Genomic DNA, 70,737 nt, shown 5'->3' with positions numbered 1-70,737 from the left:
GCCCAGCTTTAATCTGTTCTTGGCACGTTGGCCTGGCCAACAGATGAACACAACAGGAACCCACCTGATTCCTTGGGGTCCCCAAAGGCAGCTGGGACAGCCACGACATCAGGAGCAGCCAGAAGACAATTTCAGGGCAAATCAGTGTCTGCAGTACCTGGAAAGGCAGTGACACTCTGTCCTGCAGCACTGGAGAGCTGGGATGGAGCAGCCAGCTTGGAAACAGTTTAAAAATCATTACCTGACTCTCTGTTGTCCCATGAAATTTTCCCATCCATCTGCCAGTCATTTAGGAAGGTCAAGAGCAAGGGTGTGGAAATTTGGGGACCTGACACTCACTGCTGCCTCTCTGCCTTGCTGTCACCCACAGACTGCTGGCCCTGGCTGCCAGGGCTGCCTCCCCCTGCCATCCCAGAGGTGACATTTGGACCCAAAATTCAAATGTCATTTGGACACTTGCCTGGATCAGCCACCACAGGGGTGGCATTTGGACCCCAAATCCTTTTCAGTGCCACTTCTTTGCCAAGAGAGTTCCATTTCCAGCTTCAGGACATTGGGTTGGCAGGGGCTCATTTTACCAAGAGAACAACCCATCCCTCTTTCATTGCCCTGAGGGTGCCACCCTGGCCACACTCCCTCTACCTCTCATAAAATATCAATCCCAGGCCTTTGGGATGAGTGAGAGAGCTCAATATCCCACAGAGCTTCAGTCCCTGCTGGCATCAGGACAGAACCAAAAGAGCTTTTGCCAGTGGGAAAAGAGATGAGCCAAGGGAGGGAACATTTCAATGCCTTTTAGCCATGATGCTGATTTTTGGTGAGCCATGAGGATCTGAGGGATAGCTACCCCTCCCCAGCCCCTTGGCCGTGGTGCTGCTGTGCTGGGGGTAGGATGATCTGCAAACCTTCATCCAGCATTCCCTGCCAATGCTCTGGCTCTCCCTGACATTGATGAGTTACTTCTCATCCCTGGGTTTTACCCTTTGAAGGGCCCCCTGTCTTTCCTAGATCATGTTAACAAGACAGCCATGGAGACCCGTGGCCTTGGGGGTCTTCATTAACTCTTCCCAGATTTATGTTCCCCGCCAGCTCCGTGCAGAGCTTTGGGCAGGGCTGCACAATGCCACCAGGAGATCCCAGGGGTCAGCACCTTGATCCTTTCATTCACAAATGGCAGGGGACTCTGCAGCCATCCCAGGGCTCCAGCTGGGAAATGCTGACGTGAGGAAGGGCACCTGCACGCCCACATTCCAGAGCTACACAGTGACAGGAGGCACCTGGGGGTTGGAGCTCCAAGGGATTGCAAAGCCAGCCTTAGGTCCATGGGGAGAATGTGTGGAAGGTTCAGGCCAAACACTCAGACTGCTCAGGGCTGTGAGATCAGCATGGCTTCAGAAGGAGCCCAGGAGGGAGCCCCATTCCATGGATCCCTCAGAAAATGAGATCCTGAAAAGGTTTTACCACGCCCTACACTGGAGGTGAACATGAAGGGTGAGACCCACTCCCTATGGATTATACTCAGTGCTCCCAGAGGGAAACTGAGCTGGAGACATGAGTGTGGGGTCCCACCCACCTGAGCCACACCTGAGCAACGATTCCCCCACATCCAGTCCATGCCTGAGTGGGATCCCATCCCATCCACTGGATCCACACCTGAGTGTAAGGTCCTATCCATCTGACCCACACCTACAAGCACTGATCTGCAGAATCCCAATTTTCCTTCCCTTCCCACTGTTTTTTTTTTTTCCCAGAGCAGGCAGTTTTGTACACCTCACCCCATCCTCAGAGGTTCCATCCCATCCCATCCCCTGCTCCAGCTGACCCCATCTCTGTGGGGCACCTCCAGCCCCATCCTATTTTTCCCAGCTGCTGCTGACAGTGAGTTTGCTCTTGGTCAGCAATGGAAACACCACCACCTTCAGGATTCCCCCACGCCTTCCCCTCTTCCTCCAGGGAGCCTCCCACACCTCCAGCACGCTCAGCACCAGGTCTAGGGATGAGCAGGTTACCAGGAAAACCACCCCACACCAAACACTCAGCTGGGAACTGAAATCCCAGCTGCATTCCAATGAATGCATCTCCATTCACACCACTGGATCCACATCAATTTGGAGCAGCTGGGGCCAGCCTTGTTCAAGGCTCCTATAAAAAGAGCCTCTGCCTCCCAGCTCCTGCTCTCTTACAGCCCTAACCCATAATTTACTGAGTGAGAGATGACCTAAAGAAATTCCTGGGTAGCTGGAAAATGAGACAGAGAAAGGAACCATTTTCTTGTATAGGCTACCACTGGCAGAGCAGTGCTTGTGCAGGTGCTAAAAAAGGGAAGGAATCTGGGAAGCCACAGTAAAAATGTATAAATTCCAGCATTCAGGAGGCATCATAATCACTAATGATGGAAGGAAGGGGTGCAGTGGGTGGTGCCTCCCACGTTTCCCTGAAACAGCATCCTTTGGCAATTCAGTATTTCAAAAAGTCCCCCTGAAGATTTATTAAAACTGACAAAGTCGTTCTGGGTTTGAGGAATAATGAGCTCCTCCAAGATTTTTTTTTTTTTTGGTGAAAAATTATAGAAAAGCGTGAGTCCCATCCATGGCTAAATCTGAGTGAAATCCAGCAGCAGCTCTTTCCCTGTGGAACGTCCTCAGGATTATGGGATCATCAAGGTTGGAAAACACCTCTGAGATCATCAAGTCCAACCTTGTTTGGAAATCCTCTGGATTTCCTTTGGATTAGAACATCCCTGGCAAATGGAAATGGCCTGGGTGGGGTTTGTTACCCCAGCAGAGTGACCCACTGCTGCCTTGACTGGTGAATTCCTAAAGATTCCGTGTGCCTTCCATACTTGAGGATGGAGCTGGAGTGACCAGATATAATACAAAAAGCAAAAAAGCAGCCCAAGGCATTCCTTTGGCCCTCTCCAAGCCCTTGTTTAATATTGACAGGAGCACTTTGTGCTTATGTAAGTCTGCTACATGCCAAAGGAATCCGAATCAAGGTGCTGTTACTTAATGCAAACACCCTCCCTGCTGTTTCACGAGGCTTAAAAAGGTGATCAAGACTTATTAGGATTTAAGGGCTCATTTTAGCTGAATTGATCAGATGGCATTTAGGTGTAATTTCAGCTAAAAATACAGGCAAGGGATAAGCAGATTTTATTTCTATATAAAATCCTCTCCTCCTCTCCCTGTGCCATGCACACACCCGGCTGTGTTTGCACTTACCCTCAGCAGCTCTGCCTGTTTTGGGGGGATTTGGGGGCTTTTTGCGCCCTGGCAAAGGTTCTTTGGGCTGGCCCTGCAGGGAGGACAGCCCTGCCTGATGGATTTAAAGCATTTCCCTTCCCACAGCACCCAAGCTGATTGTCCAGAGCCGCGTTCCTGATTTAGCTTCCACCAGCGCCGCTTCGCAGTTGCAATCACAGATTTCTTGGAGTCGGCACTGAAATGTGTCCAGGCGGTGAGAACCGGAGCTGGAAGGAGTGGGATGCTCTTCCACGGACCAACATTGCCATCCCATGGACCAGCATTGCCATCCCACGGACCAACATTGCCATCCCCTGGTGCAGCGCCTTCCCTGCAGCCTCCAAAGGGATGCTCCGCTCCCAGAGCTCGGGAGGCGCTGCAGGAAATGCAGGAAACCCCAAAACTTCACTCCCAGCCTCGAAGATGGAGGGATTTTCCCAGGATCAGCCTCAGGACACTCAACCTCATCCTCAGCCCGATCCTGATTATTTCCCGTGGTGATCCCAATCCCGCCGTGGTCTCTGTGCCAGCCCCGGCTCTTCCCACTCCCAACTTCTGTTAATTCTCATTTTCTCCAGCCTCACTAATAATTTCCCATGTGGCCCCATATCAAATGCTTTATTGAACTCCAGATAGATTAGATCTACCAAATTTCCCTTGTCTGGAAAACCAATTATCTTATCAAAGGAAGATGTCAGCACAGGCTGGCACAAACTGCTTTTGGTAAGCCTAGGTTGCACTTTATCTCATTTTTCTCAGTGCTTTAATTAATGCTTCCTTCAGAATTTGTCCTGCAGTCCCACATCTGACTACAAACGGGTTAACACGTCCACAGCTGGATGTGCTTTTCATTCTCCTTATCTTCCTTATTTTCCCTATGATCCAGTGGCTCGTAGGGCCTCAATCTGAGCTGTTTGACCCACAAAGCTCATTAGAAAGCTCTGCTGTCCTCCCTGCACACTGTGTGTCCCTTCTCCCTGAATTATGGACAACCAGGGAATGGCCTGGTCCTGGCAGTTCCCCCTTCTGCCCGCATTTACCTATTTCCCTAAAGGAGCTCTCCAAAGCTCACACTGAAGATGCACTTTTTTCCTGTCCTGACATTTTTATCCATCCCTGTCATCTCTCTTTTCTGGAGATCATGGAAACCCAGGGTGGTTTGGGTTGGAAGGCACCTAAAATTCATCCAGTCCCACCCCTGCCATGGGCAGGGACACCTTCCCCTATCCCAGGCTGCTCCAAGCCCTGTCCAGCCTGGCCTTGGACACTTCCAGGGATCCAGGGGCAGCCACAGCTGCTCTGGGCACCCTGTGCCAGGGCCTCACCACCCCCATTATAAATAATTTCTTAATTTCATCTTCAATATCTGGAGCCAGGTTGTTGCTCATGGGAAGGTCTTCCCTCATCTCTGATATCATGAACACACAGGCCAAGTTAATGAGGCCAAGTTCCCCAGGAATTTTAGCCACCAAAATAAAATTTTAGAAGTTTTTTTAACAGATAAACACATGATATGACTGAAATGAAGGCAGTGTGGAAGTTGTTCCTTCACTTTGTCATGGCAGACCAAGGGTGGGCAGCTTAAATGATTCCATGTTATTCCAGGGCAAAATCTTGAATCCTGGATATGCTGAGATTTTTCTAGTATGGCAGCAGAGCAGTTTGCCATCCCACCAGGGCCAGAAATTGAAATTTTCCCTACCATTTGGAGTAAATGTCCCCTCCAGCTATCAAGGGGTCCTTGCACTCATAGCCTGGAAGCTGAAGATGCTCACAGAGATCCTCTTTGCTGCTCCTCATGCCTAAAAAAATCCCTGGAAAATGCAGCCTTCCCAGCAGTCTGCTAGTTTTGTTTTGGCAGATGCTCAAGCAAATGTTACTTTTTGGCATGGTGGGATCCCATCTTTTTGGAATCCATCTTCTTGGCCTCGTGTCAAAACGTGCTGACAGCTCGGCTGGGCCTCTTGGAAAAATCCTGGGCTGTTCCCATTTTGTATTTTACAGCCCCACAGCAGCTCTTGGATCATGGGGAAGGAGAGGGAGGTCAGGATGGAGCCTGATGGAGCCAGGGAGGGGGCTTGGGGGGATGGAGGGTGGAGAAGGACTCTGCTTCTCCCACAGACCCTTCTGTGATGGCAGGGCACACCAGGCCACCCCTCCTGCCTTCCCTTCCCAGGCTCCAGATTTCTGGAGGAAAGCCATCAATCCCAGCCCATCCACTTGTTCTCCAGATTTAACTTCCAAGTGCATCATTCCTGGTCAGTTGTTTCACCTCCTCTGTTCTTTGCAGCATTTTATGGCCAGGGAAGGGGCCCAGGGCAGGGAAATCTCCAGCTCCAGGGCTCAGGAGGCACATGGTGGCCATCGGGACAAACTGGTGTGACAAAGGGCTTGGAGCAAACAGCAGTGCTCCATCCCATCCTCATTCCCTGAGCTCTGCTCTCCTTCCCTTCCTCTGCACACAGAGAGCAGCAGGCTCTGAGCACAGGCAGAGCTCCAAGGAACCAGAACAAACCTCACCAAGCACAAGTCATGTGCCCCAAACTAAATTTGCCTGAAAAAAAAAAAACAGCCTGAGAGTGTTTTACACCAACTTATAATGACTTTCTTTCTGTTCTGGTTATTGCTGTTGTTCTGCTTAATACCTTCCTCACTTAAAAACCCCCTGAACATGACCCCATGGCAGGCACGACACAAATATCATTTGCTTGGATTATTCCTGAGGTGGTTCCTGTGCTGGAGGCAGTAAGTGCTTACAATCACTCAGTACATAATGGAGAAATTCATTCCAATAATAACAATAATAACAGCATTTATTATTTTTGAAATATGACTCTGATGAATTCATGAATATAGAAAGCTCTTGTTGCTGGCTGCTGATGGAACTGAGCAGGATTTTCTGATGGAATTTTTTGGTGGTTTCTAACGCTGTTGTTCCAGATGTGCATCCATCACCTCTCAGCATCTGATTCCTGGCCCCACTGGTGTTTGGAGCACAGGGAGGACAGATCAGCCTGGGGCACCTCACCCTGCTCAGGGCACTGTGCTGACAGTATCCCACAGAATCTCAGCATGATTTGGGTGGGAAGGGACCTTAAAGCCCATCCAGTCCTATCCCCTGCCATGGGCAGGGACACTTCCCACTATCCCAGGTTGCTCCAAGCTCCATCCAGCCTGGCCTTGGACACTGCCAGGAGCAGCCACAGCTTCTCTGGGCATCCTGTGCCAGGGCCTGCCCACCCTCACAGGGATGAATTTCTTCTTAAAATCTGGTATTTACTATTATTTACAAATGTTTGTTATAAAAAACCCTTTTCTTACAGGCAAAACAACCAATAATTTTGAGGTTTTCTCCCCCTGGAGTTTCTCTTTTCTCGTTCTGTGGGGTCCAGTAAAACCAGGCTTTGCTCTGGCCCACCCTGCCCACAAGCAGAAACCCTACAAATAAAGGTCTGATGAGCTCAGCTTGGAGGGTTTCTTTGCTTGCAGGGACTTCAGGATTGGCACAATCCAGATCTCAGGGGCTCAGATATAATCTGCAGCAGGTAAAGCGGCAGTTTGCACTGCCCTGCTCAGGGGAAACAGATCTGTTTCTAATGGGAGGAGGAAATAAAAGTGGCTTTGCCTTATGAGGCTCCCCAGCCTAGTGGTGTTGCATTCTGATTTAGCAGCACAAAAAGCTCTGGTGCTGCAGAGGAGGATTGAGGAGCACCCCTGGCTGGCCCAATTCCCTTTGCTCTGGAGGTGGGGAGAGAACTGGAAGGGCAAAAGTGAGACAGTTTGTGGGTTGAGATAATGACAGTCCAACAGGGGAAGTAAAAGCTGTGCACGAGCAAACAAACCCCAGGAATTCATTTCATGAATGAGGAGGTGTGATGGTGTTCACAGGGGTCTGAGGGTGAGGGAAGAGATGAGGATCTGACTCCATGTTTCAGAAGGCTTGATTTATTATTTTATGATATATATTATATTAAAACTATACTAAAAGAATAGAAGAAAGGATTTCATCAGAAGGCTAGCTAAGAATAGAATAAGAAAGAATGATAACAAAGGCTTGTGGCTCAGAGAGTCCTAGCCAGCTGACTGTGATTGGCCATTAATTACAAACAACCAACATGGGCCAATCACAGATGCACCTGTTGCATGCCGCAGCAGCAGAAAATCAATGTTTACATTTCATTTCTGAGGCCTCTCGGCTTCTCAGGAGGAAAAATCCTAAGGAAAGGATTTTTCAGAAAATATGGCTACAAGGAGGTGTTCAGCCACTCCCAGGAAAGCCAGGCTCCATCCCACAGACAGGTGACTGGGGAAGGGAAATGCCACCACTCCAAGAATCCCTCTCCTCCTCCTTCTTCCACAGCTGTGTGTGGCAAACACAGCCCCATCCCAGCTCCACTGAAGGAAATCAGCTCCACCCCAGCCCAACCCAGCACAAAGACATTGCTTTACAACTGGCTGTAATTTGGCACAGATCAGCTCCTTGCACTCCTTCCTCTGATATTTTTCCCTCTGTGCATTCCTGGCCCTGCCTCCCTGTGAATTGACTGCCAAGCTCTCCTCTGGGAGATGTAACTCTGGGTCTGTTTAGATGAGCTTCTCTCCTTCTGTGTTCATCTGCATGTAAGCTCTAAGTGCTTTATTGTTTTCCAAGCACAGCTATTGATTTTTGGGAAAATAACTAAGAAAACATTAATTTATAACTTCCCTGGTGCTCAAAAGGAGCAAATTACTTTTCTACCAGATCAACATAAGTCTAAAAAATGACATAGGCTTTCAATAAATACCCAAAGGTATAAATTCCAGGAGCTAAGAGCAGTGAGGAGGATGGAAAACCAGAGAGGGTGTGTGGAGGGAAGTCCTCAATAACCAATCTATGATCATGGAATTTCAGAACAGTTTGAGTGGGAAGGGACCATAAAGCCCATCCACTCCCACCCCCTGCCATGGGCAGGGACACCTTCCACTGTCCCAGGTTGCTCCAAGCCCTGTCCAGCCTGGCCTTGGACACTTCCAGGGATCCAGGGGCAGCCACAGCTGCTCTGGGCACCCTGTGCCAGGGCCTCACCACCCTCACAGGGAACAATTTCTTTCCCAATATCCCATCTAACCCTGCCCTCTGGCAGTGGGAAGCCATTCCCCTTGTCCTGCCACTCCGGAGCCTTCGAAATAGTCTCTCTCCATGTTCTGGAGAGAGAAACATGGAAATATTTCCAATATTTCCTGTTAGCTCCTTCAGGCAGTAGAAGGCCACAATGAGGTCACCTGTGACCCTTCTTTTTGCCAGGCTGAACAATCCCAAACTGCTCAGCCTTTCCCCAAAGGAAAGGTGCTCCTGGAAGCCCATCAGGATGTTTATATGGGGGGTGCAAGGAGAGGCTGAGGGAGATGCTCAGAGCAGCAGAGGAAAAGGGAATCTGGTCACTGTCTCTCCCTGCTTAAGAGTTCCTTGTTAAAGCTGAGCCTGGCTGCTTTGGGTGATGCTGAGAGTGTGTACAGAAATTAAATGCTATTATATAATGATATTATAATATTTATTATATTATTGATTTGTTTCATGGTGAATGGCAATGTCTAGATGGGATTCTTGCCTTCAGGTCCTGACTCCTCTTTTGAATCATCTTTTTGAATGGTGCTTCTGCCCAATCCAGGCCCAGCAGACATACAGATCCAGCCCAGGGGCCAGCTGGGCTCCTGGAGAGCAGACCCCAAACAACATCAATGCTCCCCTGCTCTGGGAGGAGAAGCTGTGGCTGCCCCTGGATCCCTGCAAGTGTCCAAGGCCAGGCTGGACAGGGCTTGGAGCAGCCTGGGACAGTGGGAGCGTCCCTGCCCATGGCAGGGTGTGGAATGGGATGGGCTTTATGGCCCTTCCCACCCAAAGCACTCCACGGTCCTGTGATCCATGTCCCAGTGAACCCAACCTGAGCAGGTCCCACTGCAGTCCTGCTGGTGGCAGATCCTTGTGGAAGAACAGAAACCATTTCAGGAGCTGTGGGAAGGGAAGGGAAGGGAAGGGAAGGGAAGGGAAGGGAAGGGAAGGGAAGGGAAGGGAAGGGAAGGGAAGGGAAGGGAAGGGAAGGGAAGGGAAGGGAAGGGAAGGGAAGGGAAGGGAAGGGAAGGGAAGGGAAGGGAAGGGAAGGCCTAACTTTGCCCCAGTCACTTCCCTGGGAGCTGGGGCCTCCTCCTGCTCATGTTGACACTGAGGGGTGATTTCAGCCTCCCCTGGCCCTGCCACCCAGCCCCTGGAGGAGCAGGAGGTCCAGGCATAGGTCTGCCTCCAGACTCCTGTTTTCTGTGGAAAACAGGCTCCCGTAGAGGGCAATGCAGAGCAGCAGCAGCAGCGCTTCAACTGCTCCCTGTGGTTAGTGTTAGTCTGGTCTCAGCCCAAACACCAACTGTGGACCAGCTGTGACCCTGCCTATTGTGTCCCCAGCAGACTTTGGGGACCCAAACTGCCATGCTGGGCTGGCAGGGCACCAGTGAGGCTGTGGCAGTGGCACCTGGAGCAGGGAATGGGCAGAGCCTTGGTGGGATGCTCAGCCTGCAGCATCCAGGGGGTACAAAGAGATTGGTCTCAGCTCATCTGGAATTAAGGAGCAGGATGAGGCTGCTCCAGGCTGTAAGTTTCTGCTGGAGTGATCTCCATGGAAAAATCTCCTCCTAAATCTGTGGCAAGATCTCAGTAAGGCATTAGGGCAATGGAGAGAACTGGGGCAGGATGGGGAAGTTTCCATTGTAGGAGTGTCCGTGGGTAGGATGGTGGGGATGGATGGAGACGAGAGATCTCTGCAGCCATGTCAGGAACGTGGGATTTATTGCAAAGGGCCTGGGTGCAGGGCCCTGCTGGGATTTGGGGTTTATTGCAAAGAGCCTGGGTGCAGGGCCCTGCTGGGATTTGGGGTTTATTGCAAAGGGCCTGGGTGCAGGGCCCTGCTGGGATTTGGGGTTCATTGCAAAGGGCCTGGGTGCAGGGCCCTGCTGGGAGCTGCAGCCACAGCTCAGAGCAGGCCTGAGAGAAGAGAGGGGGAGAGAGGATGAGAGGGGAAGAGAGTAAGAGGGTAAGGTTCCAGTTACAATACAATAAATCTTCTTCTGTGTTGAATATTCTGATTCTCACTAACCAATCTAGTACAAGATACAAATCCTATGGCATTTACATACAGCCTATCAGAACCATTACATTACCAGACTGTGTTGCATTTTAAACCCTAAAAACTCCTCTTTGGGCCCCTTCTGCCAAGCTGTAGGGTCTGCTCTGACCCTGGGGCCTGTCTGCAAGCAGAGGGTGTTGTTCCATCAAAAGGGAATTACCTTCAGCCAGTCACACCATTGTTTTCCAGTTGTTCAGTAACTAAGGTATCTCAAAGCTTGCTTTCATTTCAATCTTGCTTATAGTTTCCATATTCTCAAAATCTTTTGCCAGACAATCATATTTATAAGGCTTTCCTGTTTCATCTTCCCCAACATTCCATGTTACGGATAAGATAAAAACTGGGCTGGAAGTTTTACTATCAGCTGCTATTTCTGTCCTGGTGATGCTGCATCCTCCAGGCTCAGGATGTCATCCTGGATCCACCATGCATTCATAGGTTCATGTGGGTTGGAGGGCACCCTGGAGATCATCCATCTCCACTGCCAGGGATCTGCTGGATGGGCAGATGGATGTGTTCACCCCCAGCATTGGAGCTGTGTGCTGGCCCCCCCAGTTCCCTGCAGGTCACCTGCAAGGATGGGCCCGTGGGTGTTTGCCCAAGGGGAGGGTTCCTCACCCAGGGGTGTGCCTGCACACTGGGCTCCTCACCCACGTCATTGCCCCAGGGATGGTTCTCACACCTGGAGCCCTCCCGGCATTATTACCCGGGCTCTTATCAGCTGATTAAGCCCTGGGTATCTCGCTGCCTTTCCCGTGGGTGCTGTTTGCTCTCCCATCCTCCTCCAGCCCTCCCAGAGGGAATCACGTACCCAGAGCAGGATCTCTGCACCCTGCCTGGGGCTGAGGGGCTGCCCCGAGCAAACCAGAGCCCCTGGGATGTTGGTGGCTGATTTTGAAAAGCTGGCTGGCTTTTTGGTGCCATCACAGGCTGTGGGAGGGGATGCACTGAGTGATTTTGGTGGTTTCTGAGCACTGCTGGTGGAGAGAGGTGGGGGTTTGGGTGGAAAATGGATGGAAAATGGGTGCAGCACGTGGTGATGCCAGCACTCGTTGGCTGGACAAATCTTCCAGCTCTCCTAGTTTTTATGGATATGCAGCTTGGCCAAAAACAGGAAAAGAAAGGAAAAGGATGAGGAGGAGAGAAGAACCTGCAAAGAACCTGATTGCTGTTGGTGGCTGGAGCCAGGGATCACATCTCCCCTGGATGCTGTGGTGTCCTCACACAGGGTCTGGTTCAGGGGGATGCACTGGGCAGTTTTCTTGGATGCCACAGCTCCACCTCTCCTCACAAATGTCCCAGCACAGGCTGGAGTTCACAGCCCTCACACTCCAGAGCCACGAAAGCTCAGGGGGAATCTCTCCAGCCTGAGGTGGGTCACCCCATCCTGCTCCTGCCCCCTCAAGGCATCCTGCTGGGGATGAGCAGAGGCTCTGAGGGATTGGGAACCTCCCCACCTGCCTGGGCAGGATGTGCTGGGTTATTTGGGAGGTGTTTGTGTAGAAAGCCCTGTTGTTGCTGTTGCAATGTATTTGCAAGGGTCAGGCCATAGTGTGCACCAGCCAACCTGCTTCTAAGTTTGTTATCAAAGCCTGAATAATTCTACAAAGCTGCTGAAACATAAATTGTGCTAAATTAAGAAAGAAGAGGTGAGAAACCAAAGACCAAGACCACAAGAACTAGATAATAGCAGGCTGTAAAACCCCTAGACTGTAACCAATCACATACTGTGGGAAATGCAGGCAGAAAATGAGTGAACAAGACAAAGACACCAATCAAGAAATGTGTATTTAGTAGTTTGTAGAATCTATAATTATATGTGTAAGGTAAACAATAGACAGCTTCTGCTTAATCATATTGGCTAGTTGTCCAAGAGTCCTGACTCTTCCATGTCATCATCATGTTTTCTGGAAAAATCTCTTCGCTGGGATTTCTTCTCCTGGGAAGCTGAGAAGCTTCAGAGAAGAATGAAAACAATAGTTATCTGATTCGCTTCTTCTGTGTTTTGCTGCTTTAGAATATGGTTTAGAGATTGTTTATCCAACATGTGAATTGTTTTAACTTAATGACCAATCATGGCCAGGCTGTGTTGAGACTCTGGAAGAGGTCATGAGTTTTTCATTAGCAGCTTGTTAAGCCTTCTGTAAGGATCCTTTCTCTATTCTTTAGTATAGTTTTAGTATAGCATAATATAATATAATATAATATAATATAATATAATATAATATAATATAATATAATATAATATAATATAATATAATATAATATAATATAATATAATATAATATAATATAATATAATATAATATAATATATCATTCTAAGAACATGGAGTCAGATTCATCATTTCCTTTCTGTCACAGGAGACCCCAAAAACACCACACTCCTGCCTGTTTCCTCCTTTGGAAGTATGCAGAGCACCAACCCCACATCACAAAGTTCTTCCTTGCCCTAGAACACCCTCTCTAGGTGTGGATCTGGACACAGAGAGAAAAGGTTGAAGGTGCTGCAAGCCACCCCCAAATGTGCCTTTTCCCAGTCCCACCCCTGCTTTGTGACGCTGCCAGAGCAGGGGACTCACCTTTGGCCACGGGAGCACCCGGCACTGCCCACTGCTGGGAGAGCACAGCCCCAGCTGAGCCTTATCTGGGCACCCCAGAATGCAAACAGCAGAGCCATGAGGCTGCTGCGAGCCCTGCCAGGGCAGCACACGGCCGGGAGGCAGCGCAGCTCCTCGGGCTCCCCAGTGCCTCTGGATCACTCCCTGCACGCCTCACCTGCTCCTGGCAGCCCTCAGGTGAGTTTGGCTCTGTCCCTGAACCTGTAGAATGGGGAGGCAGGTGTGGCACAGGGCAGGGAGAAGCCCCTTCCTTTGCTCAGATCAGATGCATTAATTAATCTGCTGTGAACCCCATACATTCCTTGCACGGGTTTTCCATCAGGAAGCGCTTTCCTGGTGTTAAATGTGATGAAGCTGGGGTTGGCCTGTGTGCATGTGCATTGTAGCTCGATTGCAGCTGTAATTTCCTCAGAGACTCAAAATTCAAACAGTGTGTGTTCACCAGACTCTGTCTGTGTTGAAATCGGGGACTGGCCTGGGGTTAGTCCCAGAATCAGGGTGGGTGCATCCCAAAGGCAAATCCCACTGGCTCTCAGGGGAAAGCTACAGAGAGGGGAGAGGTCTTTGCTTTGAATCCCAAGGGATTCCAGGAGCTGTGGGGATGCGGATTCAGTGGCACTGGGGTTTGCCAGGGCACTGCGAGATGTGCAGTGTTTGTCCGTGGCGCTCGAACTGCGGTTTGTGATGCAGCTCTCGCTTTGGAGAGCCTAAAACCGAAATGAGAAAACTGAAATGGGCTCGAGGGCTGGGCAAACTGCAAGCTGCAGGTGCTGGAATTATTTACGTATTTATTTATTTATTTAATATCCTTTTTAGCATATGAGGAGTTTAAGCCCTTGTTCAAGCTGAGCCTGAGTCCCTGCAGGGCTGGTGGTGCCCTGTGGGCTGTCCTGGGCTCATCCCTTTGCACACCACAGGGACTCCAGGGGTGTGATGTGCAGGGGGTGTAGGGCCAGGACCCAGCAGCATCATTGCCCCTTTTCGGTGGCAAAATCCCACTGTATTCCCAGAGCCTGTGTCTCACAGGCCACCTTGGGTAGTTATCACAGGCATCTGTAGTAATCTCCCTTGCAGTCTCCCAGCCGTCCTCATGCTGCACTTGAAACACGGAAATTGCCCCAAGAAAAGAAATCTCTTTACAAGATGGGCCATCAAGGCAGCAGCCGCAGCCCGGAATCATCCCACTCAGCAGGGTAATCTATTCAATGCCCGGGATTTATTTTTAACATTCAGCTCCGCAGTCCTTTTAACTCGAGCAGGGAAGGGAACATTTTGATAACAGCAGCCTCCAGGTCAAATGTGATGAGAATTCATAACTCGCCACACAGGGGTTTTGGAAAACCAACCAAGCAAAACAATTTCCCGGAATGAGCCGATGAAGATGCGTGTTTCTCGTCACAATGTCATGCACAGAGCACGGAGGTGTTGGAGTGGCTCCTCATTCTCTGCCCACAATTTGCAAATAAAATGCCTCCCGGGCTGTTTTAAATCTGAAGGACGATTGCGAGCACGGCTTCGCTGGGCTGCTCATAAAGACCTGAGACATCGGATCTGGCGGCCATCAAAGGAGAAATATGAATCCAGTAATGGGAATGTCCTCGTGGTCCCAACTCTAATCAAAGCAAAGCCAGGGGTTTCTGCTTCAGGAGAGTGGCATCAAGATTTAAAAAGGAACAGAGGGGCTCCAGTCCCTGGTCAGCGCTGGAGGAGCAGCAGGGATGATTTACAGGGGCATGGAGTGGCAGAACAGGGGGAATGGCTTTAACTGATAGAGGTTAGATGGGATATTGGGAAGGAATTCCTTCCTGTGAGGATGATGAGGCCCTGGCACAGGGTGCCCAGAGAAGCTGTGTCTGCCCCTGGATCCCTGGAAGTGTCCAAGGCCAGGCTGGATGGGGCTTGGAGCAACCTGGGATAGTGGGAGCTGTCCCTGTCTGAAGGGTACAGGAGCACCACTGGGTGCCCCCCAGGACTGGGATGACCCAGGTTAGATTGGAAGGATCCCCCTGACCTGTCCTGGCCGTGGAGTCCAAGGGGTGTGAGCTCCAGTGGCAGGGGCTTGGAACAAAATGAGCTCATCCTGCACTTGAAAAATGGAACCAACCCAAACTACTCTGGGCTGGGAAAAAACCAACAACCAGAATCCTGAAAATCTCTGGGCTGGGAAAAAACCAACAACCAGAAGCCTAAAAATCTGTCCAACCCAAGATTGTGACAGAGCTTCCAGGGAGCAACGTTTTCTTTCTGTTTTCTTTTCAAACGACCAGAGTAAATTGACTGCACCTGTCTGAGAACAAGACACAGGTGGGAAAGGTGGGAGGAAATGTGGAGATTGAGCACTGTAGTTATTTTGATGTCAGTGCTGGTGTCTCCTGAGCCCTGTGGGGCTGGGCTGGGCTGGGCTGGGCTGGACATGTGTGTTCCACCTGAGCCCCACGAGGCTGCCTTATCTGCAGGCTCGGGAACGTGGCCCTTCCAAACCGCGGATATTTGCTCTCCATTCCCTTCTTCCGCTCAAATTCCATATCTGCAGGGAGGCCCCAGGGGCTGCCACTCACAGCAAAGTGCAGGGACAGCAAGAGAAACTGGGAATGGGATTGGAAAAATTAACATAGAATATGGAATCCCAGAAAGGTTTGGGTTGGAGGGCAACTTAAAGCCCATTCAGGGCCACCTCTGCTATAGGCAGGGAGACCTTCCACTCTCCAAGATTGTTCCAACCTGGCCTTGAGCACTCCCAGGGATCCAGGGGCAACCACAGCTTCTCTGGGCAACCTGTGCCAGGGCCTCCCCACCCTCACACCCAATAATTTCTTCCCAAACTCCTGTGCTGTCTTGGGAACCCAGGATGTGATGAGAAACCCTGTGCAGCTGGAATGGAAAACAACAAAATCTGTTATTCAGCATGGGAAGCAGCACTGATGGGAACAGTCACTGCTTTAATATTTAATTTGATGAGATCCAGCTCTGAGAAATGGATCAGGAGCTGCCACAGCTCCAAGCACAAGTTCAGCACTGGCAGGGAATTTCCATGGGGTTTGCTTTGCTCCAGACTTATCTGTATTCTGGAAGGGTGACATGGAATGAGGCTCATTAATTATCCCAGCACACAGAGCTGTGTTTCCTGCCATTCCCTTCAATCAATCAAGCTCTGAGCACTTTCAGGGCCTCTTGGACATTGGGTTGTCATTCCAGCTCTGTCCCCTTGGCTGGAATGGTCCCTGCATTGCCAATCAGGTGCAAGCAGGTGTCATTTCAGGAGGGAATTTCCTTGTGTCACCAGACAGTGTGGTGGAGATCCCATTCCATCCTGCCTCTTACCAGCAGGAACTCCCCATGGCTGTATGGCCTCATGTGCTGCTGGGATTGGGAGGGGGAGCTGTGCCGGGCACAAGGTGGGTCTCACCAAACATGGCCCTTCTTTGTCCTTTTGGGTCTCACCAAACATGGCCCTTCTTTGTCCTTCTAGGTGGATCCCGTCCCTTTGCTGGGACTGAGGCTGAGCCAGCAGCAGAGCTGGTTTTCCCCTGTGCAGCATCCTGGTATCCCCAGAAATCCCTTTGCATGCTCCAGAAGGTTTGGGTGTCCTCACCAGGGAGCTGGGCTTTGCAGGAGTCCAACAGTCACCGCCAGGGCAAGAAAAGGTGCTGGAAATGTAGATTTGTCAGGACTATAATCCAGGTAGGTCATAATTCCTTCCTTGTATGAAACCATCTGCTTTCTACTCTCATCTGCTTCCCTCTGGCCTATCACAAGACTCCATCCCTGCAGGACACAAATCCCTCACATCACTCATGGTTGAAGTGTTAGCAGATGGGATGGATTGGGAAAAAGCCTTTGGCATGCTGATGTTTTAGCTTTGGGTGACAGACCCCAAACTGAAATCACAACCTTCCCTCTGTGGCACCTCCTTGGGCACCTAATTCCATGGGCACATTTGGCTCCACAGATTCCCTGGGACAAGCACGTGTTGGAACAGCACTGCAGTGCTTGGGAGCAGTTTCCCACACCAGTCTGCCCCAGGGGTGCTCTTGGGGCTCCTTGCTTTGCTGTGGTGACCCTTCCCACCCGCTCTGTCTGGGTCCTGCCCTCTCTGCCAAGCCCATGCCTGCACCATGAGACACAGCTGCCCATCCCTTCTCCAAGCCCCCTCCTGGTTCCCCCTGCCTGGCTGTGGCCAAGGAGGTGGGACCCCAGATCTTCATCCTGGGGGGAAGAGCCCTCTGTACGCACAGAGGGGTTGTCACCAGTCCTGTCACCAAGCTGCCTTCACCTTTCACTGTCCAAAGCCTCATCCCTCCATTTCCCAGTCCTGCTGAGCAATAACTGGCTCCTCCTTTTGCTCTTCCTTGTCTCTCCTTAGCACCCATGTCGGAGGCACGCCCCCAAACGCTCCAGGAAAGAAAGAATGTTGAGGAAAATCCAGATATGCCTCTGTTTCTGCTTTGTCTCGGGCATTTTGTACGAGATCTCCCTCTTGTCCAGCTGTGTCTTCTCCTACTTGCCCATGGCCCAGCAGTACCTGACGCCTGAGCAGGTGCTGAACCTTGGCAAAAGCATCATTTTCCTGGAGACCACGGAGCGCCTGGAGCCGCCGCCGCTGGTGTCGTGCTCTGTGGAATCCGCCGCCCGCATCTACCAGGACAGGCCCATCATCCTCTTCATGAGGGGGCTCACCAACGAGACAGCCCTGGACATGAACACCAGCTACGCAGCCTTCTCCCTCTTGTCTTCCATGAAGAATGTCTTCCTTTTCCCTCTCCAGATGGAAACCGTCTTCCAGGAGACGCCCCTGCTCCAGTGGTACAACCAGGTGAGTGTTTAAAAAAGTGGAAAACACTTCAGTTATAACTAGAGGTGGGGAAAGGCTTTAAAAGGAGTGAGGAATCCAGGACTGTGTGAAATTAGTTTGTTTTGGTTGGGAACAGATTCATTTTGGCCGCGTTCTGCTGTGTATTCATCTCTCTGTTTATGGCGTACGTGATCGGCCTTATCTGGAGAATCGGATTTTTGGCAAAGGAAACATCGGTAAAAATAGATTGCAGACGTGTTTTGAGAAAACAGCCTTAATAATCTTCCCCAACAGAAGCTGGTTGAACAAAATGTGCTGCCTGAGCACTTGATAGAGCTGCCTCACTCTGACAAAGCGCACAGGAGATAAGAGATAGGGGAGAGATTTCAGGTTCTATAGCAGCAACATGCAAAGCCAAGGTGGGATCTGGTGAGCCCCACCCTGGAAAACGTTCCTCGGGCAAACTTCCCACAAGTAGCTTTGGTCAAACTGCTTGGGCAGGGCAGGCAGATTTTCTCCAAAGTCTTTCTTATCCTGAGAAAAAATTACTCCAAATGCCAACAAACGCCAATGAAAAGCCTCCAGCCTGGTTCAAAGAGCTGGGAGGGATCTGGGAGTATGCTAAGTGGGTTGTGTCCCTCTGAAATAGCAGGAATGACTCACAGTGGTGTTGGGTTAACACTGTAGGTGCCATCAAACCACCTGGGAAACATTCCTGCATTGCTAATGCTAACAAAGCACTGCTCTGCTGTCACAGACGTCTTTTATGAAAAATCCTTTCCTTAGGATTTTTCCTCCTGAGAAACTGAGAGGCCTCAGGAACAAAATGTAAACAATGGTTATCTGCTGCTGTGGAATGCAACAGGTGCATCTGTGATTGGTCTCATGTGGTTGTTTCTAATTAATTGCCAATCACAAGTGAGCGGGCTCAGACAGAGAGTCTGAGCCACAAGTCTTTGCTATCATTCTTTCTTATTCTATTCTTAGCCAGCCTTCTGATGAAATCCTTTCTTCTACTCTTTTAGTATAGTTTTAATGTAATATATATCATAAAATAATAAATCAAGCCTTCTGAAACATGGAGTCAGATCCTCGTCTCTTCCCTGATCCTAAGACCCCTGTGAACACGGTCACACTCTGCTCCTTATCTTATCACAGTAAATCCAATGGCTGGAGGCAGCCAGGGCTGTCAGTGCCATTTGCAGCCATGAGGGTTTGCACTGAGGGTTTATGGTGCTATTTGCAGCCCCGTGGATGGCTTGGATCCATGCCTTGCCTGAGGCATCAAGTCTCACTTTTCCCATTCTGCAGGTGGTCCCGGAGCAGGAGAAGAACTGGGTGCACGTCAGCTCTGACGCCAGCAGACTGGCTCTCATCTGGAAGTACGGGGGCATCTACATGGACACGGATGTGATCTCCATCCGGCCCATTCCCCAGCAGAGCTTCCTGGCCGCGCAGAAGTCGCGCTTCTCCAGCAATGGCATCTTCGGCTTCCCCGCCCGCCACAAGTTCATCTGGGACTGCATGGAGAACTTCGTCCTCAATTACAACGGCAACATCTGGGGCAACCAGGGCCCCTTCCTGATGACCAGGATGCTCAAAACGCTCTGCAACCTGACGGATTTCCAAGGCACCGAGGACCACAGCTGCCAGAACATCTCCTTCCTCAACCCGCAGCGTTTCTACCCCATCCCGTACCCAGCCTGGAGCCGGTACTACCAGGTGTGGGATAAAAGCCCAAATTTCACCCACTCCTACGCGCTGCACCTGTGGAACTTCATGAACCGCAACCGCAAGGTCGTGGTGGCCGGCAGCAACACCCTGGCTGAGAACCTCTACAAAACCTACTGCCCCAGCACCTATGAGGACCTGATCCAGAATGCCAAGCACAGGGATCTCCCAGAGCCTGAGGAGGTGGAGTGACATGGAGTAAGGAGGAGAAGGGTGATCATTCCAGCCAAACACAATCCCCACTCGGTCGGTATCCAGGTTTGTAGGAGAAAGAAAGAACTTTCCATAACCACCACTCCTATTCCCTTGGGATGCTGAGGATGGTGGTGGGTATCCGTAAGACGTAGCCTCCAAGGACTCCTTTGCCTCAGTTCTGTTTCCTGATAGGTGCTCATGCACCAAACCTTCCCAAATCTGAGAGACTTTGAGCCTGTTCACAAGCTTCTCCAAGGGAAAAGCTCCAAAAGAGGGGGATGGCCTCCCAGGAGCAATGTTGTCTCTGCTCTTCTTGGAACTAGCAGCAGCTTCCCACGTCAGAAAAGTTGGAAGCACAACAGACTTTGGACTGGAGCCTCTGGGGCAAAAGAGGAGAAACCTAAACCAGTGTCTTTCCCTGGTGTTTTCCTCACATGGACTTTACACCCTACGTTTTTGAGAGGGACTTTCAGAATGAAAATAAAAGAGTTCATAAACCACCACTCCTCTGAGCTCACTTCTCCCTGAAAAATGAGTCACATTTTCCAAAGGTTTGTACTCCCACACTTTTACTTTGTGTTTTGCCAGGAAGTGGCTGCTCTGCCCCATCCTCCCAGGTCAATCCTGGCTGTAGAAAGTGTGCCTGGAAAGGGGATGCTGAGACACCAAGGAAGGATAGGGATGGTCCTCCAGGTTCCCAAATCCCTCTTAAATAAATGGATTCCAATGGACATGAGGTGGTCACCCACATCCAGCTGTGCAAAAATCCCATTTAATCCCAACAGGGCTCCCAGTGAGCAATCCCCTTCAGATTCTCTCTTTCCCAGGAGAATGCCAATCCACCCGACTCTCTAAAGAGAAGCCCAGCTTGCAGATCTCTGCTGAGTCTCCCTGAACAGCTGGTTTTAACTCAGGAGCAGAAAGGTGGGGATCTGTCCCCGTCATCCAATGTTTGCCGTGTGCACAATGCTATCTCCTGCAAACACAGCAGCTGCTGAGCCGGCTGCAGCTCAGAATTTGGGGTTCAGCAGGACAAGGGAGCCCTCTGCACACAGGGTTTGTGTGCTCCTGTGTTTGGGCAAGGGGCTCCTCCTTGCCCTGTGTCCCCCCAAAGTCACTCCAGTGTAAGGCTAGGTGGTGCCAAGCCAAGTGCTGGTGATTGTTGGAGCAGGAACATGACACAATGGAATATTTTTCCCATGTTCTCACCCCTGCTGTGCCCCCCAGGAGATGCCTGTGGATAGACATGGACCCACATCCAGGCAACTCTGGGAGCATCTGCTTTGTGGATGTCTGCTCTCAGCTCAGGACGCCTTCCACCGTCCCAGGTTGCTCCAAGCCCCATCCAACTGGCCTTGGACATTTTTATGGATCCAAGGGCAGCCACAGCTTCTCTGGGCAATCAGGAACTCACCACTCTCACAGGGAGCAATTCCTTCCCAACATTCCATCTAAATCTACTCTTTGAGCATGGATGAGACTGTGCCCATGGCCATAAGAAACCCACAAGGTTGGACAGGGCTTGGAGCATCCTGGGATAGTGGGAAGTGTTCCTGCCCATCGCAGGGAGTGGAACAGGATGGGCTTTAAGGTCCTCTTCAACCCAAACCAGTTTAGGATTCCATGATTAAATTATCAAGGGAAATAACACCAGAAATGACTGAAGTTGTGTCTTGTCGTGGCCAGTGAGAAAACCCAAAATTGTCACCAGCAGACTCTGTACCTGGTGGCACATCTTCTGCCCTTTGGAAGACATCCCAGTGATGAATAAAAATCCAGAGAGCTTCCCTGGCTGGCGAGGGGAAGAGGTGGCTGCAAACCCACTTTGCCACATTCCCACCTTCTCATTCCATATTTGCCTCAGCTCCCATCCTGGGCAGCAGCCCTAGGCCACGAACACCCCAGGAAAAGAAAACAAGTGAAATAATAATATTGGAGGAAAAAATAAAAAAGAGGCCTTGGCTCATTAAGAGCATTTAAGCAGATGTTTAACTCTAAGCAGCCTTAAAATATTTGCTGAGTTTAGACTAAGCCTAATTTCAAGCCCCATTTCAAGCCCATCCAGTGATGTTTTAATCTATTTGGCACTCATTAAAGTATCACATGAATATGTCAGCAGGAGTCACCCACCGGGGCATCATCCATCAGAGCAGCTCTTTGAATTCCAGTTGAGAGCATCTTTTCCTTGTCATCAGGTCTGAGTGACACGTGGGGTGTGACAGGATGACACCTGATGGCCAGGGGATTGTGTGTGGGAAGGAAAAGCTCTGAGTTGGCCCCTCTCAGGTATGGCCAGCTGAGGGGACACAGCTCTTGGGGAATCTCCGTGCTCAGTCTGCTCTCTTCTGCTCTGGTTTTGAATGCATTTCATAATAATATTCTGCAAAGAAAGGAAAAATTGCCAAAAATTACCAAAAAATGATCCATGATGCCCAGTCTGTTTCTGTACAGATCCAACTGCTCTCAGCAAACAAAGCTGAAGGTAATGATCTCATTTTGAAGTGAATCAATTTGGATGTGGATACGTTTTTCATAACTTCCATCCCTTCAGAGCACAGTCTCTTCTCTGTGTCCCTCTCTAACAGCCATGGAGTCCCCACAAGGAGCTGCCTGTGCTTCCCCTTGTGTGAGCCGTGGACTGGACACTTCCAGTTCTCCCACTGCCAGCACAGCTCACAAACCAAAGTTGTCCCTTGGCATTGCAGCCAGATCCCAAAGGAATGACATTTCCATGAGATTTCCAGTGAGTTTCACAGCAAAGGAATGGCCTTGCCTCCTTCAAGCTATGCCAATGGTTATCTGCATACAAACAGGGCCTGCTGTGGATCCTTCACTGCAGTGCAGGGGAAGGAAAAGGGGGATTTCTGCTCCCTTATGCAGGCAGAAAATAAAATAAAACCAGTCCTAAACCAGGGATGGCTGTTGGCAAACACCCAGGGAGAGCATTGTGACCCCTTTGACATCCTCCATCCAGTGGCCTTGAGGGCAGATGTGGTATTTTCTGAGATCCCCGTCAAAAGAAGGAATGATGAATCTGACTCCATGTTCTCAGAAGGCTAATTTATTATTTTATGATCTATATTATATTAAAGAATACTAAACTAAACTATACTAAAGAATACAGAAAGTATAGTTACAGAAGACTAAACGATATTAATGAGAACTCGTGACTCTCTCTCCAGAGTCCAACACAGCTTGGCACTGATTGGTTATTAAGTGAAAACAATTCACATGTTGGATAAATCTCCAAAGCAGCACACATTCCAAAGCAGCAAAACACAGGAGAAGCAAATGAGATAATATTGTTTTCCTTTTCTCTGAGGCTTCTCAGCTTCCCAGGAGAAGAATCCTGGGCAAAGGGATTTTTCAGAAAATATGACGGTGAGAGTCAGAGGTTGTTCTCCAAGGCGTGGTGCCAGAGCTGGGTCCATCCCTGTCCCCAGAGCACCAGGATGAAGCTGGCTTTGGGCTGGGGGTGTTGTGAGTGGGGATGGCATAGTGCTGGGCAGAACTGCTGGGGGCACAGGGGGGATGAACCCCCTGGTCCTTTGGCTGGGCAGCTCCATCACCAGCACTTCCTCTTCCCATGGCTAAACACCCCCAGTTCCCTCAGCTCTTCCTCATAGGATTTATGTTCCCAGCCCCTCTCCAGCCTCGTTTCCTCCTCTGGATGCACTCGAGTGTCCCAATATCCTTCCCAAACTGGGAGGCCAGCACTGGACACAGCGCTCAGGGTGTGCCCTCACCAGTGCCCAATACAGGGGCAGAACCATCTCCCTGCTCCTGCTCTGCCTCCCCAGCAGCCTTTCTCCCTGAGGGTGTGGAGGGCCCTGGCATGGGATTTCAAGGGGACATTCACCGTCCCAGCCCTCTCCATGCCAAGAACATCGAGCGGCTGTTCCTGCGAGCATCCCCGAGCTGCCGGCAATGCAACACCACCACCTAGCACCGAGCAGAGCGCCTGCAGGGACACGGGCAGCCCGGGATGCTCCATCCGCCCCTGCTCCACAGCAGGGCAGCGCTTCTGCTCCAAAAGCACCTGGAAAAAAGCAGCGACTCGATGATTTTCCCCGTGAATGTTTCCTGGAGATGTTTTTAAGGAGCATCCCTGTGGTGGTGTTCACAGGCATCCCAGGACAAGGGAAGAGATGAGAATATTGACTCCATGTTTCAGAAGGATGAATATATATTATATTATATTATATTATATTATATTATATTATATTATATTATATTATATTATATTATATTATATTATATTATATTATATTATATTATATTATATTATATTATATTATATTATATTATATTATATTATATTATATTATATTATATTGGTATGTTAAAACTATACTAAAAGAATAGAAGAAAGTATTTAATCAGAAGGCTAGGAAAGGAAAAGAAAGGAATGGAATGAATATCAAAAGCTCGTGACTCTTAGACAGTCCAAGCCAGCTGACTGTGATTGGCCATTAATTAGAAACAACCACATGAGACCAATCACAGATGCACCTGTTGCATTCCACAGCAGCAGATAACCATTGTTTACATTTCGTTTCTGAGGCCTCTCAGCTTCTCAGGAGAAAAACTCCTAGCAAAAGGATTTTTCATAAAATATGTCCGTGACACATTCCTGGGTTTGTTTCACTGCATGGCATGTCCCCCTTTCCCTGGAAGTTATTTGGCAATGCTGAGGGAGTGTGGGAGGCAGCAGAGGTGCCCAAAGGCAGACCCACACCCCCCCTTCACTTCTCAAATTTTACATCCCCAGGACATTCCTGGTCACAAAACCCCTTCAAGTTGTAAATACCTCCCATGAGAAAATGCTGCACATACCCCACAGCCTGAAAATTCCCAAAACCCACTCTTCAGCAGTCCTTTCCTAAAGCAAACATGGGCTGTATCTTGAGAAATGATGGGTGTCAGGGATCTTCCCTGGCATTTGGACAGGGCTTGGAGCTCGAAGGATGCTCTGAGAGATGGGTGGTGCTGCTGAGGGCTTGTGCCTTGTCATCCTGGGGGATGACAATGCCAGGCTCATCTGCCTCAGGTTGTGAAGAGAATTCCCACTTGGACCTGCAGGAGACTCCAGGCTCTGGTGAGGCATCAGCAGCAGCCCAAGGAGCACAAATTCCCTGCTCTGCTCCACCTGAGGGGATGCCTTGGGAAGGCTGACCTAGAACGGAGGCTGGACAGAGTACAAGAATAAAGAAAGGATTTATTAAAAGGCCTCAATGGATCCACCTTGGGCAGCACAAGAGCCCAGCCAGGGTTGCACTCAAGATGAACCAAAATGGTCACAAAATGGACAGCTGATCACAGGGTCTCTCACTTTTATAAATTCTGCTCCATTTGCATATTGGAGTTAATTGTCCAGTTCCAGCTTTAGCCCATGCAGTCCCATCCTGCTTGTTTTTCTCTCTTCATTCCATGTTGTTTGTGCTCTTGGGCCTGAGATTTGGATCATTTGTCCTTGGTCCCTGTCACCTTGGTTTTTTAAGATTTTTAAAAAGTTTTCTGATGTTGACATTCTTGTAGTGAACTTTCTCACACACTTTCTGTAAATAACTCATTGTTTTGCATTCCTTTATAGAGGAACAGAAAGTTGATGGGCTGTTGGTTTGTCCAGTGTCATTGGAGAGGTGGCACTGTCACCCTCCAATCCACTGTCACTTTTAGAAAACTATAAATTTTAGAGTCAGAAAATAAGCTACCCTTTTTTTTTTCACCTTAAGAACAGCGGTGTGAGCTTGCGTTCTTTCGTGTCCTACAGTGACAGGTCCCAGCTAGAGAAGGAATTGTTTATCTCCCTACTCTGTGAAAAGAGCTCTCCATCCCCTAATATGAAGCTCAAAAGTACACACTAAAGCAGGACATAATCTAAAAAATGGTGTAATTATAGTGGTGGCAGTGTCAGAATTAAATTGCTTCTTGCACAGAAAAAAAAAAAAAATTACAAAGATTTTACCCAAGGAAGGCCTGGCACAAACAATGGGAAGATTTATTTTTCCTTATTGCAATAAAAATGAAATTACAGGAAAAAATAGAAATAAATTCATCAGCAAATTCAAAATAAAATAAAAATGAGGATTTGGGTACAATTTTCTAGCCATGGAAGTCAAGGAATGGTCTCTGTGTGGTGTCCTGATGCAGCAAGGGTGTCTGCCCCTCTTGGCTCTGATTTTTGGAATTGCTTTTTAGGATCTCTCCAGCAAATCTGCCTCTCCATGTCTGTCAGCAGTGACCCGGAGCCCTTCCCTGTGGATCGGTGATGCCGGGGAGGGGACACACGGTGGGGACAGGGAGGTGGCAGCGCTCTGCCAGCAGCCACTGGATGGTGCCACAGGACCAGGAACGAGCAGCAGCTGCTCCGCATCCCCCAGGGCTGCTCTGGGCTCTCCTTTTGGGAATACCCCAGTGCTGGGGCTCTCCCGAGGGTTGGGACCTGCCTGGTCAGCCACCGAGGAGGATAAATGACATTTCCCAGGTGTGATTTCTCCTCTCCCTTCATCACACAATAACAATGAGCAATACCAGGGGATGATAGTGCCAGGAGCCTCGGCAGCTCTCCCTGGGCATCCTTAGGGCATAGGCACCACCCAATTCCCATGGGATGTGGCATCCCACAGGCTGGGGGCAGCCCTCCACACTGGACACACCCGTCTGTGGATTCCTGATGCTTTAGCAGCTTTCCTTCTCCTCATTTTCCTCTTTCTCCTCATTCCTCACTCTCCTCCCTGCCCAAGCTCCAGAAGGTGATGGAAAAAGCCTCATTTTCTGCTGCAGGAGGAACCTGGCCTGAACTCACTTGGATAGAAAACCCAGCCCCAGCTGCTGTGTCCTCCCTCCTTTCCTTTTGGAATCAGTGGGAAAATCCAACCTCAATGATGACTCTTTGCACTGTGGACAGGACAATGTCAGCTTGACCCCTTCCAGACCTCATCTGTGTAAATTAAGCTAATTCTCCTAATTCTCTCTGTATTCAGGACATTTCTAGCAGTGAATTTATGAACTTGGTCTCTGCAAAGTATGAAATTTGGGAAGATAAACAAGGAAAACTGGCACTCAATTCCGCTTCTCTTTTCCAACCCACTGGAAAAAATTGGGTTGGAAAACTTCTGGTTCAGACTCTTACCCTGCCTTATTTCCCACATTTCCAGGTGGCTTTTAACATTAGGAAGCAGGACACACCCAAGTGAGGCTGAGCAGAACAAGGGGAACAAACTTAATTCCTCTGGAAAAAGAAAAAAGAAAGTTTTCTGAACAACTGTTCAGAAATAGGCAGAAAACCCCTTTTTACCTGTAAGAAGTTCCAGGTGGCAGTGAGAATTTGTTCCATGGAGGGGCTGACAGGAAACCCTGGCTGGGCACTGGTGCTGGCACCATCCAAAACTAATGGGAGAACAAATTCCTGCCCCAAAGAGCAAACAGGGGAAGGAAAAGGGCAGAAAGCAGGAGCTGCTCTGCCCTGTCGACGTGGCAAAGCCGGTGCCAAGGCAGGTGCCTGCTCATTCAGCTGCCAGCAAGTGCAAAAATCACTTTTCTCTTGGGTTTCTCAGCAGTTTCCCTGCCTAAGGTGCTTTTGGTGAGCTTCAAACACCAAGTCCCAATGCTGGTGGAAAAGTGGGGGAAACTTCTCCTAAGTTTGGGAAAGTCCAGAAATAACTGAGAGCCTTGAGCCAAGAGGAAGGTGGCATGTCACTGTTGTATTTTCTGGAAAAATCCTTTTGCTCAGGATTTTTCTCCTGGAAAGCTCAGAAGCCGCAGAGAAAAAGGAAAACAATAATTATCTGATTTGCTTCTCCTGTGTTTTGCTGCTTTAGAATGTGTTTGGTCATTGTTTACCAAGAGGTGTTTCATTGGTTTCATGTGAATTGTTTTGACTTAATGACCAATCAGAGCCAAGCTGTGTCGGGGCTCTGGAAGGAGTCACCAGTTTTTCATTATTATCTTTTTAGCATTGTGCAAGTATCCTTTCTGTATTTGTTTAGTATAGTTTAGTATAGCATTCTTTAATATATTATAGTATCATAAAATAATGAATTACCCTTCTAAGAATATGGAGTCAGATTCATCATTCCTTCCTTTGTCTGGGAACCCTGCAAATACAACGGTGGCACTCATCCTCTGATCGGTGAAGGAGCTGAGATGTGGGAAAAGAGCCAAAAAGAGCTTTTGTTCCACACGGGGCATCTCGAGCCAGCATGTTCTATGGGAAGTTGGGGTCAAATCCATGCTGTTGCTGTGCCCTGCCAGCCCAGGTGGTGCAGGGTGGTGGGTCAGGCTCAGCCCATAGGCTGGGAAACACTGTTTCCCACTGAAATCTGGGAAATCCCAATGAAATCTGACAGGGAAATCCCTGTCCTTGCTGCTCAACCCCCAGAGGCTTTGCCTCAAAGTCCAAAAATCCCGGGGTGGTTTGGGTTGGCAGGGACCTTAAAGCCCATCTTGTTCCACCACCAGGAACATCTTCCTCCAAACTTGCTCCAAGCCCTCTCCAAGCTGGCTTAAAACAACTCCCAAAGTTTTGTTAAGTGATGGATGATGCAATCCTTGCATCCTGCTGGGATCTGGAGGAGCAGGGCCTGTCCCACACCCCTGGTTTTCCCTGGGCATGGTTTTCCCTCAGTCCTCACCCCTCTGCCCTGCCCTGGGTGTGTAACTCCATCCCTTCCAAACTGCTCCCCTTAAAATCCCATCGGTTTTTATTTTCCTCCTCCTAATTTTGTAAGTGTTTGACTCAGCACAACACAGAGGGGTTTCCATGGTCTCCACCAATTGCTGCCACCTCATTTATCCTGCCAGAAGTGACTCCTTTGGCTTTATCCTCTCTGGAGTCTCTGGGAACAGTAAAACAAAGCCCAGAGCCAGCAAGATAAAGATATGGCCAACTAAATGAAGGAGAAATCACACAAATCAGTGTGGGTTTGTAGGTTTTGTTTTTCCCATTGACTTTTTCTTGATGGGCTTCTCTTACTGGCAATACTTTTATAAATCATCAATATACAAGGGAATATCAGTAAAAATTCAACTCACAGCACTAACAAGCTCTGAATGCAGCGCAGCTCTCCCAAAGCTGAAAAAAATAATAAAGGAAAATAAAAATCCTATCAAATTTATTCAGCTGGAATATCTCACCCAGAGAGCCATTCTCCCATCATATTTGGGGCAAGCACAGTGTCATAAATCTTAGTGCCATTAATCCATAGACTCATTCATCTCTGTTCAACTCCATAAAAGCAATAACCTTGTCACTATAGGGAGGACGATTGGGCTTTTAATTGCATATAGATTTCAGGAGAGTTCTTATCTCCTAGTCCAATTTGTAGCTCCAGTTTTTTCCCTTGGTCAAGCTCCATGCAAATCCAGCATGCTCTCACATACTCCAGATGTTGCAGGGGCTTGGAAAGAGCCTGTTCAGAGCTGTCAGATAATGCACCCAGGCTCAGCTTTATTAGGCAAGCCTAGATTTAATTAGCTCGTCTGCATTTTTCACAGGATGACAAAATTTATGGAAACAAAGCCCCAACAAATGTCCATGAGTTCCCTGACTCGTCTCCCTTGGTTTTACAAGTGCTACCAAACCCATCCCTTGCAGTTTATGGTCAATAAAGGCAAAATAGAAGCTGGGAGAGGGTTCTCTTCCCTCCCTCACCAGGAACAACAGCTGGAAACTCTGGATTTACTCATGGATTTACTCACAGGGCCATGTGTTCTGCAGCCTCTGAGATCTGGTTTTTTTCCAGGCTTTACTCAGCCAAGCAACTCCAGAGGCCCAAACCTCCCTTCTGCTGTGCCATTGGTCAAACCAGCAAGCCCAGCTCAGCCCAGCAGATATGGAACTGCTCCTCCCAGCCCACAGCCAGGCAGGAGGGATTTGGTCCTGCCCTGTGTGCTCCACACGTGCTGCTCCTTCCCAGTCCCATGTGATGGATCTCAGAGCCCAAACTCGCAACCCTGAGGGTGAAGGGTCTCCCTGCAATGCATGGAGTGGGAAGCAGAGGCTGTGTTTGGGGTGGGTGGCCCCAGGATGGTCCCCAGGCAGCACCTGGGCAAGTGTCCCCCTTCCCTTTGCCCTGGGGGCTGTGGATGTGGCTCAGGAGTCTGTGTCCTTCACATGACAGCACTGGGACACAATGAGCTGTCACCAAGACACTGGGTCATCCTCAGGGTGCTTCTGGGTCTCTAAGTCCAAAAAATAATTAGGGTATCACAATTATGGTTTTTTAGCCTGCTGGGCTGCAGAGGAAAGCTTGAAAAAGGGAACTTTGGCCTCAGTAAAGACACAGAGATTTCCCAAGGAGATAATTTTGTTTTCAGGGCTCCGAGGAGACATCAGCCCAGCTGAAAAGGGAATATTTGAGTCTGTGTCCAAGACAAGGAATCATAGAATCATGGAATGGTTGGAAGAGACCTTTAAGTTCATCTGGTACCACTCCTGCCAGGGGTAGGGACAGCTTCCACTATCCCAGGTTCCTCCAAGTCCTGTCCATCCTGGCCTTGGACACTTCCAGGGATCCAGGGGCAGCCACAGCTTCTCTGGGCAGCCTGTGCCAGGGCCTCAGCACCCTCACAGCCAAGAATTTCTTCGGTATATCCAACATAAATCTCCCCTCCTTCCGTTTGAAGCCATTCCCCCTTGTCCTGGCACTCCATGTCACTGTCCATGGCGAACATTCTCTCTCCATGTTTCTGGTTGGCTCCTTCAGGCATTGGAGGGCCACAGCTTGGTCACCCCTGGTCTCTCCTCCAGGTGAACACTCCCAGCTGTGCCAGCCTTTCCTCCCAGCAGAGCTGCTCCATCCCTCTGCTCACCCTGGTGCCTCCCCTGGACCCTTCATGTCCAAACCCTGAGTTCTCCCAGCAGCAGGAGCTGCAGTTCCGTGGCTGTGGCTGCGGATTCTCCTGGTGCTGTCACTCCCAACAATGATGTTCACCACCCTCGGTGGTGCTGAGAACAAGATAAGGTCCCTCACGGCCACAAACACAGGAGCAGCTGTAACACCAAGTGTAGCTACGCCACAACCCAGCTCATAAATAAATGATTCTCTGCTCGGGAATGGGATTTTATTCCAGCGGAGTTCACTGCATTAAAATATTTCATCCTGCGAGTTTTCGGCCGAGGCAAGGAAATGAAAACTGATGCTGGAAGATTAGGAGCCCAGTGAGGGCAGGAATTCCTGGATACAGCTCTCTCTCAGCTCCCCATAAGGCTCCTGGCCCTAATCTTGTCATCTACACGCCTGCACACATCAAAGTGTGACCGAGAGATAGCCAGCTCGGGGACTTTGTCGCATCATTTGTGTAGCAGAAAAATAAAATGTAACTTTCAAAGCTGTTTCCTTGGGATTTTTTTTTTTTAGTTCTAACTCAGCCGTAAACCTGCATTTTGAATTTTTCTGGGTGTTTTCCTGCTTTTCACATTCCACTGTGTACCTTTCCCTCAGCACCACTTATGTGTTTCCTATCTAAATTAAACATTCCTGGGCTTTTCAGCCCCTTTTCGGTGGAGCCTGAGAACATACCCACCATTTTTCTGCCCTCCTAAGAACAATGAAGTGTTCAGAAGTGTTTAATCTCTACCCTGAAACTTGCTGCACTCTACTCCTCAGCAAGCTCAGGGTCCCACCAAGGAAGTCTGACTCCATCACATCACTGATTTGGGGTCCCCCAATAATTATTAATCTGATTGTCTGAAATTTTCTCTCATTGTGTGACTTTTATAAGGAAATAAAACACCCCAATCTTTTATTTTTTCCCTCAACCACCCATCTGTGTCCATACTCCTCTCAAGAACATAGACAACACAAGCTGGGGGCTTTGGCTGAGCAAAAATGTCGGAGCTGATGATTTTGACAAGAAGAGAACAACTGGAAACTGTGATTCTGGTATTTAAGATTTTATCTTTTTTAATATTCAAGTAAAAAAAAAAAGAAAAAAGAAAACAACAACCAACAAAACAATTAAGCAAAAAAAAATTCCAGCAGGCAAAAAAAAAAAAAAGGCAAGAAATCTTAGTTTATACTATGAGATACAAACCATGGAAAAGTGTAGCAATGTTTTTAAAACAGAACAGGATCTACCTCTGCCAAAGAAATTCTTCTCCTTTAAAAACAAGTCCTTAAAACAAGTTCTTTGCTGGAACAAAAGGGAGGATCAGTACTGACATCCCGCAGGGGTTTATCCCAAAATCCAGCCTGATCTGCTGGTGGCTGGAAGCTCTTCCCACCCTCTGTGTGGTGGTTGTTCCCTCCAACCACCTGCCAGGTGTTGACCTTCCCCAGGATCTCCTGGACCTGTGCTGGGGATTTGGCTCCATGTGGTGGTGGAGAGGTGATGGTTATGGAAAGCTGGTGGTTGTGGAAATCTGGTGGTTATGGAAACTGAGGTTTGTGGAGCACTGTTGGACATGGGGAGGAGGGGGATGCAGTTTGTGCTCATTAGGAGCACAGCCTGCCCCCCCTAATCCTCAGAGCCACCAGAGATGCCAGCTCAGCTGGTGGCAACTTGACCTTTCAAAGGTCCAACTCTGCAGAAATGCTCAGCTGTAGATTCTGATCCCTCCAAGATACCAAACACTCATGGAACACCGGCATTTCACCGAAATAATTTTGCCTGAACTGAATTCCTTCAGAGAACTTGTAATCCTGAGGAGTGGTGCTCAAGCCCACTGCAGATGCCATTAAATTGTTATTTTGGAGGCTCTGGAACCCCTTTTTTCTCTCCAACTTATCCCTTTTCTCTATCCATAGGCATTGTCTAGAGCTTTTTAGGATGTGCACTGACATTTGGTGGGAGGACCTGCTAAGAGCTCACAGCTCTCTCTTCCCACAAAAGTTCTGACATGCCTCCCTCTTCCCCCTTCAAATAAACTCCCTCTCTGATGGATTGGCTGGAGGAGGCAACGTTCCACTGTGGAGTTAATCTTCCCATCACTGGGGGTAGAATTACCACAGGGAAGTCCTGATGTCCGTGTGGAGTTACACATCTAACGCTCCCTGGGAGTCCTGCTCCAAAGGTAACTCTAATTAATTCTAAATGAGAAATTCTCCTGGCTCCATTAAAGATGGCATCTGTGGGAGCACCCGTGGCACAGAGGTTGGGAGCTATTAGTGCAGGAATAACAATGGATTATGCACATTCCCTGGAGAGATCCAAAGAAATAAATACACTTTGCTATCACAGGCTCCAGCAAACGTCTAAGTAACAGAAATCAGATTAAATATCAGAGCAGATCAGCGTTAGAGTACAGCCAGCAAAGCAAAGGTGGGACTGGGTAGAGAAACCACCAAGGAGGAAAATGCCCTGACCACAGGCTCTGTTTGCTTTGGGCACAACCTCGGGGACACAACAGAATTTACTTCAAATACACAGCGATCATCAAAGGGGAATTTTCACTATCTGAGCAATTAAGAAAGGACACAAGGCACTGCTCCTGGATATCAGTTTATACAGAAAATAGGAGCAAAATGTTCTACTCTGAGAGCACCACAAGGCATTACTTTGGTCACAGACCTTCTGGTGCTGTTAATACTAATAGGCAGTCAAGTAAAACTGATGTTCACAACAAAGATGCAACCTCAGAGTAGAGAAAACCTGCTAGAAAAAACACAATCCTATTTACAGACTGCTTGGTTTGCTGCACTTTTTGCTTGTGAAGTTAAAAATCTCTGATAGCACAACTCAAGGGCAGAAGGTCTGCTAGACATAGTCGTATTTCGAAGGGTAGGGGCGCCTCCCATCCTCACTTCGAGGAGCATCTTCATATCCCACACCCTTCCTGGTCCTTGGGTCAGCTTCATACCCCGGGCCACCCTTGTAGGGCCCCGTCCTGTAGGAGATGTTCCGGCCTGAGGCGTTGTAGGACACAGCTTTGTAGCTGGAAGAGACACAAGAGGGACATCAGCCTCTGATGGAGGGGCTGTGGCTGCCCAGCACTGCACCCTGTGCTCACGGGGGCTTTTAGGGAGCTTTGTGCTGTGTCATCACTTGGAGGTACTCAGAGAGCTCAGCCCACCATCTGTGGAAAGCTGCAAGTCCCTTTCAGGTTCTTTCATAAATTAGTACTTTCTTTCCCTGAAGTAAACCATTTGTGGCGTCATGGACCCACCTGCAATAACCGGATATGTTGGGGTACAAATTCCTGGTGATTTTACACCATCCAGGCCATGTTGGACAAGGCTTGGATCTACCTGATCTATGGAAGAGGTTCCTGTATACAGCAGCAGTGGAATGGAAAGGGCTTTAGGTCCCTCCCAACCCAAACCCCTCTGGAATTCTACAGTTCCATATAAATCATGGCTCAGCTGATGCAACCTACCCCTGCTAATGATTTGCTGTGCAACCTTCAATTCATGGGCCTGAATCTACTAGCACAGTGCAAATAGCACATTTTGAGGTTGGATCTCATGTCCTCTCTGTTCCTGTGTGAGTCACTGGGTCAGAGAGGGCAAATGCTCGCTTCGGACCTCACTGGGCATGGACTTCAGGTAGTGATGGCCTTGGCAGTGCTGCATTAATGGCTGGACTCTGATCCTAAAGGTCTTTTCCAGCCTAAAGGACTCTGTGTTTCCATCACCATGAGAACTATCATGACAGGGTGTCACACACCCACACATCCTGTGCACCCAGGTTTCCTGCAGTACCTTCCCATGCCCACCCAGCCCAGCTTACCGGGATTCCTCTGGGATGAGCCCTTTGCAAGCAAGGCACATCATGATGCCTCCCACGAGGGCCAGGCCCCCTGCCACCCATCCAACAAAGAGGGCTGAGCCAAAGGTGTACCTGCAAAACAGGCGTGGCTGGTGAGGGTGTGACAGGTCCTGTCTGCTGCTGCCCAGACACACTGAACACTGGCACAGAATACTCCCTCTGGCCCTACAGTTGTATCCAGAAGTCCCCAGAAATTCACAGAAGTCCCCAGAATTTCCCAGAAGTCCCACCTGCATTCTGAACCACAATAGCCTCCCCTATCTCATTCTTGAGCTGTAAAAACAGAGACATCCCAGCCCATTTGCTGACCTCCGGCCCAGACTCCGTTTCCTAAGAATAATCTTCCAAGCCCTGCAACCATCCCAACATACTCCCAGAGTTTGCCAATCCCTCAGCAGCAGCCCTGAGGGAGATTTCCACGGTGTAACATGCAGAGTTAGCTGAGCACCCACCTGTTCTGGACGTTCTGCATTCCCTGGTACATGTTGGTGGTGGACATCCAGAAGTTTGTGACCAGCATGTTGGCGAACACGGACACTCCAGTGATGGCACACAGGCCTGAGAGGGGACAGAAGGACAGACTGAGAGCCACACAGTGCAAGAAGTCACCTGGGGGCCTCAGGGAAGCGTGTCACACCTCTGGAAAGGTGGGTGAGACACTGCTCAGTGGCCTTCAGCACAAAGGGGCACCCACAATGTGCCACACTTTTCTTCCAGGTTTTCCTTGCATTTACAATCCAACATCAGGAATACAATATTGCACAACACATTCCCAAGTCAGACCTGCAGGAATCTTTCATGTGGTGTATTTTGTGACACAAATGATTTAACAAACAAGTCATTGTACCAGTAGTTCATTTTAAACATTTGTTTTACAGTGAAAAACATGCACCAAAAATTCCCAGAGAGAATTTTTTTAATGGGAAAACACGCTCTCTGTACCTGAAAGAGGAGATGTCTTTGGCTCACAGCCTTTTTGTCACCAGATGTGGAAGACCAGCCCAGGAGGTGGGAACTTCTTCCATTCATCCAAACAGGGGATGTCTGGGATGGCCATCCCTGACAATCCTGGCAGCAATGTCAAACCTTTGGTTTTCCTCAGCAGAGGAATTCACAGAACACTTGGACATGGACTCACAGACTGATTTGGGTTGGAAGGGACCTTAAAGACCAAGGATAGAAAAGGAGCTGGGTTGTCCAGAAGAGCTGAAGTCCAGAACTTTTGGCAGAAAACCCTCACATGACAGTTTTGCTTCTTCCTTCCACAATGTCCAAGGTCAGGCTGGATGGGGCTTGAAGCCCTGGTTCAGTGGAAGGTGTCCCTGCCCATGGCAGTGGTGGAACTGGATGATTTTTAAGGTCCTTCCAACCCAACCCAACCCAACCCAGCCCAACCCAACCCAACCCAACCCATTCCATTATTCTAAAATGATAGATGTAAAATGCAAAATTAAAGCTGTGTGGCAGAAGGTGATTCCTCTTTCCAGCTTATACTTTTTGAACTTGTGTTGAATGTCTCATATCCCAGCAAAAGTTAAGCATTGGGATTTTTTTTTAAATAGGGACATTCTCCTTCCCTTTGTTAGGATATAGATTTCATTTAACTCTTATCTCAAAAATAATGTAGGAAAACATGTAAGTGATGTTTTAAGCATTTGCAGTTTTGAGGAACCTGGGCATTCCTGCAGCCTTGTAGGCTGGTATTTAAAACCTACAAACCAGGCCACAACAACCCTGGGAATCTTCTTAAAATTATTATGGATAAAGCCTGAAATGGAAAGAAATATTCTATATAAATAAAGACTATAATAATATACAGCAACAACATTTATAAAACAAATCAAGAGATATACTTCCTTTTCCATCTGTGGGATGTTTTTTCAGCCTTCCATGCAAACTTTTCTGGTTACCAGAAATTTTTTTGTTCCTTAATCAGAGGTAAAAACCACCTGACCCCAGGAAATCAGGCTGGAGGACTATGCCAATAACTTCAGAAATTCCTCAAGACTTGCCCAGTTCTCAATTCCAGGGAAATGCAAACCTTCCACGTGGAAGACATGACAGTTCCCACTTACCAGCAACAATGAACATGACGCCAGAGGTCAGGGTCATGTTGGCTTTGGCAGTGTCCTCCATGCTCCCAATCCGGATGCATTTCAGAGCAAAAATGCACACAAAGAGGCCGAGGAGTCCCAGGACGATCCCCACGATCATGAGGGCCCTCACAGCCTGGAACATCGCTGCAAAACAAACAGCAAGGGCCTCAATGAGTGGCTGAAATGGGATTTGTCAGAGTCTGGGGGATTTTCAAAGATTTCCTCTGTCTGAAAATAGAAATATTAAAGCAGAAAGCCTTGGAAAATGAGCACTGAATCTATTCCGTCATATCTGTGGCACCTCTGGAAGTACAGCTGTTTGACTTAACTTCCCAAGGAGTTTGGTGGTTTAGGCAGCATTTTTTGTTTTGGAAATATTCAATAGCAGCAGTTGTGAAATTCATGGAGAAGAGTTAGTGAGGAGCTGGGATAAGCGTGGATTGTTCCATAACCACAGTGGTTGAGAAAGGGCTCTTCTTTCCTCCCCAGTCAGCAATGGAAGCAGACAGCTCCACCCACCTATCCAGAATATTTCCAGCTACTGCATGTGTCAAAATGCAGCTCTGTATATTCCTGCTTCCCAGTAAAGCACATGGAAAAGAGGAAAATCAAACATTACATGGAGAGGGGGAGAGAGCATCAAAGCTCTGGGAACCATCTCCCTCACCATATTCTTCCCAGGCTTGTTTGGAACATCAGTCCTGGATAAATCTGTCCATGTTCATGAATAAAACATCCAAATATCCCCATCCTGAATTGGCAGCAGTGTGCCATGAGCTGGGAATACTGATGGGTCATGCCCATGGGAGCTGAGGCCTGAAGGAGGCAAAAACCTTTCAGACTCCTCTTGGGTGGAGTAGAAAAGTAGAAGTAAGGGGAGACTGGCACCTTTAAAACTGGAGAAGTGGTGGGGGAAAGAGTACTTGAATACCAAGGTGATTCTCTAATAAGGTGGCACATATCCCATCTCCTTCCAGACACTTCCCCTCCCCGCTTGTGCACGAGTCCCTGGCAGAGACAGGAAGGCGGCAGGGCCCTGGAAGGGGTGCTGGGAGTATGTCAAGGGCTGCTGGGATTTGGTTGGAACACTTGACAGCCTCTCCTTACCCTGCCACAAGCTCCCACAGCCCTGGGTCTGGCTTTGGTTCTCCCAAAGCATGATTGCCCCTCTTCAGGGAAGAGAAAGTGGGCTCATGATGGAGTGAAACAGGGGGAAAACAGATTCCACAGCCCCTGGGACATCTCTGCCCTGGCTGTCACCCCTTTGCTGGATGACCACGGTGCCCAAGGGTGCAGGGGAGCACAGAGCCCTTGCACAGCTTGGGAGAAGGGTTTATAAACCCTTCCCAGGAGGGTGCTGGGTGCCTGGGTGGCTCTCCTGGCCAGCGGGGTGTCAGGAAGTGGAGCAGAACCGCACTGGCACCGCGGCGCACACGGAAGCGGGCGGGCTGCCATTCCACAGGCCGGGAATACACCACCTTCTCCCATCCAGCAGTCCCACTGCCTCAGCTCTTATGACTCAATTTGCCCTTATCAGCTGATAACGAGTGCTAACGAGCCGGGGGTTTTCAATCTCCCATTCATCAGCCCCCAGGTAGGAGCTCATTAGTTATGATCCATCAGGGGATGGCGGATACGCCTTATCAGCCCTGAGAGGTTGTTCCGCAGCACCTGATGGGAAGCAGAAAGAGGAGGAAATTTCAATCTCGTTTGTCTTTGCAACCACCAAAGTTTCTTTGCAAATGCTTTTGTTTCAGGGCAGGCAGAAGAGGCTGATAATCCAAGAGCATGGATCATGATGGAAGCTCCTTGTCCCCAAGACAGTGCTTCATTCCTGGGTGCTCCCTGCAGGTTCCTGGGTGCCATCACTGGGCTGTTTTGAACCCTTCAAGCAGTGACCCCAAACAAAGATCCCACAGAGGATCTTTGGTTCTCAGGAGGTGTTCCCAGTGCCTTGGGTGCCCATGGAAGGACACAACAGGCAGGGCCAAGCAAAGCAGCCAAGGATGCTCCACTTTTGCTGGAGCACTGTTGTGAATATCCATTGAAAGGAGCTGTTGGAAAGGGGAGGGAGAGGAGCACAGCAGGGCATGACAGAAAAAATGCCAGATAACCATTCCTGCCCCCATGAGACTGACCATCTCCACTAAGAGATGGAAAGGAGAAAGAAGTTGTTTCTGCTGCGGCATGAAGACCTCTCCATTTGGCTCACAGGATTTGAAGTGGGAGCTGTTTGGAAAGGCAGCACTGCAGTTTCAAGGGAATTTTGGCATCCATTGAAAGTCCTTTGAAAAGAGCTGCTTTTCCAAAGGTGAATGACCTCTGCTTGGAGGAAGGACTGGAAGGGCTTAGACAAACAAAGTGGGAGACTAAGGAAAAGTGGTATCAGGAGCAGTAGGAAGCAAACAGCCCTGGAGTTACAAAACCTGCCTTTCACACACACCTGAGGGAGGATAACCTGGCTTCCACACCAGGGCTGGTGTTCCATAACAAGGGAATAGCAAAAGCACCAACAGAAACAGCTTCTCCACCAAAATAAATGGCAGTGATGTGAAACCACAGCCTGCATCCTTGTTTTCCAGAGGTAAGGGAAACTGGGTAGTTGTCTTCCTCCCTCATGTGAGTGGTGAGAGGTGAGCAAGATAAAACAACTTTAAGTCATTTAAATGACTGTCACCTGCATTTCTGTTGCTAATACGAAATAAAAAGATGGAATCTGACTTTATGACCAGTAATAATTGATGGGATATAGAAATTTTAGGGAAATTAAGTACATTCAGCAGGTGTTTAAGTTAAGCAAATACCAACAGGGACATTTTTTCTATATGTTTGAAGGAATAAATCAATTAAATGGATTCACAAAGATAACTCTGACAGGACATCTCTAACAACAGAAATTGTTCATGAGTGCTTTGCATATTTCTTCATTGCCATATTACTTTAAAATAACTGAAAAAGTAAAATCTTGATTGGGATAAATTGACATTAAAATGATGGTTTCCATTTCCTTATGGCTCATTTAAAACACAATCACCTGTCCAAAGCATTATGAAGAGATATAGTGGTCAACATTTTGTAGAGATAGTTGCATAAATCTAATTTTTAGTCTTTAAAAAAAATCCTCAAGGGAGAGGTGACTTTGAATATCAGTTTTGCTTTTCCAAATGGGAAAGAATTCACCTGGCAATCCTGAAGCTGGGTACACAGAGGCGCATTTATTCCATGGCACCCCTCAGAGAGTCACAGGTCCTCAGCAAAGGTTGAGGGCATCCCTGAGGATACAGGGCTGGAACCCACATCACACTTGGATCAACAGTTGCAAAAGGCCCATGCACAGCACTGCTTGCTTGGACCTTTTTGTGATCATGCACCAGGAGTGAGAAACTCCCAGGGCCAAATTCACTGCTGGTCTAGGAGCAGTGGAATACCCTCACGTGGGGTGGGGTGGGGTGGGAAAAACAGCTCTTTTGGGAACATGAGCAAGCAAACAGGACAGCAATACACCTCTGCACTCTGCTTCTGTAGGCACTAACACTGCCCAGGTGATGGGCAGTGACTGAACACATCTTTCCCTTTTGTGCCCTTCCTACCTGCACCTCTCACAGGCAGATTTCTCCCATTCCAGTTCTATCTTTGGAAAAACAGTACATTTCAATCATTTCCATTATCCTATAACACTATACAATTGCATGCAGCCCTTTTCCTTGTGTTTCCATTCCCAGCAACAATACCTAGAGGGTTAAACATCCTCACTCTCCTCACCTCAATGGAACTGCTCTGATTTATGCCAGCAGTGATGCTGAACCCACGATGCTCACCAGACAGCCCACACACATGCTCCAGGTTGTAACCCCTACCGATAACCACCACCACAAAAATCATTTTGGCAAAAAATATGCTCCTATTTTTATGCTCCTAAAATAACACTGGAAGTGCTATTCCTCACAAAGTGCTTTAAGATACCTGCTCCTATTTTCAGATGCAGAGCTCCAGGAGAGCCCGTGGGGGACACCTGGAGTGTTTTTGCCCCTACCTGGCAGCCCAAGGATAGTGAAATACGGCCGACACTCGGTGAAGCCGGAGCTCTGCCGCACGCAGCTCCTCCACAGCCCCTGGTACTGGAACACGGCCGTGACCGGGTTGTCATACAGGTCCTGCGTGCTCCACGTGTCCATGGCCGTGGCCATGATGCTGCCCCCAACGCCCAGCGATGACACCAGGAACCCCATCACCTGGCAGATGGTGGTGGACATGGTGAGTGCCCGGAGAGCGGAGGTGGCGCGGCCCCGAGGGAGCTGCAGTCCTACTGGGGAACCCGAGTCCTCCTGCCTGAGCCACCAGCAGTGCAGCTGCTCTTATCAGATGCTTTCCATTGAGGGCTGTTTGCTCAAAGTGTTTTTGCAAGATAGTCCAGTTTCACTCTCGCTGCCGGCGAGGTTTGTGCCGGCAGGGCTTGGAGATAGGAGCTTTTGTCCTTTAGAAGTGCTTGTCCTTCCATGTTTAAGCAGCCACGCTCTGCTGAGTGTTGGGTAACCCACTTGGGTCTTGGCCAGCCCCCTGAAACCCTTTGCTGCCCATTGGGCCTCTCCTGCCTGCTTGGCACAGGGCAAGGACCATGTTCCCAGGGAATTCAGCAGCTGGCCCAGGCCACCACCTCCCCATCCCTCTGCTGATGCCACCAGACAATCTGTCCCCCATGGAGGTGTCCTCACAAGAGGCACAATGAGCCAGGGCTCTGTCAGAGATGTGGGGCCACCAGCCCAGCGATGTGGCTGCTCCTTGCAGTGCCCTCGGGCATCGCTGAGCTTCCACTGGATGCTGACCATGGCACAGCCCAGGGCACCAAGCCAAGAGCCCCAAACTGATCCAGCAAAGCTCCTCCAGCCCCGTTCTCCACCCACATCCCCACTGCCATCACGAGGACACACTGAAACCCATGTGGGAGGGAGGAGAGCACAGGGAGCCCTGGGAAATGGCCTCTCTGAGGGGGTGCTTGTCTGTGTCATCTGGAGGGATGGTTCTGGGAAAGGGATGGGGGATGCAAAAAGTGGGAAATTCATTATCACAGTGGAGAGGTGGGCTGGGCTCGTGGGAACAACATAAATCTGCTGTGCCACTTTGCCAGTGGAGTCAGTGAGGTACAAGGACCTTCCAGGCTTTACACTCATCCATTCTCATCCAGTATCTCCCTCCAACTGATTTACTTCAGTCCTGACCTAGAAGCAAATTCCTACTTTAAACTGTCCATAATCACAGGCACCATCCACAACAGCACCTCGATATGAAGCCATGTGAAGGCCACCAGGAAGAGAGGAAAGGCTTATTTGTGTCCATGAGGAGCAACAATAGGGTTATTACACCCTGGATATTGCTCCTGCCTTCTGAAGAACAGCCATCCAGGACATCCCTCAGCTTGTGGGGCTCTGCTGGGGCAGCCAGAGCACAATTCCATGTCTAGTGGCAATCACAGCCCTCTCAGGTCAGGCACAAGATGTCTTTGCTTCTATCAGTTTTATTCAAATGTCATTATTTTCACTCACTTTGGCAAGTTTATATCACAGGAAGGGTCAGTTCTGACCTACCTAAAGTTGTCAGCAAAAATAATAAAGTGAACAAAAAACATGGAAGGGAGCCCTCAAGAACCAGAGGTGGCAAAGAGCTGCTCATTTTCTGTGAAGGATAAGGAAATGATGAGGGAATTCATCATTTTGGATAATGATTTGTGATAGATCAGTGCTGGAGAATACTTAGAAGCTGAGACAACAACTAGAGTTGAGAAGGACATGGAAGACAGAAGGACAAAAGGTGCTAAAATGTGGTCAGTTCTCCATCCCATCCCTTGTGGTCCCACAGCCAGAACTGTGTCCCAGTCTAGAAAATCCAGTTTCATTGAAGCCCTGATGTTCCTCAGCAGCTCTCCAGGATGATTCCTGTCCTTCCTATGCCCCAGGACTCGCCTGCTTGTTTCTGGCCATCTAGTGGTGACAGCCCACATCCCTTCTTCTGGGCTGAACCTCGTCAGAACACATCAGAGGGAGGAATGTCCCTTTGAGACATAACCCCTATTCCCAAGTGCGTGCAACAGTGCACAGAGAAATGAACCCATAGAATTGCCATAGCTAAAAATAACCCCTGGGGAGGAAAAGGGAAGGAAAGGGGGAGAATTAAATGGGTGAACTTTTTTTTTTTTTTTTCCCAGCTTTTTTTCCCCCAAACACTTCTTCCAACTTTTAAATGATTGGGTTTTTTCTGCTCAGTCGGACATCTGGGTGGTTGCAGGAATATCAATGTTGATGGCCCTTCCATTCCTATATGCACATTTGCTTTGGTGGGAGGGGACACACCACTCCTTCCTCCACCCTGGCTGCTGGTTCTGGCCATGTGCAGCAGGAGCTGCTCTTCAAACCAACAAGGAGCTTTTCTTCTCCTTCTCCTTCTCCTTCTCCTTCTCCTTCTCCTTCTCCTTCTCCTTCTCCTTCTCCTTCTCCTTCTCCTTCTCCTTCTCCTTCTCCTTCTCCTTCTCCTTCTCCTTCTCCTTCTCCTTCTCCTTCTCCTTCTCCTTCTCCTTCTCCTTCTCCTTCTCCTTCTCCTTAACCTTCTCCTTCTCCTTCTCCTTCTCCTTCTCCTTCTCCTTCTCCTTCTCCTTCTCCTTCTCCTTCTCCTTCTCCTTCTCCTTCTCCTTCTCCTTCTCCTTCTCCTTCTCCTTCTCCTTCTCCTTCTCCTTCTCCTTCTCCTCCTTCTCATGTTTCACATCCCAAGCTCTGCTGATCCCCCCAAGACACCTATTGGAAAGAGGGCCACCCCTGGACGTGCCAATGTCCAGTCCATCACCTCAGTAACTTTCCTTGGGAATGGAATTTTCACTTGTGGATGGAAACGATGTGTCTCATCATGGCTCTTACTCGGGGACATCAAAACCCAAATGCAAGGGTTGAGCAGTCAAAAAACAACATCAAAATCTCCAAGTGTGCAGAAAAGTCCAGGAGAACGAGCCTGGCTTTCATTTGCAAGGCCAGACGGAACCATGTCTCTAAAGAAGAGAAACCAACACAAGGTTGGACATTCCTCATTCATGTGCTGTCCTCAAAAATGGAGCCAAGGAAGGAATTTTGCTGCTAATGGTCATGCTGCAGTCTTCGGTTAAGAGTTAAACACCCAGCCATGCTCAGCACTCCACATGTTGCCATCTTTGAAGAATTATTGTGGTTTGGGGGGCTTCTGTTTGTTCATCCCTAAAATATTGGCTGAAGTGTCCTCCAGCCATCCCATTGCCATTTCTCCTGCTCTGACTAGAACATACTTGAAAGAGTGGGAATTCAAAACTCTCACACCTTCCTCAGTGGATGCTTGAAACAGAGTTCTGGAGACAAAATCCAAACTTGTTTTCTTCCCAAACCTTACCCAGCACATTTCCTTTGCCTTTCTCAAATATTCTGATTTTAAACTTTTTTTTAATGTTTTTTTCTGAGCTGCCCATGATAGGGAAAAAAAAATATGTTCATCCCATTTTCCCAGATAACAGAAGATCCCCTGGGAGTTTCAGCACAAGCCAAGAAGGGGCTGGGTGAGAGGAAGGCTGTGGAGCACGTCTGAGCATCTGCACCACAACCTGATGCTCATCTCCAGCCACCCCATGGAGATGACCACAGCCAGGATTGGTTGAAGGATGGGAATCTCTCTCCAAACAATCTGTGGATTGTCCCCAGCAGCTGAATGTTTGGCCAGAGGGTTTCTCAATCCATGTGGAAATGCTGAGCTGTGTCCAAGGGAAGGGAAAGGCGAGGCTGCAGCTCACCAAGGAGCAGAGAACAGGGCTCCCACTGAGCATTGGGACAGCTCCAGTGGTCTACCCAAATGAGGAAAAGAAGGGGGCTTTGTGGCCACTCCCCTGTGCCCCTTTATTCCAGCTCATAGTTGCTTTATCTCTCCAGGCGTTGACTCTGTGTTATCTCAAAACCAGTCCCTGGGCCCAGGCAGCTCCTGAATGTTATCGCTGCCTCTCCCACAAAAATCACCTCCAGCTCATGTTTGCTCTCAAATTTGCAAACACAGCTCACACCCTGCCAGCTGCCCACACCAGCCCAGCCTGCTCAGGCCCAGACTAAGCAAACCCACCCTTCTCTTCCTGCCCCTCCATTGTCGGGACCACCCCAGGATTCGTGAATGTGGTCTACAATAAGAAGGGCTGAATGGCGTTTCTAGAATTAAATTAGGGAAGTGAGTCATGGAAGGACCCCATCCCAGCTCAGATCCACACCACTGGGGGTGATCAAGAGTGTGCTCTGAGATCCCTCAGCAGAGCTGGGGTGCATGAGGCTGAACTTGCCTACACATCTATGAGCTGTAGCCCAGCCCCAAATCTCCACACCATTGCTCCTTCCTCTTCTGGCCCTCATCCCAAATCCCTTAGGATTTTTTTTTTACCTTTTCTCTCATCCTTTCATGGTGTAAAGGCACAAAACAATAAATACGACACACGTACTCAGCTCCCTGCCACCTCCTTGCACCCTGAGTGTCCCTGGGGTTCCTGAGGTCTCTCATTGGTGCTTTCCCCATCCCCACACCTCTCTCAGCTCCAGCTGTGAGTGCAAACCCATCAGAGCCTCACACATGTCCTGGCAGGATATATCAAGTCTCCAGCCTACCTGGACCACCTAAATCCTTCTGCACCCAAAACGTTACCTCAAAAGACTTTTAGCAGGTTACAGCAGTTGCCTGCAGATGTTTCAAAATTCAGAGCTGACCTGGCTGGTTGAAAGGATTTCAAGCAGTAAACAGACCTTGAAAGAGACTTTGCCCTGGACATCACTGGTGGAGGATCATGACATGGCACTTAACACTTCCCATCCTTACAAACTTTGGCATGGAACAGTTCCAGGGAGCAGAGATGCTGTCGCCTTGGCCAGCGACTGCCCTGTCTCCAAAATCAGGTTATTTGCTATGGTTATGCCACAAAATGGTTGTGGGTTGTATGAAATGAAAGAAAACTTTGTCAGAGCATCGATGTACAACGGAAAAATCCAGAGAAGCCAATGTTGATGCTTCCTAGACATGAATTCCCCTCAGGAAACATCTATGCACTGCTGCTACCGTGCACCAGCCAAATTGAAATTTATGGAAAATCTGGGCAGTTGTGGTTGCATTCCCATGGGCTCTTTTCCCTCTGAGCGCTCTAAGAACCTGGGCATTTTTATCAGTTGGAGAAGTTGAACAAGTTAGACTTGTTCAACTTCTGTTCTGCTCTCAAGACTGTCAACGTTTGCCATTGGAAAAGCAAGAATATTCTCCTATTTCAAGCCAACAGCCCTTTGGTCCACAGCAGAGAGATATCTCAGCCCTTCTGAAGGGGTAAAAAGAGCTTTGGACCAGATGGAAGAATGTCCTTGGAAAAATTGTTGGAGAAGGCTCCCTGGAAAGGTGTGGAAAAAAGACACTGACACAGACACCAGGGAAATCACAGCCTGTGCAATTGTAGTTTAGCAAAGTTGGAAGAAACTACAAAATTCTGCTATGAGCAGAAATCACCTCATGATCTCCGCACAAGATGAAACCACCAGCCTTGCTGAGCTCAGCTTTTGCTATTTCTCCCTTATTTGTGTGCTCAGTTTCCAACTATGTCCTCCAGACCATCTCACGCTAAAGCAAGAAGCAAAAATTAACAGGAGAAAACAAAATCAGAACAAATTCGTCCAGTCCTCCAGTGCCACATTTCACCAGAGAGCGACTGTTTATAGCTGAGCAGCCAGAGCCATAAACTGACTGGGTAATTTCTCATTTCTATCTATTATCTTGATTTTTCCTCAATCCATTTGAAATTAAAATTCCCAACTAAATTGAAGATAGATGATGGGCAAGACAAGCTTAATCTTTGCTGTGGGAGCAAGGGATTGAGGTGAAAAAAACCTTGGAACCCAAAATTTCCTCGATGTGCTCGGGTCACCTCGCTGCTTTGCCAGAGTCCTATTATTTTTATTCACTCTGGCACTATTGTTCCCAATATAAATTGCCATTGTCAGGATAATAAATAGGGGTTGATAATGGAAATGCTGACAAACCATTAACTCTGGGGTAGTTTGTGAGGGAGGTTTCATGGGGATCGAGGTGCCGCACACTTAAAATAAACATGGGGATGATGCACTTAAATAGTATCTGAGGAAATTAATAATAGGATTTTTAGCATCATTTCCCCTCCTCGGATTGGGGTGCCACCTTTGCTGGTGGTGGATGGGAAGAAATGCCCATAGGAGCAGCTGGATTCAGGAGACAGAGCCAATCCATAAAGCACAGCAGCAGGATGTGAGGCTTTGCTCCAGCTTCTCCAGAGACTGGAAGTGTCAGACAATCCATAACAGGACAAGAAACGGGAGCAGGGAGGGGGCTGACTACAGAACAACAAGCCCAGTTCATTAAAAAGAAAGGGAAAAATTCCACCTCGTTTTGGAGGGCAGTGCTGATAGCACGGGTCATGAAAAGGATAATTTGGGACAAAGTACATAAATATTCATATTCCCTCACACGGCCCCCACACCACCTCCCTGACACCACTGAGGGTGAGGACAGCAACTTTGGGGGGCTCAGGCATCCACCATCTCTATGGCTGTCCTTTATTTCTAGGTCTTTTCAATATCCCTTTTTGTAGGTGACAGCAGTAAACCTGGCAAACACAAGTGGGAATTCCACTCTAATTTAAGGGCTTCATCAGAAACCCCAATATTTAGGGTAGGATGCTCATTTCTGTCCGTGGCTGGGAGGGATCCACAGAGCTTATGAGATGGAGCTGAGGAATCACAGAAACAGAATTCCAGGATGGTTTGGGTTGGAAGGGACTTTAGGAACCACCTTGTTCCACCCCCTTTCTGTGAGCAGGGCCATGGGCACACCGATCTCTACCAGCCCCTCTAAATGCAGGAAAATCTTGCTAATGCAGGAAATCCATCCCCTCAACATCCCCATTTTAGAACATTAATACCCACCCAACAGACACCAGTCTGGAGGTCTTGGAATTGCAAAGAAACCATCCCTGGTTTTCTGCTTTTTGCTGTAGGGCTGAGGTCAGTGACAAAGATGTGGAAGAACAAAACCCCTCAGATTTCAAGTGTTCTGATTTCTTCAAAGATTTGAGTAGTTCCCAGAGCTGAGCACTTGAAAAGGTTAATTGCTTCTTTCGTGGAGTTACAGTTTTTGTCATTTTAAGCTTTTTGAGCAGAAGAACTGCAAGAACTGGAAGAACTGCAGTGTTTTGTGGGAGCATCTGTGTGGGGAGGGTTTAGTTTTCACACCTCAATTTATTCTTCACATGGTAAATTTAATCTCTTTCCAAAATCATTAAGGTTAGAAAAGACCTCTAAAATCAAGTCCAGCCATTAACCCAGTGAGTTTTACCAACTTGCCCTGCCCTTTTCTCCCTGAGTTTTCCCTTGGTGAAGCTGCTCAGCTTTGCTGACTGGGAGAGCAGTGTGTACCAGCCCTGCACAAACACCCTTCTTTGCATGTCATCCTTCAGCTGGACACTCTGCCAGGATCAGGCTCACGTCCTTCTAGGAAAACACATCTCTGCACCTGAGAGTCCAAGCAGGGCCATTCCAAGCCACAGCTCCAGCAAGAGGACAATGCTCAGGGTGTGGGGAAGCCGCAGCACAGCCAATGCCAGACAGCAGCTAGGAATGAGCATCCAGAGAGGAGCAACACAAAAACACAGCTCAGGGGATGAAACACCTCCCCAGCTGGTGTCTGAGGCCACAGACACGCTGGGTTATATTGGTTTGATTTGTGCCTTCTCTTGAGAGAAGCAATTTTTGTGCACAATGCCCCTTTCTGTGTGTTTTGGAAATGCCATTTTGCAGAAGTTCTGCAGTGATTTCCTGATATAATTGGCTTCTTCCCTCCATTCTGGCTGTATCAAAGCACAGAGGCCAGATGGGTATATGAGTCTAAGTGCCTTTTTTCTCACTGTATTAAGGCAAGAAGAAACCCCAGATAATCCTGTTGTAACCTAATTGTTTGCACCCCGAGATACTCTGGGCACAACCGGGACAGGAATTATTCCCGTGGCAGAAAAAACTGGAACCAAAGGAGAATTAGGGAGAAATCCAGCCTGGTGGTGTTAGCCCAAATAGAAATACAGTGAGCTGAACTGTGACATATCCTCTTAGGAAAGGATCTTCTCCAGTGACAAGACTATTAGTGGCTTCTGGTGGGAAGCCACACACAGCCACACAGCTGGGGCAGGAATCTGAGCCACACAGGGCACAGGGGACAAACCTCCCCTTGGAGCAGCCTGGACAACACCTCAGGATGCATGTAACGAGTTTGCTGAACCTCAGCTTGGCCATGGATTTCCCTCAAGGTACCTCCAAGGACCTGTTTTCCAAACAGGGTGAGTACTCGATGTCTTTTGGCCGAAATTTGACAGAAAATCCCCCATTGCTCATGCAGAGATTGTGTCCCACCCCCTCCCACTCTTCCCTGGCGCCATCAGGCCCTACCTGGCAGCCCCAGGATGGTGAAGTACCCGCGGCACTCGGTGAAGCCGGAGCTCTCCCGGACGCAGGTGCGCCACAGGCCCTGGTAGTTGAAGACAGCCGTCACTGGGTTGTTGTACAGGTCCTGGGTGCTCCACTGGTCCATGCAGGTGGAGGCAATGATGCCCCCGATGCCCAGGGCGGACACCACGAAGCCCATGGACTGGCAGATTGTCACCGACATGGTGCCAGGCGCGCGGGAGCCTCCACAAGCCGGGTCTGGGGCAGGCAGCCAGGGCGCCGGGGACTTTTAGCTGGAGGCAGTGCCTACGTCACGCCAGCAGGCAGGAGAGCTCCGGGTGCACCACGCAAACCTCCCCTTGCCTTTATCTGTTTCGGCGAGATAATTTCCTTGCTCGGTACCAAGAGCCATTTGTTCCAGCTCGCTCTCTGTTTACCTTCTCCCTCCAGGCAGAGGCACGGCCGGACGGGACCAGTGGGTCCCTCTGGAGAGCTTCCACAGGAATGAACTCCAGGGCACCTCAGGAGACTGAGCACAGAGGAGCTTAAATTGGATGAAACATAAAAATTATGGAGATGCTAATCCTTTCCTGGCGAGGACGATGCTTTTGAGCCAAGTGGAGAGGTTCAGATTGGATATTAGGAAAAATTCCTTCATGGAATGGGTTGTCAAGTGTTGCAGTAGGCTGCCCAGGGAAGTGTGGAGTCCCCATCCCTGGGGACTTCACAGATGTGTGGATGTGGCACTTGGGGACATGACTGACCTGGGAGTGCTAAGGGAACAGTTGGACTTGAGGATCTTAGAGTGCTTTTCCAACCTAAATGATTCCATGATTTATTAGCATGGCTCCATCTGGCTCAACCAAAACATTTAAGCCAAGGTTAATGTATAAAAAAGGGAATCTTGTAGCATTGGGTGTTTGGGCACACGTCAGGAAAGCTGGGCTGGGAGCCCACAGGAAAGGAAGCACTTTCTGAGGAGTGAAAGGTGTGAACCTGTAGTTTGTTGTGGGAGGACCCAGGGGAAAATACAGACAAAGCTGCATATCCTCATTTATTATTGTTTTATACCCCTCATCCAAATAGGAACTTGGGCTTGTTTTCATGGACAAAGGAAGATGGCAGGGCAGACCTGCTGTGAGACCAGAGCACCCTAAGGGATCTGGCTTTATTGCAGAAAATGCTTTTGTGGGGTAATGCCTTGTTTGCCCATTCTGCTCCATCCTACACCACTTTTTTCCTAGCCCAGTTTTCCACAGGTACCAACCCGTCTGTGGTTCAAGAGGAGCATGGAATGTGCAGGAGAAGAGGAGATGAGGAGTCCTGTTTCAACATAGAGTAAATGGAGGGGTCAAGGAGGGACCTTCAGGAGAAGTGGAGCTCAGTGGGATGACATTTAGGTGGTGGAAGTGGAAGGTCGGGAGGAAGCATGAAGGAGTGGACCTCTGTCACCTGGCTGAATTCACCTTTGCTTAAGGACCCTGGAGTTTCTTCCAGATGCCTTGAGGACTTCCCTACTTCCCTTAAAGCTGCTTCTGAGGAAGATCCAACCTGTTGTGGGAGCAAAATCTCACAGAGATTATTTTGGTCCTGCACCTTTTTGAGAGAACCAAGCAAGGGACCATGGGAAGTCACCCAGTCTGTTCCCATGTCCAAAGCAGAGCAGGTCTAGTCATGGAGCTCTGAGGGAGATGTCGCTCCCACTTAAGATTCCAGAGCCTCAGTTATCAATTCCAAAAGTGTTATGTCTAATACCAATGTTTGTTACACATAATTCATGAAATTAATGCTCAATATTAAACACCAACCAGGGAAAAGACAACTCCAAACAGTCCTCAGGTTTAAATGGAACCCTACCCCATTTTCCCTTTTTTTCCCCAAAAGAACAGAATTGGTGATTCATGTGCTGTCACAACCAGCTCTCTCTCCCAGACATTTTTTGGTCCCAGTGACACCCAGTCCTGGTGCCACGCCTCACCTGCTCCATGTTGGGGCTGTTCATTACTTTCGGTATCGGTCAACAGAACTTAATCACGGAAAGCTTTCCCAGTATCACGTAGCTAAATATAGAGCCTGAGTCCAGAGCACAAACACACCCTGTGTTTGTCACCACCGGGATCACCTGGAGACGGAAAAGAGTCATGGCAGCCAACGATTGTGTTCAATGCATTAACTCAAAGGATAAATTCACCTTGCATTCGATCAACTTGGAAGGTCCGGAAAAAGCGTCTTCCCTTGGTACATGCTGATCCCTGGGTGGGGAGTGCAAGATACCTGCAAAGGGACAAATTTTGTCCAAATTATCACCCATTTATTTCAAAATGTGCCAGTGTACAGCATCCAGAAGAGTAGGGTCTTGGTGTGTGAGCTAACTTCAACAAAAAGGACAGTTTTCTCCTTTGGGAGGACCTCACAGTAAAAATAGCCAAGGACTGATCTCCATCAACCACCTAAACTTGATGTGTGACCTGTGTAACTCATCTCAGTTATCTCACATGACAGGGACACAGCAAGGACAAAGCCTTCCCTGGGTGTTTTTCTGAAGAGTGACACCAAAAGTCCCTCCAGCTGTGCCCACTGCCCGTCGTGGATACTGTGACAGCTTAAGTGGGAAACCACACCTGTTAAAAAGTAGAGTTTGTGCTGTTGTCTGAGATTTAAGCGATTTAGCCACACTTTAGCCTGGCTGCCGCCCGTGAGAAGGGGACCCCTCCCGGGGTGCTGTCTGGAGCCATCAGCCCCTTCCTACCTGCGGGCTCCACTCTCCCTCATACACAACTCCTCACCACCTTCCCAACCTCGCCGAACCTCCTGCTTCCAGCACCGTGGAGAAGATTTCTCTTGACTATGGGATTTGTCCCTGCCAAGGAGGACGCCTGGACTGCCTAATTATTTTATTCATAAGCCAGCCGTGCTTTCAAAGACATCTGGGTGACCTATCTAAAGCTAAGTGAATCCCTCACCCCGGAGGAGCCCTGCTCCCGCTGATCCCTCCGGGGAGCCGGGGTTGGGTGGCGGAGGAGCTGCCGGGGGAGTTCTGCGGAGCCGGACAATGAGGAACACATTGACAAAGTGTTCACATTATTGGCTGATGGGTCTGCATCAGTCACTCATTCACAAGCACAAGGTCTAAATTGCAGAACCAATTAACGGCACTAATAGCCCTTGCCTGAATTAATCTTTGAGACAAAAGAGGAGAGAAGTGGAAGAGCTATTAGCAAATCAAGCTGTACCATCCCTGCTTTATTGCAGGAATCTAAGTGTCTGTATTTGGCTATTATGAACTGACTGCAATTACAGCCCTCATTTAAAATGATTAAGTGGTTATAATTATTTTTCAATTAAAACTTAGATCTTCCATTTATACAACATTGCAGGCTTCAATTAAAGTCCTTTTTCCCTTTTTTTTTTTTTTTCGGTTTTTTTTTTTTTTTAGGAAAAAGTACCACTGTGCCAGAAGACTCTTGCCTCTCTTCTGGCCATTGAGAGCCAAGTAACATGGCAATAGCACCTTTGTTTGCATCCCTCCTTCCTGGCCTCCTGAACTCCTGCGTGGCCAAGGAGATAAACTACCAGGCACAGCACCTACCACAGGTCAGGAAAAACGAGCTTGGAAAGCTCCACAAGCCTCAAATACCCCTGGAATCAGGTAAACCCACCTGGAACGGTGGCTTAACCACTCTCAGGGCTAATTGGTGCTGTAGAAGTTATTTATAAAAGATTTGGGGAGCTGGAGGGCTCTCAGGAGAAGTTTCTGCCAAGCCTGGTTTTAAATGTCTGAGAAGAGAAAAGCCAAGATCTTCATATGAAATTAAGTCCAGAGAAAACTCTCTAGTTTTCACCTCAAAATGGCATTTCTATTTCTAGCTGTGCTTCCATGAACAGGAAGAAGTTTGAAAGAGGAGAGGAGAGGAGAGGAGAGGAGAGGAGAGGAGAGGAGAGGAGAGGAGAGGAGAGGAGAGGAGAGGAGAGGAGAGGAGAGGAGAGGAGAGGAGAGGAGAGGAGAGGAGAGGAGAGGAGAGGAGAGGAGAGGAGAGGAGAGGAGAGGAGAGGAGAGGAGAGGAGAGGAGAGGAGAGGAGAGGAGAATTCAGAAAAAATGTTGTGGTCCAGTCAAAATGTACCTTCCTGTGATTTCCTTTTTTTAGCAACATGTCCCAAAAACTTATTTATTATTTTCATTACTACATGAGATTGAAGAGCTCTAAGAGTGTTACTTGGCCATGGCTTCTGTCACCAAGTTTGACTTGACAGTGTCAGTCATGAGGTGAGAAAGGCAGCTGCCATAAAAGAGTCAGACCACACCAAAAAGTCACTCCTTCCAACGGTGATGTGACCTCCAATACAGAATGGCAAAGCCAGCTTTGTCTCAGAAATCTAGAGATTGGGCACACCAGGAAATCTAGAGAGAGAGAATATTTTGCAGTTCTGCAGGGAGGGCTGGGTGGAGGGGGTGACTCAGAGGGGTAGGGTCAGACAGGCAGCAGTGTCACCCTGCTTGTCCCAACACATCACAAGAACACCCACAGCTTCCTGCTCTCAGGGTCTTCAAGGAGCTGCAAGCAGCATTTTCCCTGCACAAGCTCATGAGCTCCAACACAACAGCTCTTTGGACAAGTCCAAGCATGAGCAGCTTCTCAGGAAGGGTGAAATTCACACAATCTCTCAACTGCTTCTCCCCTGCCTATCCCCAGGAGGAGCTGGGGGAAATGTGTGGGCAGGAGGAGCTTTTGTCCACCTCAAATAGCTCAGCAAAATCATGAATGATTCTGGTTGTTTCCCTGGTTTGCACTAAGGAGGAGCCACACCAGAGGTTTAGGGAACGTCAACCTCAACTCAACTCAACTTTGCAGCCTTTCATGTTTCTACCAGAGAACTTAAAACTGCCTCCTACTGAAGGGTGCCCAGCTCAGGTGCATTGAACAGGGGGTGGTTCCAGGGGCTGCGGTACACAGAACTGGCACCTGGACACATGTACACACCAAGATGGGAGGGCTTTGGCCAATGTGCCTTCTCTGGATCATGGAATCACAGAATGGTTTGGATTGGAAGAAAGCCATCCAGTTCCACCCCTGCCATGCCCAGGGGCACCTTCCACTGTCCCAGGTTGCTCCAAGCCCTGTCCAACCTGGCCCTGGACACTTCCAGGGAGGAGGCAGCCACAACTTCTCTGGGCAAGATGTTCCAAGGTCTGCTGGTGTTTGGAAACAGGAGATTTGGGAATAAATCAAGACACTGGAGGGAGACAACCCAGACAGAGACATCTGCAAGCAAATCGTAAAGCCTGGCAAGAAAGAACAAGGACCTGGCTGCACATCCAGGACCTTGTGTCACTGACACCATTACAAGGCAAACACCCATGCAATTAACTGCAATTAAATACATCCCTGAGCAGTGGACCTCCTGGAGCAGCACTTCCAAGGAAGAATGGAAGTACTGCCCAAACTCATGTGTGTACTTGGCTTTAACTTCATGGCTCTCAGTGACAGCAAGAGTGGTGTGACCCAAACAGTGCCACTATCCTCGATGGAGCATGGGGGGATAGTCTCAGGATAGTCTCCTACAGCCACACAGAGCCTTTCCATAACCTCCTGGTCCAGAAATGGATGCTCTTGCTGCCAGCCAGCCTCTTTTCCTTTCCTTCCTGGGTTAGGATGGACAGGAGTTTTCCACCTGAAATAATTTATTGATCACTTTATGTCATTTCTCCTCCCACATTTGTATACAAATACCACTTTTGCTGTTGTGCTTCTGGGTGACACAGGAGTTATCCCTTCATCCCTGGAAGTGCTCCAGGCCAGGTTGGACAGGGCTTGGAGCAACCCGGTCTAGTGTAAGTCATTTAGTACAGGTGGTGAAGAACAAAAGGCTGTTTAAGGTCCCTTCTATCCCAAACCATTTCATGATTCTATAATGTCATTCCATAAATCATATTCACTACTCTTGTATTTGTTATACAATTTCAACCCCATCCAGTCTACACTAGTTATTATTATTATTGTTGTTGTTGTTGTTGTTATCCCTTGCTACAAACCCTCTTGTGCTAATAAACCAGTGAGGGTGAATTTTAATTACTTAGAAGCCAAGAAAAGCAGAGGCTGAGGTTGAAAGTCAAGTGAAACTACAGAATCTTGTTGTGAGACACTCAGACTTCATCGTCTCCAGTGAAGGAGGACTTGCCTGAAAAGTCCCATTTTACACACAAAAGGACTTCAGAGGTGGTGTCACGCTGCTCCTCAAACATCCCAAGGCATTCTGATGTATTGAATCCTGACATCTTCATTAATTTTCATACTGGAAACAAGCCGTGGAAGAGTTTTCTGTTCATCAGATGTAGACAGGAAGAACTAAATAAAATAAACAAATACGTTGTATATAAACTGAAGTATATAAATTTGATGCGCAGTGGTCACCTGACAAAGCAGATCAACACAGTTTTGGGTGACAGAACACTGATGTTTTTCACCTTCTATGTATTGAAGAAATCACAAATGGTTTTTCAATCCCAGGCTCTGGAAGTGATGTTGGAAAGCTCTGGAAGCAGAGAAGCTGCAGGGAGTGCAGAGCTGGAGTGTTCTGGCTGCCACAGCCAAGGCAGGAACAGAGCTAAGACTGAACTGAGATCAGCTTATCACAGGGATGGGGTTGCCATTCAGTGGTTTCCAGGATACAAAATTATTTTCCCACTGCTCACAGGAGACACAATTCTGTGTTGTGCTCATCCACATGTCCTGGTGCTCTGCTTCTCCAGGATTTCCCAAAAACATGTCCTGGTGCTCTGCTTCTCCAGGATTTCCCAAAAACACAGTGTTTTTCAACCTCTTGGCCATCACCAGCCATCTCTGAGCTCAAATCCACTTGAGCCATCCCAGGACCAAATCCTAATCTTCAGCGTTCTTGGAAAACCTTTTCTATTCCCAGATCTCCCTTTGTAACATGGATTCCCACCAAAGCAAGAAGTCTGAAAAGATTCCCTGGGAGGTGATTCCCAGAGGGAAACCAGATTGAACACAGTGACATCCCAGCTCCTCTCACCTGACTGCAAGATCCCAGCATGGATCAGTGTTCCTGCTCAGCCCAGAGGAGCAGGAACGACCCCTGCAGCTCCTTCCCATCCCTGGAATGCCACAGGCACGAGGTGACCTGCTCGAATGCCATCACAAGCCAATCCCATCATTCTTACACACAGAAATCCATGTTAAACCTGCTCCAGCAGCAGCAGTTCATTGTGGGGGGAGGGAGGGGGATGATTTTTACCATCCAAAGCCCAAACAGATGGCAAATTCCTGTGTCAGGCTTTGTGGCCAGAATCGAAAGGCTTGGGCACATCTGTCACAAACAGCATTCCCAGCCTTTCCTCTCCAAGCCTTTGTTTCCTTCTCATTGCTTTCACACCAACAGATTCCCCCTGGAAATTCAGGAATTGTGCTTGCACATAATACAGCCCTCAGCTTTCCCAGGACCTAAAGCCTGGCATTGAAATGAACAATTGTGTGTCTCCTGTTGGTTTGGAAAGAAAAAATTTACCCTGGCAAGACTCTCCTGCACTGGGGGCCAGAAAGAGCATGGGCAGTCCTCTAAATCATCCTATTATTATTATTATTATTATTTTCTTGTGTTTCCTTCTTACTCCCAAGAAAACCTGTGTGGCCCAGACTGAAGGCCTCTCAAGGTGCCTTTCAGTCGGTTTTACAGGGCTCTGCATAGAGGGGAAAACAAACAATTGTTTATAAAATTCCTCAACTCAGTTTTTTGGGTAAACTTTTCTGGAAAGTCAACCAAAGTGGGGCTGGCACATAATTCCAGAGAGGAGATGTGTCTGTGCAATCCCCTTAATGCGAGACTGGCTGAACCCCCATTTCAGAGCCTTAGGATGTTTAATACACAGCCTGTGTTGATTTTCCAGAAAAAAAGGAAAAAAAAAGACAGGAATGTCAAATTACTTTATTTGTATTGGACATCCTGTTCTCCTCCCAGATACCTTCTACCACCTCCTCCTCTTCACTGGGCAAACCAAGGTAAAACTCCATAGTCCCTCCTGAGTTTTCCTATTCTTTTCTCCCTATTTTCCTCTTTTCCTCCTACATTTTTTTTCAAGTGGCAGAACTACTAAAAACCTTGACATCCAAAGTAATGACAACATTTCTCCTGCAGGGATCACTTTGACAAAAAAGCCCTGTAAATATTGTCACTGGCCATATCCAGAGTATTTCCAGGGTTCTGTGTTTGCAAAACAATGCACAAATATTTGAAGAATTAATTTTCCCCTGAAAAGGTGGAGATCCTGCAGACCCTGAGGATGGGATGTGACCAGAGCCTCTCACTTTGTCACTGTGTCACTGTGGGAGCTGCCTGACCCTGCATGGGATGTCTGGCAGGTGTTGGCTTTAAACTGATCCAAATAAAAGAGATCTCTGTGCTGTGACCTGAATGCACAAAGATTTAAAATTATTTTGTCTCGTTGAGAATTGCACAATCTGTGGAGGTTTCATGATTTGCCGGAGTGATGGGAACACACTGAGCCAAAAGTGGGGAAAAAAGGACAATTTACAGTGGACAAGAGAGCACAGATTAACCCTGCAAACTCAGGGGAGAACCTCCCCAACAAAATATTTTTGCAAAACCATCAGTTTGGCAGGGGAAAAGCACCAAGGTTGAGCACATGAGGCAGGGAGGTGCCAGCAGCAGCCCCAGCCCTAAGAGCAGGCCTAAGGGCAGGCCAAGAGGGGCACAAAAGGGACATATGGCCCTTGTGGGTGCCTTCCCGACCAGTTCATTCCATGATTCTGTGATCTTTTCCCTATGATTCTGTGATTTTTGGATGTTTCTCAAGCCAAAAATCCTCTCAGATGAAATAAGGGCTGCGGTGCTGCCACAGGATGGCAGCAGAAACTCAGCGATGCAGCACCAGCCAGAATCCTCACCCTGCCTGATGGACTCCCTCTATTATGGGCAGTAAATTGAATCGTTTTATTGTCTGGAAGAATATTTCTGCGGTTTTCCAGCCAGACCCCTGCTCTGGCGTTCGGAGAAGATGGCACAAAGATAAGGGTGCCCACGCAGCCGGGCACCCCTGAGGGCACAGCGCAGGGCTGGGGTTAATTGGTGGGAGAACTCTGCTGCTTCTTCTGAGACACTGCACAACCACTGATCACTGATTAAAAAAATAAATATATTTCTGAAAAGGCTGTTAGTCCACCTTCCTCCTCGTCCTCATCACTGCTCCCTCCTCTCAAACTCTGCTTAGCCAAGCTTTACATACTTAGGCTTTCCAGCCTTTCCAGCCCATTTCAGGTGCGTTGTTGCTCTTCTCCCTCTTCCCTCCTTTTTATTGACTTGTCAGGCTGAGCTGTCGCCAGTGGCCGTGGGCTGGGCAGCCCTGAACGCACAGCCAGGCACTGGGGAAGGAAAACACCCTCCAGCCGTGGCAGGGACCACTCCATCCATGTCTGATCTGCATTTTCCGTGTGCCTCACCACACAGGAGTGGCTGGGGCTGTGCCAGGAGTGCAGGGATTTCACAGACTTCAAATTGCTGCTGCTGCCTCTGCCCTGTCTCTCTGCCTGCTCTCTCTGTAATAGCAATTCAGTTTTGCCTTTAAAGGCAAATATTAAGGATTTATGCAGGCAAATAACCTTGGTAACCATAGCACTATAACTGTTCTACTTTTTTTTTTTTTTTAATTTCCATATTTTGGAGACCTTGATCAACTGTTAGTGTTTGGAAAAACAAAAAAGATCTAAATTATGCATACAGATATCCCATGCTCATGGAATCATGGAATGGTTTGGTTGGAAAGGACCTTAAAGCCCATCCAGTCCCATCCCTGCCATGGGCAGGGACACCTTCCACTATCCTAAGTTGCTCCAAGCCCCATCCAACCTGGCCTTAGACACTTCCAGGGATCCAGGGGCAGCCACAGCTGCCCTGGGCACCCTGTGCCAGGGCCTTGCCACCCTCACAGAGAAGAATTTCCTAATGTCAAATCTCACCCTATTCTCTGCCTGTTTAAAGCCATTGACAGTCTCTAAACTAATATCCAGCCAGAAATGCATTTTATTTTATTTTTACATCAAATTTAACTTCTTAGCAGTATTGCCAAAAACAAGCCAATTCCCGAAGCCAGGTTTGGAATTTTTAGTTACAGACCTTCAGCAGCCCCACTGGGCCCTCTGATGTTCCTCCTGGATGCAGAAGGAGACAGCTCCCTGAATCCAGTCCTGCCTTCTCCATGACATCCTCTTTTAAAACAAATCACTTTTCTCTGGTTGAATATCCAAGTCTCCAGGTCCCACTCCCAGGGATTTACAGAACTGCACAGGAAACATGGGAATGGCAAAGGAGACTGTTGCAAAGATACCATTCCCATTTCTCCCAAAGGCTCTGGGTTTACCTGTGAAATTCTGGCTATCCAGATTTTAGATCCAGAGCTGACAAGATTCCCAGACTAACTTATCCATTCCCATTTCAATGCCTGCAGGTGCAGAGGCTGGGAAGGAGATGATATTCAGAATCAAATAAATTATTTGGGCATCTTTCCCCCTCAGCAGAGGAGTGAATGGGTGAATCTTTCACCAGGTGAATCTCCTGGGTGAATCTCCAGGTGAATCTCCTGGGTGAATCTTTCCCCTTTGAACTGTTTTTCTCACCTCCTTTTCCTGTTCGAGTCTTTGACTTACAGGGAGAATTTAGTTTCAACAATTTGCTGCAGGTTTTGTAAGGAGACCAAGGAAATGCTTGGACCAGGAGGAGCAAAGCAGTGGGAAGCAGACCATGGTTTTCTCCAGACTGTGTGACAGCATCATGCCCTAGACACACCTGGGTGACATTCCAGACCCAGACCTCAGGGCTGGGGACCACAAATGAGGCTGGAAAAGAGAATTCAGCAGCAACAGCTGCTGGTTGGTTAGATAGAGTGGCTGGAATAAAACCTATTTCCATTGTGACCACTCCAAACCATCCCACCCAGTGGGGGGGACATGGAGGAGTGTAGAGGAGAGTTACTGGGATGTAGCAGCATTGCTGACCCCCTTGGAGAGAATAAATCCTCAATATCTGAGAAGTGGGGGAAAGAATGAACTCCTGGCAGCTGCAGTGAGTCCAGCCCCTTGCCCACAGAGGTCACTGGGGGCACCACTGCCCAGCCCCACTGTTGGCACCAAATGTCATTCCTCATGTTAGAGGTGTCTCCACACCCCTGGGAGCTGCTGGGTTTTCCATGTCCTCCTTAAGAAAGTTCATCACATGTAGTCTAAGCCCATTTCTGTTCACCAGGAGCCCATATCTGCCTTTAACCAACATTATCATCAGCAGAAAGGCCTACAGAGGAAAGGATGTAGAGCCTCAGTGAGCCATGTCCCTGAAAAGAGCTGTCCTGGGGTGATCCCTTTGATTTGGCCCTGAGAAATCCCATCAAAAGCTGCACTAAATTGCTGGCTCATAGGAAAATAGAAGTCATTTCATCCAGGCTTTGGGGGAGATACATCCCCCCTTCTGTACAGCATCTAGCAAGGCCACAACTTAATTGTTGTTTTGTAGATGAATGTGATATCTTCCCAATATTTTTGCCAGTGGTGGGTACTTTGAGCTTCTTTTACTTGCAGGATACAAAACCAAGCAACATCATATCACTACCCAGTTACCAAGGTAACTGGAGAGAAAGATAGAAGCGTCTGGGGTTGCACACTTTGTGATCTCCCTTCATTAGCTCATTTCTTGACATCAGCTGCTTTTCCAGCTCCATTTCTTCCTCTGGGCACAAACCACACAAGAACTGTGGATCCAAGTCTCTGCTGAGGAAGGTGAGAGTGCCAAGAGGCAGAAAAACTGTTCATGAGCTATTTGCCATTGGATCTGAGTTCTAGGGGACATTTTTATCCCTTGAAAGGGAGGTGATTGTGTCACAAAGAAGGAACTGGCACTGCAGTTTTTGTCACTCTGCCTCAGTGGCCCCAAGTGTTGGGTTTCACACTGAAACCATCTCTGGGTCCAGAAGCCAAGCCATGATGTCCAGCCTTCCCCCACACCTGGCATTAATTCACTCTTGGGCTCATGGAAATGGTCCAGCTGTCAGCTGGGATTAAGTCCTCCAGGATCACAGTGTCACTGTCACTCCACTGGAAAGGGTGGGGAGCTCACACCAGTGCCAGAGGAAAATCCAACTGGGAATAGACCTGATAAAGGTACAGTGACAGCAACAGCTCCCTAAAAACAGGGTTCAAAAAGCACCCAGGTGATTAAAATACAATATAAATAAAACACCTTCGGGAGCACACAGAGAGAGGCTCAAATGCTTCTCACAATTTGGGAACAAGGTTCCTCAGAGAGTTTTATAATTCATTTGATGGCAAAGTGTCAAGAGAAGCTGGTAAGTTCTTAGGAAGAGATTCCTCCTTGTGAGGATGCTGAGGCTCTGGCACAGGTTGCCCAGAGAAGCTGTGGCTGCCCCTGGATCCCTGGCAGTGTCCAAGGCCAGGCTGGACAGGGCTTGGACCAGCCTGGGACAGTGGAAGGTGTCCCTGCCCATGGCAGGGGGTGGGACTGGATGAGCTTTAAGGTCCCTTCCAACCCAAACCATGCTGGGATTCTGTGGCCATCCTGGTTACGGAGGGCCACCCTCCACACACCCTCTCTGGTTTTCCATCCTGATCCCTGTCCTCAACTCCTTGCATTTATAACTTGAATCACACCCAGGCAGCCGTGACCAAGGCTGTGCATGCACAGAGCTCAACAACCAGTGTGTCACACCAGCACCTGGTCACACATGTCCCAGGCAGTGCAAAAACCTTGGTGCTGATGGAAAAGACATTCCTACTGCAGTGGAAGCCATCAGGGAATGGGGAACACTGGACAGGAGCCAGAGGGGGGATCCTCATCTGGGAACTCCCAGCTGGCACCTGAGCTCCCACCCAAGCGCTGAGGATGAAAGAGCAACTCCAGCCTTTGTCACCTGCTGGAGTGCAAGGGGTCCTGGGGCTTAGTTCCTCATCCTCATCTGTGCAAGTCCCACTCAGCACCCTGGATGCACAGTCTGGCTGGGGTTGGTGTCACAAGCCAGGCAGTGCTCTCAAAGGGACATTATTTACACCAAGTTGTGCTCGCCATGGGCTGCAGGAGCTGCTTAGCCAAAGATTCCCTTGCCTGGCTCCACACTCCACCAGACACACACTAAATACAAAATTCATACTGAAAACAGCCAGCTATGGACAAATCAAGCTCAAACTGTCCCTGCCTTCCCTGTGTTGCTCTCTGCAATCCCAAAGACACTGATAAATGTGGGAAATTTGAGGCGCAGATCTTGGGAGCCTAACACAACCACCCTTGCACACACCCCCTTTACAGCCAGGAGTTTTCACCTCACTGTACCCTCTGTGGGGTTTAATCACCACCCTGGGGACATCAGCTCCCTGCCAGCTCAATATTCCTTGGGTGTCCCCCTCATTTCAGTCACCCTCAGCAGATTCCAGCTTTGTGCTGCCTCCTTAGCTACACCCTGATGCTTTCAGAGCCCAGGAAGGGTGTGCAAGCCAGTAGGGACCATGCCACAAACATGGGGACACATCCCATGGAGAGAACAGAGTGGGAGCTCAAGATAGAAAATATGTGCAACCTTCTGAGTGCCTAGGGACAAGAGGCAATGGGAAACTGATGCCTGGGAAGTTCCACCTGGACAGGAGGAAGAACTTTCCTGTGCAGTGACCAAGCACTAAACAGATCCCAGAGACAGTGTGGAGTCTCCCTCACTGAAGATATTCCAGACCTTTGTGGACACAATCTGTGCCATGGGCTCTGGAATGGCCCTGCTGGAGCAGGGAGGTGGCACCAGGTGAGCACTGTGGTCCCTTCCAGCCTGGCCCATTGTGAGATTCTGTGAATATTTCTGGAATAACAGGTTGGGTTTACCTCAGTAGCATCTCCTGGGGGTGACAGCCAAGTGCTCACTGATCTCTGCTGGCTTCAGGGTTTGGTTGAGTGTTTATTTTTGGTAGGGTTGGGAACAGGCAACAGGAGCCAGCTCCATGCCTGTGACACTGCTGTGCCTCAAAGATAAGCCCAGGGGACAAGTCAGGTGATATAGGGACCATCTGTCCTGCTCCCTCTAGGAGACACCTGAGGCATGCTGGATGTGCTGTGGGGAAAGATATGGAAAAGCTGGGAATGGGATAGTCCTGTTACCCCTTTGTTAATACCAAAAATTGTGTGTCATTGCTGAGATCGTACCTTGTGTTTCAGAGCACACTGCCCACAGGGAAGAAGATGCTTCCTGGCCTGCTTTCCAACTTCTTTCTTTTAATAATGCTGTTTGTCTCCAAGCCCTGCATTCCTGCTGTTCCATCCTTCCCTTTGAGAACGAAAACAAGGACAGGTCACTTGCCTTTTTGTACAAGGATCTCTCTGGACATCTCTGAGAGGGGGAGTGGGAGCAAAGGAAAAGAACCACACAAAACAAAGTGAGGGAACATTTTTAATTGGAAGTGTTTTGTTTTCGCCAGGATTTTAACTTTGGAGAGAGCCTCACAAATACTCTCTCAGGGTCCTCTGCTGAAGGGCTTTATTCTGCCGCAGGCGCCTTTCATGGTGCAGCACAATAGCTTTTGTTTCAGAAGTGTGGGGCAATGGGGACCTTGAATGCCAGAGGTCTGTATTATATCCATAACTGTAGATTTGGATGGTGGAACGGAGGTTGGGGGGAAGGTGAGAATGAAAAATTTCTCCATTGTGTAGATGGAGTCCTTCCAGCAAACACTGGCACAATAGGAAGCACATTCTTAAGAGCTGAAGCAGACTGTGGATAAAGACTCCCTCATTTTGTACATAATGGTCCCTGTGCTTTAACCTTGTACAGCTGCTATGACACCTGCTTTTCAAAGCCTTTGTGGCAGAACAAGCAGAGCTTTGTCTGCCATACACATTCTGTGCCACACATGTTAACATTTCTCTTTTTGTATTTACTTTTGTTTCCCCCACCTTCTCTCTCCCTCTTTTTTCTTCCTTCTTCTTCTTCTTTTTTTTTCTTTTTTTTTTCAAACATAACAGTTATGAATGAATGGCTGAAAAGTAATTTCAGCCTTGATTCCGGCATCGTGTCCAGTCTGGAAGTCTGCAGATATTGTAATGCAGAATAAAGGGCAGATATTAGACTGGGGAGTGCTGTGTTCCCTTTCTAGCAAAGCCTCATCCTTTGTGTCTCCTTCCTCCCCCTTTCCCCCATTTCCCTCCCTTCCCAACTCTCTGGCTCTGGTTTGAAAGGACGGGCAGAACGTCCTTTCAAACATTGTCCCCTCCAGCAGGAAGAGCTGCCGGACTCTACGACTCTGGCTCACTCACCTCTGGGACTCAATGGGATTTGTCCGGGATGGAGGAGAGAAGTCCAGGTCACCATTCTCATGAGGAGGTGGAAAAGACTTGCAGCACCAGAGTCCTGGAGAGGCTTTTCTTGGGCAGGGATCCAACCCTGACCAAAACAAGCCTGCAGCACATGGGGTGTCTGGGATCTTCCCCTCCCTGTGCCATCTGCAGCGGGAGCAGGGCACAGACGTGGTGTTCTGGATCACCTCATAGCTCCCCCATTCCTAAAATGCCTTGGCTGAGAAGGTACCAGCTCCAGAGGGCAATGGAAAGAGGAAAAACTACTCCTGATCTGTCAAGGGATAAGGGGATGATGAGTCTGACCCAGCTAAAACCCAGATCCTGAGGTCTGATGATGAATCGTGTAATGACAAGGGAATTGACTGGTGGAGCCACTCCACAGAATTATCTGGAGTAGGGTGATCTGCCAGGGCCTCATCCTGTAGGTCATGGATCATCTACATGAGGATTTGAGCAGCCTTCTCTGCTGGAAGGTGTCCTTGTCCATGGTAGAGGTGTGGAATGAGGTGGCTTTGAAGGTCCCTTCCAATCCAAACCATTCTGGTCTATGGTCTCAGTAAGAAGGAGGTTCTTCTCCATTTCCCTGCACAAGCAGGATCAGGACTGACAGGGGCCACCAGTGTGGGCCTGCTGCTCCTCTGAGCATCCCAGCTCTGGCAGAGAATTCAAGCTGGAACGAGTTGGGATGATGCTGGTAACCTTATTCTCTCATGAACAGAACAGGAACCAGAGCAGGAGCTGATGACCAGAGGGAAAAACTAGTGATCCAAAGTTGGTCATTCCAAGCAGGATGCACTGCCTCTGGGCAGGACAAGTTAACAGGTCCAAGGAGCAGCAAAACCCTTAATAACCATCCCCATTCAAATTATCTGGGCTTTATTATTCCATTTGTTCTTGTGGCTTGGGAGGTTTCCTTTTGGTTTGTGGCTGGCAAACCCAGCTCTGTTCAAAGAAGGTTTTAAGGGATACAGGGAAACATCTTCTCCTCAGTTAACCTCCCCCTTCTCAGAGCATGTGGAAGGGATGGGGAGGATCCCCAGTGATCCAGCCTCTCCACCAGATCCAGCTCTTTTCCAGCTCTCGTGTCCCTGTGGCGTGAGAGGAGACATCAATGACAGTGAGAAGCCTGGGGCAGGAGAGGTTCCCAGCTCCCAGACACTATACTTATATTTTCCCTTTTTTTCAAAGGCAAAAAGAGGCCAAAATCTGAAATGAAAGGCAGAAGCCTGGCTTCTGAAATCCCTGCTTGAGTCTCAATTTTTCATGAGAATAACCCAGACATTTATTTCATGCTTGCTTTCATTTCTAATTATTGGCGGGAAGTGCCAACCACATTCACTTGATCTTTAGCATGTTCAGACTTGTTGGGCAAGGCAAAAATCCATGGAAGTATCCAGAGGACATCCACTGCCTGCAGAGTGTGAGCAGCTGGCAGGACAGCAGGCAACTGCAGCTGGAGCAGGGCTGAACACTGAGCTTCAAATCTTGGATGCTGGGAGAGATCCATGGGCACAAACCCTGCCTTAGGACTGTGCTCAGCAGAGCTGCTGCCCAAACTGGGAGACTCTGCTGAGCTCCATGTCCTTCCTGAAACATCCCATCCTTCCATGACCTGAATCCAGGCAATATTGCTGTTTTAAGTGTCTTTCTCATTAAACTGGTTTGGTGTGAAGCTTGGACATGGGAACCTTCCAAGTCCAGACACTGGGAGCTGAATGTGAAATAGCTGAATGAGAATGAGGAGAAATTAGAACTACTAAAAACCAGTTCTCAAGGTTTTCTCAGGAATCCTTAGCAAAGGATGCATTGGACTGTGCTGTACAGGGGTTTGCTGAATCCCAGAAGGCTGAATTTCAACTTATCCTCAGAAGCAGGAATTCTTCTTCATTATAAAAAAAAAAAAAAAAAAAAAAAAAGAGGGAAAAGAGCCAGAGAGGGTACAACTCACCCGTTCAATATTCATCCCTCCTTCATGTCAGACCCCCATGTTCAGTTCACGCCTCCATCTCTCAGCTGTTAATGGAGCAGGAGACAATTCCAGCACGGAGCCATCCGGAGCATAATCCTGCCATTTGAAAGCACATAAAGGCACTTCATAGCAGCAAGTGTCAATAGCCACTCCCCTATTGATATAACATCCCTTCCCTCCTCCATAAACTCCGGCTGGCAAAGAAAATAAACAAGGGTTAGATGAAATCTAACCCCAGCATAGCTATAAAAGATGCTCCATAAAAAATAATAAAATAAACCAACCCACAAAAAAAGTGATGTTTAATCTGCTAATTCATGCTCAGGGCCCTGCTTCTTGTTTAGGGAGTGTGTGCAGAGAGCAGCTCAGATTCGGGAGAGGGGGAAAACACAGCTCAGATCCTCCACCACCAAAGCTGCTGGGAGACCTGGCAGACACCAGATAAAAGATTTAGTGGGAAGGGGAAGAGGCTGAAGCTGAAGAAGCCCTTAATCCCCAGTCTCACTGCAGAGCACTGGACATCCCTGCATCCCATGCAATGTTTGCATCCCACAGCAGCAGTGATGTGCTGCCAGAGGAATTTGGAAGGGAACCAAAAACCAGCTTGCTGTAGACATACAGCTCACACTGGGGCTTGCTGCAGCCCCAGCTGGGACCCCAGAGATGCCCCACTAGATTTGCTTCTTCCATTCCACCTCCCTGGCAGTAAAAAGGAAGAACTTAGGCACCTAAATCAAGAAAAACAGACCACAAAATCTCTCCTTTGTCAGCTGAAGCTCTGATTGCCTGGAATCCTTGCAGGAATACACGGGCAAAGATGCCCCATCCCTGGAAGTGTCCAGGGCCAGGCTGGATGGAGCTTGGAGCACCCTGGGATAGTGCAATGGTGTCTCTGCCCATGGCAGGGTGTGGAATTTGATGGGCTTTAAGGTCCCTTCCAACCCAAACCATGATTCCATGATTCTGGGATTCTATGCAACGGCTGGCCAGTCAGGATCCTTATGTTCTGCAAGGTGCAGAGTCCATGAGGAATACCTGGGGCAGTTCCTAGGAGTGTCTCAGGAGAAGGTCTGACCTGCTGGGAGGAGGAGGGCTGGACATCCCTTCCCTAATCCCACCTGAGTAGGCTTATCCTTCCCCAGTGCCCCAGCCCAGGTAACTGTGCCCAGCAACATCCCTGAGATGTGAACACCATCCTAGGAATCCTTAGGGAACCTGGGATCCTTTTCAGATCTAATCTCTGCCTGTCACTTTGTGTTCCTCAGGAAAACATGGACCTGGAATTTTTTGAGATTCCCAAGATTTCCCTGTTGCCACACAATTCCCTGCATTGGCTGCAGGAATTCTTTTGGATATCAGCCATCCCACTCCACCTGGGAGAGGTTTAGTCCTCACATGGAACTCACGAAACCCATCCTGAGACCCACATCAGGCAGGAGTACATGGAGCATCACCGGACTTGTGCCCTTTTCTGGATAATGAGATTGGGATTTGGGAGAAGAGTCCAGGATCTGGAAAATTACAGACCTTCCCAAGAATCCTTGCAGAAGTTTAATCTCCTTCCTGCCCATCATCCTGGCAGATTTTCAGAAGGCCTTTCCCTTTGTTTCTAGGAGCTGAGGTTTTTTGGGAGGCTCTTGGTGTTCTGTATGGGTAATAGAACCTCCTGAAAGAAAAAAATAACTACCAAAAAAAAGTAAATTACTGCAAAACTGGGAAAAGGCACCTTGGATGTTGTGGTGGAGCACAAGGATGTACTTAACTTGCATGGGAGCAACCCAGAGATGTGAGGAGGGGCCTTCAGAGGCCAGGGAGGGGGTGAGGCAGTGGTGACTTGGCCCTGTCCAGTTTTTCCATGGGTCAAATGAAAGATGATTTGCAAAAAAGGAGCCCCTGATTGGTTAATGAACATCTCTCAATTTACAGCAGCAGAATGCTGGGTGCCATCAAATGCAAGCCCAAGTTAAAGCTATGACTGCTTTAATAATCAATGACTGCAGAGTATTTAAAAAAACAGCAAAGCTTTCAGGGGCTTAAGACTTATTGCTCGCATTTTCTCAGCTTTCTTAAAGAAAAAAGGGGTGTTGTAGAAAATGGTCAAATTTATCATTTATAGCAAAATATTAATGTAGCAGCAGGAGACTTGATGTGGCCATCTATCTCCAAGCATTCAGACTTCAAAGGAAGCATAAACACGAAATTAATGGTTTGTCTAGTGTAAAGGAAAAATAAATGCAAATGTAGCCTCATTAATACCAAGTGGGTGACTTCTTGGTTTATGGGGTTTGGATTGATTTTGTCAAAGGCCAATAGATTTATTAAAAATGTCTTTTAAATTTAGCATCCCTATACCCATTAGTTGAAAGAAATAAAATTCTCTGCAATCGCCACCACCTCTCCTCCTCCTCTCCCCCCCCTCCCTGGATGTTGTTTTACCTAAATAAAGTTCCTGCATTAGGACTCACTTTGCCCTGAAATATGTCTCTTGTAGGAGCTGCTATAAACGTCAGCATTTTCCCCGGCATTGGTTTATGGGCAGAGTGAATTTTAATGGCATCGTAATCTCGCTGCAATCAATTGTGCTCCATGGGAGGGGAAACCTCGGGGAGTGGCCATTAACCACAGCTCTGCATCACTCCAGGCCTCAGGAGCTTCCAAAGGGATTTTTTTCCCCTGTGGTTTTTTTTTCCATACCTGCTCACCAAATGTTTGTTCTGTGCTGTTTCATCCCCTTCCCCATAGCTCCAAGATCCTCACTCCTCAGGATGAGGTTCTGTCTGGGACATCTCACATCCATCCCTGACCCACCAGAAGAGGATGGGATGTTTTCCAGGTGTCCCAGGGATAACAATGGCAGCTGGTGGCTGCCACCCCTTGAGTGACAGAGTGGTTGAGCTGATTTAACTCCCCCAACAAACCCTGTCCCAACACATTCAATCACCTGCAGCAAGGCACATCCCCAAAACCAGAGGCTGATGCACAGCATGGAGGTTTATTTAGGAAAATACAATAATACAACCTTATAGTCCCACATCACATATTTTTGGGTGGCTGCAGGGCTCAAAATCACAATGCACTGCTCCAAAAATAATTTGTAAATTGTCCCGAACCACAGTTCTTTAGTTAAAGTTGATTTGTTCAGGCCATCTTAAAGAAAGGACTTGCAAAGGTGTTGCTGTGTTCCCACAGCTATATGGAAAAATGGGACAGTGTCATGGGAAAGAAAGAAAAGGAGAGGAACAAGATCTGGGCCCCAAGGATGTGATGGATTGAGTAAAAGACAAGATGAGGAAAATGTGTGAGAACAAATGTAGACTGGGAGGGAAGAGATCTAAACTCAGAAAAGGCCTGGAAATGGGAAATTTGAAATTCATGGCAATAGAGGTGATGAAATGCAAGGGAGACAAATCCCAGATCCCAGAATGGGCCATGCTGGAAGGGACAACAGCGAGTCCATCTGGTGCCACCTCCCTGCTCCAGCAGGGCCATGCCAGAGCCCATGGCACACACTGTGCCCAGCCAGCTCTGGGATATCCCCAGTGAGGAGACTCCACACCCTCTCTGGGCTCTGCTCAGGGCTCAGTCACTGCCCAGGAAAGTTCTTGCTCATGTGCAGGTGGAGCTGCCTGGGCTCAGTCCCTGCCCGTGGCTCCGGTGCCATTGCTGGGCCTGGAGCAGAGCCCGGCCCTGCTCTGCCCCTCCCTGCAGCCAGGGCCAGCCAGGGCTGAGGGCCCCTCTCAGCTGGGGCTCCTCTCCAGGCTGGGCAGCCCCGGCTCCCTCAGCCTTGCCTGGGCACCCACACGCTCCAGGCCCTTCAGCATCTCCACAGCCTCTGCAGCCCCGGCTCCCTCAGCCTTGCCTGGGCACCCACACGCTCCAGGCCCTTCAGCATCTCCACAGCCTCTGCTGGTCCCACTCCTTGGAATCATCACACTCACCATCCAGAAAAACACAATGCGGTGTATATTGCCCTGAAAAAAATTAAAATTAAGGTATTAGATTACCTAGGAAATGAAGTTTTACAGTACACTGGGTTAAAGATTGCCAAGGGATGCACCACCCGCAACCCAGCACAAGATGCCACTTGGGCACAGTGATTTATTCTGGATTTTTTGGCAAATCCAGATTTGCAAATTTTCTTTCCATCAGGAAAAAATACAGGATTATCTGTGTAAATAGATATTGGGCTCTAGTGGTCTGTATTGCAAGAAGCAATGGTATATTTGGAATATAGGTGGAGACCCTTTGAATCCAATTGATGGTGCAGGATGAATCCACTCAGAATCATCCACTCAGGCACACACAGGAGACATGGATGTTGGGAAATAATGAGATAATTTAAAAATAAAACTATCCCATAAAAACTATAAAAAAAAAAAAA

At 48.6% G+C, this 70,737-nt stretch overlaps 2 protein-coding genes across 3 annotated transcripts; one reads left to right on the top strand and one right to left on the bottom strand.

Moving 5' to 3' along the window:
• Positions 1-16,504: 16,504 nt before the first annotated feature.
• Positions 16,505-19,727, top strand: A4GNT (alpha-1,4-N-acetylglucosaminyltransferase). The gene is made up of 3 exons (XM_063167399.1): positions 16,505-16,693; positions 17,376-17,825; positions 19,116-19,727. Exons 1-3 carry the CDS (start codon positions 16,577-16,579, stop codon positions 19,725-19,727), a joined length of 1,179 nt encoding a protein of 392 aa, XP_063023469.1. The 5' UTR covers positions 16,505-16,576.
• Positions 19,728-31,613: 11,886 nt separating this feature from the next.
• On the bottom strand, positions 31,614-49,268 carry CLDN18 (claudin 18). 2 transcript variants are annotated; one of them, XM_063166665.1, is made up of 5 exons: positions 49,024-49,268; positions 36,518-36,682; positions 34,895-35,000; positions 34,404-34,514; positions 31,614-33,609 (listed from the first exon to the last, which is right to left on the bottom strand). In XM_063166665.1, exons 1-5 carry the CDS (start codon positions 49,241-49,243, stop codon positions 33,432-33,434), a joined length of 780 nt encoding a protein of 259 aa, XP_063022735.1. In that variant the 5' UTR covers positions 49,244-49,268; the 3' UTR covers positions 31,614-33,431. The 2 variants fall into 2 exon arrangements, with proteins under 2 accessions (XP_063022735.1, XP_063022734.1); XM_063166664.1 differs by lacking the exon at positions 49,024-49,268 and adding an exon at positions 40,572-41,005.
• Positions 49,269-70,737: the final 21,469 nt, after the last annotated feature.

This window comes from Melospiza melodia, chromosome 12 (assembly GCF_035770615.1).
Source record: "Melospiza melodia melodia isolate bMelMel2 chromosome 12, bMelMel2.pri, whole genome shotgun sequence".
NCBI lineage: Eukaryota > Metazoa > Chordata > Aves > Passeriformes > Passerellidae > Melospiza > Melospiza melodia.
Note: the sequence above shows the minus strand (reverse complement) of the source record. Positions and strands in the feature narration are given on the sequence as shown.

Excerpts from the sequence above, each read along its gene's own strand:
- A4GNT (XM_063167399.1), top strand. The coding sequence starts at position 16,577 with ATGCTCCAGAAGGTTTGGGTGTCCTCACCAGGGAGCTGGGCTTTGCAG. Across the intron at positions 16,694-17,375 it reads TTGTCAGGACTATAATCCAG|CACCCATGTCGGAGGCACGC; the intron begins GTAGGTCATAAT and ends GTCTCTCCTTAG. Across the intron at positions 17,826-19,115 it reads TGCTCCAGTGGTACAACCAG|GTGGTCCCGGAGCAGGAGAA; the intron begins GTGAGTGTTTAA and ends CCCATTCTGCAG.
- CLDN18 (XM_063166665.1), bottom strand. The coding sequence starts at position 49,243 with ATGTCGGTGACAATCTGCCAGTCCATGGGCTTCGTGGTGTCCGCCCTG. Across the intron at positions 36,683-49,023 it reads CACCATCCTGGGGCTGCCAG|CGATGTTCCAGGCTGTGAGG; the intron begins GTAGGGCCTGAT and ends TTTGTTTTGCAG. Across the intron at positions 34,515-34,894 it reads ATGCAGAACGTCCAGAACAG|GTACACCTTTGGCTCAGCCC; the intron begins GTGGGTGCTCAG and ends CCTGTTTTGCAG.